The sequence below is a fragment of the Magnolia sinica genome, chromosome 8, assembly GCF_029962835.1.
Source record: "Magnolia sinica isolate HGM2019 chromosome 8, MsV1, whole genome shotgun sequence".
Classification (NCBI taxonomy): domain Eukaryota; kingdom Viridiplantae; phylum Streptophyta; class Magnoliopsida; order Magnoliales; family Magnoliaceae; genus Magnolia; species Magnolia sinica.
Genome location: NC_080580.1, coordinates 66,513,802 through 66,585,890, shown reverse-complemented (window position 1 = coordinate 66,585,890; position 72,089 = coordinate 66,513,802). Strand labels below are relative to the sequence as shown.

General features: G+C 37.9%; 1 protein-coding gene and 1 non-coding gene across 2 annotated transcripts; both read right to left on the bottom strand.

Annotated features, from left to right (window-relative positions):
* Window positions 1–15,609: 15,609 nt before the first annotated feature.
* TRNAE-CUC (transfer RNA glutamic acid (anticodon CUC)) lies at window positions 15,610–15,682 on the bottom strand. The gene has a single exon. It is a non-coding gene; the product is annotated as a tRNA-Glu (tRNA).
* Window positions 15,683–21,306: 5,624 nt separating this feature from the next.
* On the bottom strand, window positions 21,307–21,663 carry LOC131254291 (uncharacterized). Its single transcript, XM_058255284.1, has one exon. The coding sequence runs from the start codon at window positions 21,661–21,663 to the stop codon at window positions 21,307–21,309; it is 357 nt and encodes a 118-aa protein (XP_058111267.1).
* Window positions 21,664–72,089: the final 50,426 nt, after the last annotated feature.

Genomic DNA, 72,089 nt, shown 5'->3' with positions numbered 1-72,089 from the left:
AGGCCCATATCTTAAACCGTACTGTTCCATAGGCTTTTACAGTCCTCCCGGTCGAATTTCGACAACCCGCGACCCGTAATCGGTGTTTGCACTTGACCCTAAGTTGTATCCTGTATATCTATGTCAACTCAACTCAAAAAGTGTATCCTAGTAACCGCGCCATTACCGTAGTTCCAACACCGCGTCTCACGCGCCGACATGATACTCAGGCCAGAAGATGTGGGCCCGCGTTCATTCCGAAGAAACGTCGCACGTGACAAATTCCAAGAAATCTCTACGATCCGTCACATCAATCAAGTTGAGTACATCCTCCATACCCCAATGCCACCTCACTCTATCCCAAGTACAAGCACCCATTCCCTCTTTTCCCCAAGTCAACACTCTCTCTCCCCACCCATTCCACCTTTACACAAATTTCAACCAAACCCGTACCTCCCTATCCACCTTTCCTTACAACAAGCACTCCATTTATCTCTTTTCATCCATCATTCCTCTCTCTCTCTCATTCTTTAACAACAACTCTTCAAACTCCCAAGAGAAACACCCAACGTCCAAACTCTCCAAGCTTTCCCAAAGCCAAGTGTGGTCCATTTTCCTACCCTCTCATCTCCCGTCTCAACCTTCCAATCTCCGTCAACCTACATCAAAATTGAAGGCAAGGAGAATAGGAGTCCAAGGAGCTAAAGGAGGCCAAACGTGGGTGATCCACCGTTGATTTTAAATTTTAGGGCCCACTTGATGTATGCATTGCATAGGGAGGGCCCAATAGTGGCAGGGTCCCTCCCCTTCACATATCTCTCTCTCTCTCCCTCTCTCTCTATCCATTACGTTGGAGTGGGCCCTACAAATATGTGTTATATCCACTCCGTCCATCAGAAGGTGTGGCCCACCATATTGTAGGTGATGATCCACACCGTCCACTGTTGGGATGGTGGGAATCCTACCCACCAGACTACCCTGATCCATAATTCAAAGTGGTAGATGTGAAAGGTACCTTGTTATAACACTGAGGTCTTGTATTGATCCCCATTGAAAGTGGCTAATAATGAAGTGTGTGCAAGCCATTTGGCTAGATGTGGAGCCCACCTGACCAACGGGTTTGGCTGGTGGTCGTTGCTTGTGGGCCCCACCTTATATATGATGTATGCATTTTAGGACCCCACCAAGAATTCAGTCCGCATCCAGGCCATCCAGGGCCTGGACGCTGGACTGGCTAGGATATATATATATTATAATATATAATATATATTATATTATAATATATAATATATATTATATTATATTATATATAATATATTATAGTATAATATATATATTATAAAATATAGTATGGTGGACCCCACGTGGGGACCCACCTGTTTTGAGATAAGATGGGCTGATGTATCAGATGTCAGCCCGTTAGGTGGACCCCTCATATGAACCGGCCATCCATTTGGTGAGCCGTTCAAGGTGGGTCACATTCGTGGACTCCACTCTGTTGTATTGGTTCATCAAAACCGTCTATCCATTTGGTAAGCCAGTCCTAGGCTTGGGAAGAAAAAAAATAAGACAGATCCAGTTATCAAGTGGACCACACTACAGAGAACAGTGGGTTTGAATGCCCACCATGGAAAGCCCCTTGGGTTATAGAGTTTTAGGACCAATATGATATTTATTTTTCCTCTAAATCCAGGATGGGAAATAAACCCTATGGTGGGGCTCACTGGAATCTTAATTGTGGGACCCTTTATCACCATTGTTAAGTGTGGTATGGTCCAGATGATCATTTGGATATAATTTATTTTTTTAATAATGCTCTAGATGATCTCTAACAATAGATGAATGGTGCATTGGTTCAACCCATTTGATTTGACCCATTTGATTCGGCCCATTTGATCGGCCCATTTGATTTGGCCCATTTGATTCGACCCATTTGATCGGCCCATTTAATTCGACCCATTTGATTCGGCCCATTTGAATCAGCCCATTTGATTCGACCCATTTGATCTGCCCATTTGATCAGCCCATTTGATTTAGCCCATTTGATTTGATTCGACCCATTTGATTCGGCCCATTTGAATCGGCCCATTTAATTCGACCCATTTGATTGGCCCATTTGTAAGTGCTATGTTTTCTAGCTCCTATTATTGTCAAATTTTGTAGTGCCAAAACCTCTTGGAATCTATCTTGTGTAGCTCATCTACAAATTCAAGACATTGCATCTCATGTACAAGATCAAAGGTCTTTACTTTAAGAACTTCAAAAGCAAGATTACATGTCCATGTTCAAGTACAACACCAAGTGTTAATTTAATCTTTCAAACTTCAATGGTTCAAGTTTTCAAAGCTTCGTCCAAGTCAAGACAAAGTTCTTTACTTTGAACCTCAAGTTCAAGCTTCAATGTTAGTCATATTCAAGCTTCAAAAGTCTTAAGTTCAAGCTTCATCATCTCAAGCTTCGTGAACTTCAAAGAACGGCTATCAACTGAAGCAAAAGAAGATTCAATATTCATATATCACTTATAAGGTATGAATGACCCTAGATTGATCATTAGATAGGTCATTTTAAATACATAATTTAATTGGGTCACTTTATAAGTGCATAGTCTGTTTCTCGACTAGTCTTAGACTAAGTTTGACTAGTCCTAGCACTGGCTCGACTAGTCCAAGAAATCCTCGACCAATCCTAAAGTTGTTACTTATTTTTAGGATTTTTTGTTAAAGCCTCGACCAGTCTTGGAGACTGCACGACCGGTCATGTGAACAGTGCTTGACTAGTCCTGAAGGCTCGACTCAAAGTTTGGCAACTAAATTGAGTTCCACACGACCAGTCGTGGACAGGACTTGACCAGTCGTGGAGGCCACTCGACCGGTTGAGTAGGTCCTTCGACCAGTCATGGAAAGGTTTGATCTTATTACGCCCAAATTTTAAAAATTTGTTAGTAGTTCGACCAGTCGAGCCAACCTTTAGACCAGTCGAAGGTATGATTTTTACACTTATAAATAGAGCATGATTTTCAGAGTTTGATATCTAATTCAAGCAAAATCAATACGCCACTCTGAGAGATAAGTTAGTGATATTCTTAAGCTATTTAGTACTCATTTTATATTCTCTTTAATTAGCTTTTTACATTTGATTTTGTATTCTACATTCCAATTTTATTTGAAAGAGGGAATGAAGTATTCTCATTTCTTGGAATCAAAATCAAATCAAGCTAGCCCAAGGTAATTTAATTTAAAATCAATTTAGAACTTAAAACCATTTCATAAGTGAGTGTGAACATTGAACTTCTACTTTGAATTGCTTCTTCCAGGTTGCATTAAAAGGAGAATATCCAGATAAGTATTTTACAGTTTTGTAAATTCATTCTTTTGGTTTCATTGAAATTGTGCCAGAAAAATCTCTTTGTTTTGGTTTGTTTGAGGTGATCTAGAAAACTTAGAGTGTGAGGTTTTTTGAATTGTGTAAGCCTACTTGAAAACACAATTGTGAGGGTTTTAGGTGAACCTTGAAAAACCTATTTTCATAGTGAACGGTAATATCCACTATGTGAGGATATTAGGAGTGGAGTAGTTGTGTAGTTGTTTTTCTAAACAGTTGGTGTACACATAAACGAACCACTATAGTTTCTGGTCTTGTGGTGATTGATTGAATATTTCATTTTATGGATTTTGTAATTTCTCTTTATGCATTTGTGGAGAATGTTGTAATCTTTTTATGCAAGTGTGGGAATGTTGTAATAGCTTAGTTTCTTTCTTTGCTATTTATTTCTTTATTCCACTGTATCAGTTTGAGATTTTGATACACAGACCGTTCTAGGAATTAGGTTGTCCTACCATAAGACATTGATTTTTGGTGTAAGGTTGTCCTTAGAACAACATCTGTATCAACTTCTTAATACTTGTACACTTGAGGTTGTTTTACATTTCTGCATTATGGATTGTTTAAGTGCTATCTTTATTTATATTTGTTTAAATTTTGTATTTAATTTTTAATTTGGCATAGTCCTATTCACCACCCTCTAGGACTCTTAGCTTGGCCTTTTCACCATTTGAATCGGCCCATTTGATTCAACCCATTTGAATCAGCCCATTTGATTCGACCCATTTGATTGGCCCATTTGATGTATTTAGGGCCCATTCGAGTGAGGCCCAATGTGATGTATATATGCCCCATAAGTGAGGCCCATGATGATCTATATTAGGCTTAGCATGAGGCCGTGGGCTCATTGTATGTTCGGCCCTATGTGGGCCACTCCTTGGGAGCAATGTTGGTTGAATGTCCACATTGACGGGCAGTGTTGGTTAAATGTCCACATTGTGACGTCGACCTTCCCTTAGGCCTGGATAGGCCCATTCTCATCATTTTCTAGTGGGTTAACCCAAACGCTTGGGCCCCATTAATTTTAGTTGATCCATCATTGGCCGTCCATCTATGGACCCCACCTTGCGTCGAGGTTGATTATCGATATAGGCTATTAATGTCAAATATGAGTTTGTGACAGCGTAGCATCATGATACATGCCCATACACATCATCTGCATGTTTGTTATGAGATGTGATTGGTCATTACATATGCCATAGTGCAGGTAGTCTATGAGACTCCCTGATAGGCGGAGTTATCCGACATGAGCACATGGTATGTGCAGGATTGATGCATGATTGGACTGTGTGATTCATGCATCTCTCATTGTGTGATTATGATTACCGTATGCCCGACCGTCATCAGGGCCATAGCCTCTACAGGCATATCGTGGATGGCCAGATGGAACACTGGAAATCTATTACTAGCATCGGGCCACCATAGATGGCCCTGGGTGAAAATTCCTAAACCCTCTTGGTACCAGAGGATGCCCCAACGTTTAGACTAAGTGGATATATATGAGCACATGAGGGTCGTATGCCAGTAGGTCGTGTCTCCCACTATGTCATGGTCGGTTAGGAGGAGGTGTGGCCTTAACCGCCTGAGGGAGTAGGCAATGTTAGGCTAAGTTTGACCAGCTCATAAATGGGTCCACTATCGACGAGTCGGGCCAATATTGGTAAGCGGGTAGTGAGGTCTCTTCCACTTACCCAGTTGTATTATGCGGTTGATGGGGTGACAAGCTGGTATAGAGTGTACTAGACCCCGGTGATGATCCCAGAGATGTACGGTATTGTTATGTAGACTTATTGAGTAGGAGTTGCATACTTATTCATTCATTCATTCACTATCCATTCGAGCTGGTAGTGCGCAACTATTTGTTACGTGTACCTTCGCAATGACCAGGATTTTGGTTGGGGCACGCGACTAACCTGAGATCAGGAGTTTACCACATTAAGTCTATCTGACTATCGTTTGGATAGAAGTCCCTTGTGGTAGACCCCATAGCCTGCGATACTACGTACTATCATCCTGACTTCACACTCAAGCTTGGTCATTTCATTCGCATCGAATATTGCATTACATCCGTAGGCATATGGCATTTTGGGTTGCTATGTTTCTACATTTATATGGCCTAGACGGACTTAGCAGGATTTACATATTGCATTGTATCCTCGGCATCTGATATTTGGCTCTTCATGACTTATCATTTGCATAGTTGATATGTATTGCGTACTCTGATATTGTATAAGTTATAAACTTGTAGTGTTTCCACGTACTCTGATATCGTATGATTCATGATCTTGCCAATAATTTTGATATTGTATGATTATGGCATTGTATTGAATACTTGGCACTTACCTTGCGCACACACTTACACCACCCTTTAAGCTTTCTATATGCTTATGCGTGATAGATGCGTGCAGGTGGCATTAGGTTGTAGCAGCGTCGAGCTTGGAGCTTGCAGTTAACTTCTAGAGCTTTGATTTTTTATATATGTATTTCCCTTTCAGCACAGTGCTCAAATGATTATATTTAGTGGATATGTGGTGATGATGTTGACTTGTGATTTAGGTATACCTGTGATTATGCTTCTTACGAGTAAAATGTACATTAGAAAATCCTCCTTGTATGATCCCAAGATCAGAATCTGGCGTATGAACGCCAGGAGCCGAGAATGGGGTACTACGGAAGCTATTGACACTAGATTCAGTGATCAGGAATTTTATGAGCCCGGTTTCTGAGTTTGGGGCGTGACACCTAGACAGTGGTTGCTCAAGACACATGATAGGTGACAGAGATTTGTTCCCCAACTACAAGGAAATGACTGATGACTCAGTCACTCTTGGTGATGGAAGCAACCGCAAGATAATTGGCTAAGGTACGGTTCAAATTTCTAACCTTCCTCCTTTTGAAAATGTTTTATTTGCAGAAGGGCTTAAGCATAATATTTTGAGTATCTCTCAAATCTGCGATAATAAGCATAGTATTAAATTTACATATCAAGGATGCGAGATCTCAAATGAGAAAGGTTGTGTGATATTAAATGGTCGTAGAACATCTGAAAATTGTTATATCATTAATGAATCTTGCTCATTTAAATCATCTTGTTACATAGTCCAAACTAATGAAAATGAATTATGACACAAACACCTTGGACATGTTAACTACCGAAATTTGTATAGATTGAGCAAAGCTAATCTTATTAGAGGTCTACCCAAATTAAAGAAAATGGATGAAATATGTGGCGCATGTCAAATTGGAAAACAAACAAGGAGTAGTCAAAAGAAAGTGAACTCATCTACTAAATCTAAACCTCTTGAACTTCTCGACATGGATCTTGTTGGACTAACCAGAATCGAGAGTAGAGGTGATAAGAATTATTTCTTGGTAATTGTGGATGACTTTACTAGATTTACTTGGGTAGCATTTATAAGAGAAAAATTTGAGACTCTCAATGAAGTTAAAAGAATACTCAAGCGTATTTAGAACGAAAAAGGAATAAATGTTGTTAAAATCCGAAGTGATCATGGGTTGGAATTCAAAAATAGAAATTTTGAGAAGTTCTATAGAGATCGTGGTATATCGCATGGGTTTTCAGCTCCTAAAACACCTTAACAAAATGGGGTCGTTAAAAGGAAAAATAGAGTGCTACAAGAGATGACAAATGCAATGTTAAATAGCATGAAGTTACCCAAAACTTTATGAGCCGAAGCTATTAATACTGCATGCTATATTATAAACCATGTTTACATTAGGAAATCTAAAGATAAAACAACTTATGAATTGTGGTTTAATAGGAAACCTATAGTTAAATACTTTCAAATTTTTGGAAATAAGTATTACATTTTAAGAGATTAAAAAAATTTAGGAAAGATCGATACTAAGAGTGATGAAGGGATATTCCTAGGTTATGCTCTGAATAGTCAAGTATATCGTGTTCTTAACAAAAGAACTGGTGTCATTCAGGAGTGTATAGATGTTGTTATTGATGATCACCTAAACATACCAACATCTAGTTCAGAAGATGATGAAGTCAATATAATTAAAAAACCTGACTCCTCATCTTGTCCAATCAATACTGAACTATAATCAATCAAAGACCATCCTACTAATCAAATTCTAGGCAATCCTTTTATTGGTGTGCGTACTCGAAAGCAAATGGAAAACATATGCAATTATGTGTCTTTTACTTCCCAAATCGAACCAGCTAATGTAAAAGAAGCACTTACTGATGAAAATTGGATTGTTGCTATGCAAGATGAATGTAAGTTCAACTAATCTAAACCTTAGTTCGACTAGTCTAGGCTTTGGTTTGACCAGTCTAGGAAAAACTTCGACCAGTCTAAGCTTTCAATTGAAAATCGGATAAAATTTGTTGGTTTCTCGACCAGTCCAAGAATGGGATCAACCAGTTGAAGGTGGCTCGACTTGAAGTCTAGCAATATATTTTGGGCACCCTTGACCAGTCGTGTCACACCTCAAACTCGAAAACCAGTCTCACAAAATTCCTAATCGCCAAATCCGGCGTTGACAACCTCTGTAGTACCCCATTCTCGGCTCCCGACACCCATATGCCAGATTTCAATCGTGGGATCCTAAAAGGAGAATTTTCAATACAAAAATTTCTTTTATAAGGAGCATAACCATAGCATAACCCAGACACAATCGACAACATCACCACATATTTACTATAATCAAAGCATTTGAGTATGATACATAAAAGGAAAATATAAGATAGGTATCAAAACTCCAGAAGCTTTGCCGCATGCTCATGCCTCAGCTCGACTGCATCCTAACGTCACGTGCATGCATCTATCGTGCATAAACTTGTAGAAAACTTAGAGGGTGGTGTACATGTGTGTGCAACGCAGGTGCCAAGTATACAATACAATTCCATAAATCATACAATGTCAGAAATACTAGCAAGTTCATGGATCATATGATATTAGAGTAAACAGAAATACTAGCAAGTCCATGAGTCATACAGTATCAGAATATGCAATGCAGATCAGCTATGCAATGTGGGGTTGTAGTAAATCAAATGCCATGTGCTGGGAATACAATGCAATATACGGTGTGAAAGAAATGGCCAAGCTAGAGTATGAAGTTAGGATGATAGTACGTAGTATCGCAGGCTATGGGGTCCATCACAAAGGACTTCTATCCAAACCAGTCCCATACCTAAATTTGAATAGGCAGACTCAATGTGGTAAACTCCTGATCTCAGGTTGGTACGCGCCCTAAGCAAAATCTTAGGAAGTATTGTCATATGCGAAACAGGCAGTCGATGTCACGTGTTGAGGGAGTGTCAATGGGTGAGGGCATGCATCATTACATAAACCTCATTCTTGCATTAAAAATAGTAGTTAAGAAGTAATTTCCTTATATTGTCTTATGATTACTGTATTAATTGACTTGATAACATGTGTAACTTTTGCTTTATGAAACCACTGAGTTGATCACTCACTCCCACTCTAGGACGGTGTTTTAAAACACTAGCCAGATGCTAGTGTAGATGTAGGTACTGTTGATGTCGATTCCCTGGAGTAGGCTTTCATGGATGAGGAGGAGGAATTCTCCTATTTTCAGCTCTCGGATGGGCCGATGTAGGCCATGTACGGTTGGATAGGGAGCGCTGAGCATATGGGCTTAGTTGGATGTTATATTACCACATTTTTTTAAGAACTGTATATATATATATATACATTAAACCCAGCCATGGACCCATACTCTAGAAGGAACTTCACAATATATGTATGCTTTTGGTTTACACATCTGCTTTAATCGCACTTAACCTGGAGTATGGTACGTTGTTTAGTATAATTCTATGCATGCTCAAATGCCCAATGTGAAAGAAATCTTGATATTGGCTTCTGTAAAACATAAGTGATGTTCGAAATCTCGAGAGTCGAGCTTTGCTCAACCTCGAAATTCAGGGCGTTACAGAAGTTCTGAACGCTGTAGCTTCTTCTTCTTATGGAGTCATTCTTATTTGATTATACCTAACATAACCGTCCATGAAGGACATAACAGTGTATTTCGTCGTACTGTCGATTAATAGCTCAGTTATTGGCAATGGGAAGTTGTCTTTCGGGCGGGCCTTATTTAAATCTCTGAAGTCAACACATACCCTGATTTGTCTGCTTTTCTTTATCACTGGGACAATTGTTGATATCCATTTAGAATATTTGACTTCTTTGATGAATCTGACCTTGATTAGTTTATTTACTTCTTCTTTTATCAGGGGGATTAGATCTGGGTGAAATCGCCTTTTGTGTTTGCTTGATTGGTCTCTTGTCTTTAGAGATGTTCAGTCGATGTATTGCTACTAATGATTCTAGGCCTGACATTTCTGCATATGTACAGGAAAACACATCTTTATTTTCTCTTAGGAGCTTAATGTACTGATCAACTTCATATTCGAGAAGGCTGACACTTATAAATATATTATGTGGTTCTTCTCTTATACCTAAATTTATTTCTCGCAAACTGTTGATTGTCGGCTGCCCTTCGTCTTTTATCTGTGGGAGCTGTTTCAAGATGCCTGGTTATTTCAGAATTTATTTCTTTACTGACTATTAAATCTACCACGATCATATTTACTTGTGCCTGAGAGGTTGTTGCCCCCAATCCATAGAATTTTTCTTATTTTTATTCATTAACTCTGTTCAAAATTTGAATGCCTTTTCCACCTTTTAGCCCAGTCGGTTCTTCACAATCAAAACCCATGTTCTTTATGATTTTTTTGCTAACAGGACTATATCTCTTCATATCTTCGAATGTCAGTCTTTCACAACTCGTTTTATTATCGGTCTTTTCTTTTTTCCTTCGCTTCTGGGGATACATAAAATTCAATGGGTTCAGGATTCTTTGAACTGGACATGACGTGAAACCTTTTTAGCATAGCCCGAAATGGTTTATTTCTTTCAGCATGCGGGAATGGTACTGCATAATTTAACTATAGGATTTTCAACTATTCTAGTGATAATAATGTTAATGGAGGTTGTCCTGGTTGTCTCAAGTATTTTGGCACAAAATAAAACTTCTTCTTTGTGTTTACTTTCCCAGATAGTTCTATCTTCATGATTTTATTCTGTATTATTTTCATCTCACTTCTTCCTGCGATTTCTTTCCATCTTCTGCAGCGAATCCATCATAATAACTAGCGTCGGCAAAGAAGGATTCTGCTTGTGTATATGGTCTTGCATTGACCATTACCTTGTACTGAACTACATCTTTGCAGTATTTGAAACACTGGTGTAGGGTGGATGGTATAATGACGTACTAATGCATCCATGGCCATCCCAAGAGGATGTTATACGTTGTCACCTCATTGATGATATGACAAACAACATTTATTGTTAACTCTCCTATTTCCAATATTAATGTAATCTTACCAAGCGCACGTTGCTCGTCTTGGTTAAAGCCCTATATCATCATTCTACTAGGGCATAGATGGCAGCAACAGTATCCTAGTTCGTTTAACACTGTTAATGGCAACAGATTCACTATAGTCCATTATCCAACATTATTCACTTAACTTATTTACCGTGAATATGACCTACAATCATCAACGGCCTGTTGTGTTCTTTGTCACAAGTTAGATCATCATCAAAGAATGAAATGACAAGCATGCAACTCTTCTGTACCTCTTATTCTGCACTTTCCATCTCTAGGAGTAATGCCTTTCTAACATCATTATCAGATAAGGCTTGAATCAAGGTGTGTTGAGAGTTTTCTGATAGTCGTAGCACATCATACACACCTAATCGGGCCGGTATACCTTTCAGATGGCTTACCACATCATAAGTTATCTTCTCAACTTTATTCTTTTCTTCCTTTTTGTGATCATTATGACATGTCCTGTATGACGTTCTTTTTGGTCCTATTTCGAATTTATGTTTTTGAAGAGGACTTGTCATTCTTTTCCTTGAACGTAATGTGATTACTATGGCCTTACCTATTCGCTTTGTTGAGCCATTGTTGTTCGTGCTGCAATGTTCCTTTTTTTTTTTTTTTATATCCCGTTTTCTCATGGGCGATTTCTTGAGCGGCTAATAAGTTCACCATCGCTTTTTTGCTTCTCTCTTTCTCTTTTCTGATTACAATTTCACCTCTGTTTATTATTTTATATATTATACATTTCAACGTGAAGCAATTTTCCGTTGTATATGCCAACAGATGATGGTAATGATAAAAATTTCTTTCCCTTGATTTTGTTGCTTCTTTAGGACACTTAGACAGAGGCAATTCTATCGTGCCAGCACTCAGTAATTGATTCATCATAGGGACTACATCTTCTTTTTCAAATGTGAATCCCTCATGAGAATCAAGTAACCTGGGCCTTTTGTCACTAATTTTGCCTCTGTAACGATTTGATTCTTCATTCCTTTCTATCTTTCTCCTGTCGTGAGGGATATCATTTTTCTTCTCGCGATCCACTATATTTGCTATCAGCATGTTATGTCCTCTCCTGGCTATTTCGTAGTGAAATGCTGGCATTTTCTTAGTCATTAGCTCCAAGGCATGGGCTTTTGTAGCCAAATCGCAGAAAGTCCTTATGTCAGCACTGGTGAGGCCGAATGCAATCTCCGTCTTCATAGAATTCAAACACATTTTCACAATCATCATCGAAAATTGACAAATTCGGCCATCCTAGTTGAACTTTTCTATCCTGATCGGAAAACGACAAATTCAATAACCACAATGGAGACTGTCGGTCAATCCATTTCGAATAGAGCTTATGGTCGACCAATCTGGTAATATGGTTGTGAACTTGTCCTGCTATTTCCTGAAATATTTGAAAATTTTAGTCATGATTCAAACGGCGTGATTCAGCCATTGAAGGTGGTCCAAGGCCTACCTAGTTTTGTCTTCCATTATATAGTGGATTCCCAAGGAATGGCTTTCCCCTAGGTATATCTTGATTTTCTTTTTCATAAATATAATTCCTAACCTCCCGCTCTAGTTGGCTGAACCTGACGGACATCAGAGCATTCCATATCTCTTAGATTGGAGCCGGATGAATATTTTTTTTTGTGACAAAAGAGATAGGGGTGCGATGCTAGATTTTCGACAAAACTAATATCAACAATTAACTAAGGCACATTTTGCTACAGCACGGGAAGTGTTCTTTCAAAAAACATAATATTTAGGCTTCCCTCCTGGCTAACTATCTATCTGTTGATGGTTTCAGCTTAAATTCGTAACTGCTCAGCTTAAGCTCGTTACTGCTCTTCTATATGTCAATTCATCATTTGCATATCACGTAGCCAAGTCATTGTTATCTCAGAAAGATCTATTAACTACCTCATTTTCTTATTATTTTCATACTGACTAATGTTATAGCGTCCCACCGAGCGTGCCAATAATCGTTGTTGCTTGGTGCAGCCGGTGCACAATGGATATTTCTGACAACCAAGCAGTTTGTTGTCCTACAGGGTGTGTTAAAAACTATTATGTGGTTCTGTTTTCGGCTATATATGTGCGGGCATGCCAAAATTGAAATTGCGCCTCAATTCAAACTGAACAACTATAACCTCAAGCGCCAAGATAGATAGACACATAGTTAATGACCAAGACCTAATGAGATCGGTCGCCTATTTAGCTACTCGCTCAATGTGTAAACAGGATCATGTGATATTCAGAGGGTGGGGTTTGTCCTTTGATGATGGGTTGCATATTTGCCTTTCATATGAAAGGACTTTTTCAATACAAATAAAGTGAAATGAGAAAGGGATTCTAATAGTCGAACATGAGGAACAGTTGCAAAACACCTTTTTGAGTGAAGAACTGAATCTAGCGTGCGAGCATGGACTCAAATTACAGCTAAAATTACTAAAAATTTATTAACGCTACGGATTACACTAAAGAATGTAAACAACAAGCTGGAAGCAAAGGATTACACTAAGAAATGTAATTTCCTTGATAAGAAAAGTAAAGGATTACTCTTTGGATGTATATTGACTTGGTAATTGAAAGGATAATTGAAAGATAATGTTTGATTTGATTGGGTTGGTATGAGGTCAAATCTTTCTCTTACATTCTGCTCCTGTTTGTAGCTTTAATCCGGCCATTTGGATTCTTCCCACGTTGACGGTTGCTATAACCATTTAGCACCAAGGCTTTCTGGATGCTTCCTACGCTCTAACAGTTGCTGCAACCATTCAACACTATACAGCCTTCTGGAGACTTCCTTGCCACATGTCCTAGTAACCAATCCTGACCTCCTTTCTAACTCGACTACATTTCGCTTAGTCGCTCGATCGAGCTCCAGGATGATCATCAGTCACTTGATTGACCTCCTGAATGGCTATTAGCCGCTTGATCGAGCTCATGGATGACCATCGGCCACTTAATCTAACTCTTGGATGGATATCGGCTGCTTGGTCGACTGCTTGGTTTTCTTTTGGATTCCTCCCAATTACTCCATGTATTGTCATCCTGTTAACTGTGATTATGTAAAAAGCACTTCAAACATCTTTGGAGATCTTTAGCCTGTAATATATTTCCATTACTATAACACATTTACTTTCTAATTGGATTCTTAAAAAAAATAGTCGGGAATACGGTACAACAGACGCAATAAAATTTTTAGATGGAACTGATATTGTGTTTTTCTTTCATCCAGGTCCGTGTTAGCTCAAGACCAATAAACTTCACTGTTTCAATGGTGGATATCATTATCCCAGCTATTTTATGTGGTGTGGTGCACTTGGATGTGCTTTAATTTTGGTCTCATGTCCTACAATAAGGTGTATATAAAAATAAATGGATGGCGCGGATAAAGCACATACATCAGGTGTGGCCCCACGGAGTCTATAGAACTGTGAGCACTACACCACACAATCCGTGTACGAAATATCTTCCCAAAAATCAATGGTTGGCAAATTGCATGGGCCATTTAAGGCCTGTTTTGCCAGCTGCATTAGGTAGGATTAAGGTGGATGGAATCGTAAAAGTTACAATAAATTCATGCATAAGGTATTGTCCTTGGATTGGGTGCATTTGATGTTTTCTAAATCTATGCTTGGAACATATGCATTAAAAAATAAATTTCAGGATTTACTTTTAAATTACCTTTGGATAGAACCGGGATGAAGCAAAAATCCATCATCCATGGGAATAGTAATTCCATCTCACACTTTCCAACATAAGGCTCATTTTCCAAAACCAACTAAGTTAATTTTAATCCCATCTCCCACTCCTTCCAACGTGTCATTCCCAATTTCAAAGTGGGATTGATAATGCAATCCTATTTAATATATGCAACTTAATACCGATGTCCAAAATGAGCTAGAAAAAAAGATTTAACCGTGTGGTGCTTGGATATGCTTTAATTTTCCTCTCATGTCCTAAAATGAGCTAAATAATAATAATAATAATAATAATAATAATAATAATAATAAATAGATGGACGGCGTGGAAAAAGCACATACATCAGGTGGACCCCACGGACTCTAAAGAGCTGTGAATGCCTCCGTGAATGCCTCACTACACATACATCGGCGTCCGAAATATCTTCCCTAAAATCAATGGTCACCAAATTGTTTGGGACATTTAGACTATGAAGAAAAGCTGAGGGATGATTTTGGGAGTGTCTATACTCCAAGAGGTCCTGCCCCACCAATTGAATGATTTAGATCACCAGAAGGTGGCAGGCCCAGGGTAGATAAAAGCACTCGGGCGTCCAGATTATTATTATTATTATTTTATAATTTTTTATGTGTGCGCGTGGGTCGGAAAAAGATTTCAGACGAAATTCACACTGTAGTTGCACGTGTTACTCGTAATTAGAAGCTTCATCCCGGTGGGCACATCATGGACTAGTCCAAATTTAAAGTGAATAATTGGACGGCAACGATCATGAGTGGAATATTTCTAGCATCTCTCATCGATTACATGGACCACAACTCAATTTGTGGGATCCAAATGTGCAGTACATTTTCCGAAGCTACGTGGGGCCCACCGTGATGTTTGTAAGAATCCACCCTATCCATCCATTTTGGCGGCTCATGTTGAGAGTTGAAGCAAAAATTCGCACCGATCTCGTACTCAACTGGGCATACGCTAGGAAACAGTGAGGATTGATCGCCCACCGTTGAAACCATTTTGGGTCCAACATGATGTTTATATGCGATCCAAACCGTTCATAAGGTCATTCCTATTTGGATGAACTGAAAACACCAAAGCAGCAGCCTGATCGCAAACCTCATTCCTATTTGGATGAACTGAAAACACAATAATAGCAGCGAGCAAAAAGAATTCCGTTGCCGGGACTTGAACCCGGGTCTCTCGGGTGAGAGCCGAGCATCCTAACCAACTAGACTACAACGGATTCGTTGCACATACGTGGATAACACTATATTATATATATATAAAATGAATAATGATCGTAAATTCATGCAATTCCTTTCGACCACTTGACCTGTGGTCACAAATGGACGGCTGGAAAGAAAAGTGATCAATGATTATACGTTGAAGATGGAGTCGGGTGTGATTTTTGAGCTGAACTACCAACATGGATCAACACGAGATAAGTGGCACGTGCTTTTGACCTCCTCAAGCTTATGATAACTAATGTCTGATTATTTCTTTCCTTTTATAAAGAACCTTGGTCATGGGATATACAACTGTGAGATCTAGGCCGTTCATTACGTTGGTCGAAGATATATTTCACTCATAAGTTTTGCCAAACTCTATTAAAGAAAACTTGCATATTCAGGGCTGCCTTGAATATGCAGCTTTTCTCGTTGGGAACTTTTTATTGGCTTGGCTCCTCACCGTTCGTGTATCTACTCTGCTTGGAAAACTTGTGCACTAAGAATTATTATCTACTATATTTAAATAACTTGTGCATTCAGTTTTGTAACTCTATAAATATAATAGCCTCGATCCTCATCAAAAGTACGTGTGAGAGTTTTCAAAAATATAAAAAACTAATGTATAGGAGGTCGCAGACACTTTTTATTGCAAAGACGGGCTAAAGAAGGCCAGAGAAGGGCCTATCAGAGCGGAAATGATACGTACCGTCGAAACTTCAAATCAGTCCGGGATGAGTTTCTTGACATGTTATATATGATTTTAGGGGAGGAGAACCTGCTTAAGCTAACCAACCCATTATGCTGGGTTGCACATGCTGGATTTGCGAGATTCTATTAGATCGAAGGTCAAAAGTTCCATTTATTTTCTTTGTTACTATAAATAGTAAGTTTTAGTTGGAGTATAACTTTTGATCCTTTGTATTGTAGAAGTGGTGCCAAACATGAAAAATACTTAGAAAAGTTAGGAGAATAATGCCAACTAAATTGGACACTTACTATTTTTTGCTATAAATAGGAAGTTTACTATTTATAGTAAGTCATGTTTTAGGGTGTTTGAGTTGGAGTCTGAGTCTAGAACTCAGCCCTAGGTTTGAGTTCCTTACTTAAAAAGTTGTAATTTATTATTATTATTATTTTTTTATACCATCAATCAAGTTATTTTGAATTTATTAAGTATTATTTCATCTTTTATCCCTCGTGGATTCGAGGAAGCTCTGTGAGGAGTCCAGAGACCTCTGTGGATTTGGAGTAGTTATCCCATGAGGAAGACGGTGATCAACCTCATCACGTCCCTCCCTACACCAAGTGATATCAGAGCGAGGATTCTCTTCCGGCCAATGGCAACTAATGATGGAATGGGCTAAAATTTTTATGGATGGCAACATATTGATTCGTTATCAATTGAAAAAAAATGGAAGCTTTCCACCGGGAGAGCTAGTTGACCATGCAAAGGCTGTAGGCAACCAGAGACTATATTGCAGATGCACTAATTCCGCCACAAGTGCAAGGTGATGCTCAACCACCTGTGATCGTTGTACGACACAACCCCAATTTACATATATAGAGCACTTTCGAAGGCAAATCGCAGGGCTATCCTAGATGAGTCAAGCTCCAGTGACAAGGACGTTGATGGCGTCATTGTTTGACGACTAGTCCATGTAGACAATCAACTGTATCATGTTATAAGAGGCTATTGAGGTAAGGCCAAACTTTCTAGTTTTAATGACTTATTACGTATAAAAGACTTTCTCGATTAGTTAGACAAAGCAGAGAAATATTTTAATTACATAGACATGTCGAATGAAGAAAGTGAACTTAGTTGCATTCAAATTGAAATCCGGTGCTTCCGCATGGTGGGAGTAATTATTGCTCTCACGTGCCCGATAGAACAAGGTGCCCATTCGATCATGGCTATGGATGAGACCCCTTCTTCTATCACAAAATTTCTCTAATGATTATGAGCAGTTGTTGTTCCAGCAATACCAAAATTGCTGGCAAGGAATCAGACCATCATAGATTGCACTGAAGAATTCCAGCGATTAACAATGTGGAATGATTTTTTGGAGATCAAATCATAGAAGGTAGCATAGTTCATAGACGGTTCATGATCAACAATTCAGGACCAAGTTCAGATGCACCCGGTCAGGACTGTGAATGAAGTATTTTAGTTGTTGGGTAGGGCAAAAACACAGCTCGCAAGAGTCTCTACTCAGTCTTATCCTTCGACTCAGGCCCCCATGACAAGTCCCACATAGGATTCATTGTTTGTCAAAGGAAAGGAACTACTAGGAGTGTATCCTCAACATCCTACAATCGTAAACTATGACCCAAGGAGTGGCCCATCTAGGCCTCAACGCGTGTGCAACACCAACAACACGGGTCCGAGTAGGATTCCAAATCCTTATGGTCGACCAAGGTCGGACCATTGTTACCATTATGGCCAACCGATCCACTTATCAAACACTTACCCTCAACCCCCTATAGCCCACTTGGCCATTAATGAAGGGGAGGATGAAGGTGAGAGAGCGGAAGAAGGCACTGATTTTGATGAGAATGAATAAGTCACTGAAGAAGGAGCTAGTGATGAAGAATGACTGGCAGAGGATTATGACGAGTCCTTGGTTGTGAGACGATTATCGTACACTCTAAGAAAGGATGTGCACCCATAATAGAACAATATATTCCGCATGTAGTGTTCCGTCAATGCCAAGGTCTATAATAAAATCATAGATAGTGGCAGTAATGAGAACATCATCCCATAGGTGATGGTGCAAAATTTGCTTTTACCTACAGCAAAGCATCCTTCTCCTTACATGATTTGCTAGATAAAAAAGGTGAATGAGACTAAGGTAACAAAACAATGCACTGTCTCATTTTCAATTGGTAGGAATTATAAAGATCAAGTACATTATGACGTGGTCAACATGAAAGCTTATCATATGTTATTTGGTGGATCATAGCAATCAGACCATGATATGACCCACCGAGGATGAGACAATGTCTATGTCTTCGCCAAGGATAGTCGCAAGACAATCATTGCCCTTATGATATCAGAGAACCACCCCAAAGTTTCTAAAGTGGAGGGGAGCTCCCTCCTGACCAGTCGGGATTTCGTAGAGGAATCCAAGAAAATCGGTGAGGTTTATGCCGTAGTGGTAAAGAGTGAGGAATTAAAGCCCTTAAACATTCCTCTAAATTTAAGGTCGTTGCTGAACATATTCAAATAAATCTGGCCTGAAGAGTTACCCACTAGATTGCCTCGAAGAAAGACATCTAACATCACATAGATCTTGTTTGTGGGGCTATCTTGCCCAACCACCCTCACTATCAGATGAGTTAAAAAGAGTGTGAAATACTTCAGGGGTAGGTGAAGAAATTAATATGCAAAGGTCTTCTTATAGAGAGAGTATGAGCCCATGTACCGTAGCAGCTTTATTAACACTAAAGAAAAATGGGAGTTGGCGCATGTGTGTTGACAACCGGACAATTAACAAGATTACCATTAAATGCTGAATCCCGATGCTGCGGTTGGACAACATGTTTGATATACTAGAATGTGTCAAGGTGTTCTTTGAACTACATCTGAGGAGTGGGTACCATCTTATTTGTATCTGCCCAGATAATGAGTGGAAAACATTATTCAAGACCAAGGCAGAGTTGTATGAGTGGCTAGTCATACCCTTCGGTCTAACGAATGCTCCAGCACTTTAATGAATCGAGTATTGAAGTCGTTCATTAGCTAGTTTATGGTAGTATATTTTGATGATATCCTGATATATAGCCAGAGTGAGATGGATCACATGGAACATCTCGGGCAGGTAGTACAGGTCCTAACAGTTAACAAGTTATACCTTAACTTGAAGAAGTGAAATTTTTTTTAATGAACAACTTATTGTTCTTAGGATTTGTTGTGACGTCCATAGGCATTCGTATGATGATGAAAAGGTGTGAGCCATTAGGGAATGACTGATTCCAACAAACATTCATGAACTGAGGAGTTTCCATGTGTTGGTGACATTTTATCATTAACTCATGAAGAATTTTGGCATTATAGTCACACCCATTAAATATTGCATGAAAGGGCTATTTTATTGGACCGATGAGGTTGGCAAGAACTTTGTTGAAATAAAGCATCGATTATACACAGCGCTAATCTTGGTTCTTCGCATTTTCAACAAGTTGTTTGAAGTTAAGTGTGATGCCTCATATGTCGAAATTGGAGGAGTCTTATCATAGGAAGGCAGGTCGATAGCCTTCAAACGCAAGAAGCTCAACAAATCCTAAAAGAAATGGTTGATATATGAGCTTGCGTTGTAGGCAAGCACTACGACATTGTCAACATTATCTGATTTAAAGAAATTTTGTTTTCTACACTGGCCATCAAGCCTTAAAGTTTATTAATAGTTAGGTTAAATGAACTATGTCTGTGCTAAATAGGTCACAATTTTATAGGAATTCACTTTCATTCTGAAGCACAATTCAGGGCAGTAAAATAAGGTGTTGATGCAGTTGGCCACTGTGCATCACTATTAGTTACGATGAGCAATGAGATGGTCAACTTCTACTGTCTTAAGGAGTTGTATGCCAAGGATGTGGAGTTCAAAGATGCATGGATGAGGTGCTTAGAGGGTCATCCCAATGACCTACATATGAAAGATGGTTTCTTCTTCAAAGGTAATCAATTATACATCCCCAAAAGTTCTCTAAGGGAGCAAATTATACAAGAGCTACATTGAGGTGGCCTTGTTGGACACCTAGGGGAAGACAAGACGCGAGCTCTTGTTAAGGAACAGTATTACTGGCCCCAATTGGTATGTGGCGTGAGTAAAATGGTGCAATCTATCATGTTTGTTAGACCTTCAAGGGGTAGTCTCAGAAAATAGGCCTCTACACCCCGTTACTTATGCCTAACGACCATTTAAAGGACTTATCTATGGACTTTGTGCTTGATCTTCCATGAAGACATTGCACATGAATTCAATGTTTGTGGTAATAGCTCGTTTCTCAAAGATGACACAATTTATCCCATGTAAGAATACCCTCGATACAACACAAGTGGTGAATATTCTATTCTTTAGCAAGGTCATGCGATTATACGAGGTTCCTAAGACCATTACTTTTGACTGTAATAGGAAGTTCATTAGCCACTTCTTGCAGACTTTGTGGAATTGGTTCAGTATGCGATTTCATTTCAGCAGTGCTTACCACTTGCAGACCGATGAGCATACTAAAGTTGTGAATCACACGTTGGGAAACCTCTTCTAGTTTATTTTAGGTGTCAAGATGAAGTAGTGAAATTTTTTTTTTCAAAAGGTGGGGTCTCGCCCCTATATTAACAAAATGAACAGGGAATAAACAGACAACTCTTTCAGGTGGGCGCCACAAACATGTCGGGCTCACCTATCATATTTAAGCCCTAACGAAAGGAAACTAAAAATATCTACCAGCCACAAACTAGAACCAGCCTCTCTAACACTTGCAACCATCTTGGACTGGAGGCCCTCGGACTGAGGCTATCACTCTGGACACCAAAGCTAAAAAACTAACGCCTGATCGAGCTGAGGCCCACCTTATTCGAGGAAGATGCGCCCCTAACCTCTTTAGAGAGGGCAAAAGAAGAGGGGAAGACAACCGATGCTTAAGAGTTGCTGCCCAATCTATCCAACCCATCAGCAGGCCTATTCCCTTCCCCGAGGATGTGGTGGAACAGAACTTGACCTTTAGACATGAGACGAAGGATCCTGGACTGCCAGTAACGCCATTTCCAACTAGAATTAGACCATTCGGAGAGAGAATTAACCACCAGGAGCGAGTTAGATTCAACTATAATCTTAACCAGCTCCTTGGAGATGCAAAGGAGGAGCCCATCATGCACTGCCCTGATTTCTGCACCTGTATTAGACATTAGCCCATAACCTTCATGGAAACCAAAGAGGAAAACACCTTTTTCATCTTTGCAACTGCCTCCTCTCCCTTCCAGACTGGGGGAAGCCATTGACTCGCGATGGTCTGGAGTCACCCTCTGATTCGAGCTATCTGAACCTAGACCCGGGGGTGCCTTTCCTCAAACTTTGCTTCATTTCTCCCCTTCCAGATCTCCTAGATGATCACGCAAGGGACGACCTTATACAATGAGCCCGCCCAGCCCCCTGGAGAAGGACCACGCCACCAATGGGCCAACAAACCTTCTACTGAATTTCCTTCGAGTGACAATTTGTTGAATATGGCTGCAACACCGGACCAAATAGCCTATGTCAGGAGCTAAGGAGGAAGAGATGAGGGATCGTTTCAGCGGACGGCCCGTGGCCCGCGTCCCAGTTGCAGTAGACATAACGAGATGCAAGATGGATGCCTCTAGACTACATAACACTCTCAACCGGGACCGCTCTCCTGAGCACTTTCCAAACCAGTAACGAGATTTTAAGTGGGAGACGCGGATGCCACATGCACCCTTTTAGCCCAGCTGACACGCGGCCTTTAAGATCTGCACGTTTCCTAGGCAAACTTAACTGAGAAATGGCTCGACGGGTCAGGCAAAGTTTGCATTCAACGATGGCCTGACGGATGAAGTAGTGGGATTTGGCCTTATCTCAAGCAGAGTTTGCATTCAACGATATGGTAAACTGCTCAACACAGAAGTCTTCATTCTAAATTGTTTATGGTCAAGTGCCCCACCACACACTTGACTTTGTCCCTTTGTCCAAGCTCCTGAGCATGAGCATTGTAACATAACATATGACATACCAAATCATGGAAATTTATGCAGATGTACAAGACAAGTTGAAGCTTTGAACGACAAGTACAAGGATCAAGCCGTCGGCAACCAAAGATGTTCAAGGTGAGCGACAATGTTATGGTTCATCTACGCAAGGAGTGATTTCCAATTGGGACCTACAACAAGTTAAAGAATTGAAAGATTGATTGGTACCGATCCTCTGAAAGATCAATGACAACACTTACACTATTGATATTTTAGATGACATTGAGATCTCACGTACTTTCAACGTTGCGGACCTGAACGAGAATTATGAGCCGAAGTTGGATGAGAACTCGAGGTCGAGTTCTTTTGAAGTGGAGGGGACTGATGCAAAGTGGGTTGTAGACACTTTTATGACAAAGATGGACCAGAGAAGGCCCAATTGGAGGCGAAAACGATCTGAGCTGTTAGAACCTTAAATCACTCGTAACTCACAAACTAGGATTAGTTTTTCGACATATTATTTATGATTTTGGGGTAGGATAACCTACTTAAGCCAACCAACCCCTCCACACAACGTTTCCCATGCTAGATTTGTGAGATTCCATCAAATTGTCGGTCAAAAGTTCCATTTATTTTCATGCTTACTTTAAATAGTAATTTTAGTTAAGAGTATAACTTTTGATCCTTTGAGTTGTAGAAGTTGTGCCCAATATGAAAAGTCTTAGAAAAGTTAGGAGAATAACGTGGTTGGGACAAATTGAACACTTACTATTTTTAACAAAAAAAACCATGAAGTCTGATAGGAATAGAGGTCATTTATAAATAGTAAGTTTACTATTTATAACAAGTCACTTTTTTAGGGTGTTTGAGTTGGAGTTGAGTCTAAAACTCCATCCTAAGTTTGTGTTCCTTATTTAAAGAGTTGTAATTTCATTTATTTTTAAATCATCAATCAAGTTATTTCAAATTTATTAGGAATTATTTCTACTTTTATCCCCCGTGGATTTCAAAGAAGCTCTATGAGGAGTCCACAAAGCTCCATGGATTTGGAGTAGTTATCCCTTGAGGAAGATGGCGATCGACCTCATCACGTCCCTCCCTATGCCAAAAACTCACATGTTTCTACTCTTTTATAGTATCAAAGACATAACAGACTTGCAACCGTTTTTCTCTCTTTTACCTTTGTTTTCACATCACCTAAGCATCACTCACGATCTATCGAAACATCTTCTCATCGCTTTCCTCCCAACCCATATTTTCTACAATCTTCTTCACTAACATCTTTCACTACATTATTTCTCTTAGATTTAATTGCTCTAACTACATCCTCTAGCATTCTCAATTCCTACAACTTCTTTAATGCTACAATCATCATGGATAAGTTGATGGATTCCATCCATGTCCACTACATGTAGTTCATATAAACTAAACAAAAAGATGATGCTCTTTTAACCCTTAATCCCATGTACACCACTGGGTTTCAACAAGATCAAATACTCTTTGGGTGGATTCTCTCATTGCTCTCTGAATATGGCCCTTCTTAAGTTATTGGCCTCTTCACCTCGCAGGAAGTATAAGATCACATTAGAGAAGTTTCATTTCGTATGAAAGGATAAGTTATGCAACTGAAACTCGAACTTCAAACAATAAAAATTAAAAATTAAAAAATTTAAAATTTAAAAAAAAAAAAAAAAAAAAAAACAATCTCTTTATAATTGACTATCTTCAACAGGCAAAATTTCTCTCTGATAATATTTTCATTGTTTCATAGGCGGTTTTAGACTCAGATTTTATTGGGCATATTTTCCATGATCTTAGACCTGAATATGATCCATTTGTAGTTGCTCTTCATATATGCCTTGATGAGTTTGAACTCATGCTTGATTATCTTCACGGGCTTCTTCACAATCAAGAGCTATTGAGTCACAATATTTGCCCAATCATATTAACAAATGTTGTACTTGTCTTTTCTAAAGGACATTAACAATCAACTTTTTTTCTCCAACCAATCTCGCTGATCCAACCACAGACGTAGCCGAGGATATGGTCATGGCCGCCATACTTTTTTGTCACCTTCCACCTTCAATGGAGATACATGTCCACAGTTCTGGCTTTATGGTCATTTTATTTACATTATCTATATGTGTTGTTACCTATTTGATCAATCTTTTTCAGTTATCTAACATTTCACGCCTTGTTGTTATGCTTGTCGTTCAAGCCCCACCACTGCAAGATGCAAGTTGGTACCCAAATTTAGATGCTACGAATCTCAAGGCTGATCTTGGTAATCTTTACATTAAAACTGAAATTAAGGATCTAATTAGCTCAAAATTGGTAAGGTTTTGACCTTCTAATCTGTCACATTGGCTTATCAATTTATATGTCTTTAACTATTCTTTCTCATGTAAAGTATTTTGTGTGCACTCTATAACCATGAACTTGATTTATCTTTTTAACTTTTGTACTAACAACGATGTCTTCTTTGAACTTTATCCAACTTATTTTTGTGTCAAGGATTGTCATTCAAGAACTTTATTGATGGAAGGAAAAAATAAAGTTGGCTTGTATTGCCTCGACGTTAATCGTCATCATTCCTAGTCTCTCTATTCTCCTGATACCCATGTTAAGGAACATGCATTTATGGATTTATGACATCATCATTTAAGCCATCTTCCTTCGAAAAAATTTCATTCATTTTATCTAAGAATAAACTTGTTATTTTGAATAAAAAGCACTTGTATTTTTGTTCCCTATGTCAAAAGGTAAGGGTCATAGATTTCCTTTTATTTTTCATTTATATAAAGTTTCTTCTCCTTTAGAATTTAATCAATTTGATTTGTGGGCTTTGTGCCCGTTTTGTTTTCAAGTGACTATTGATATTACATACATTTTGTAGGTTCTTTTAGTCGCTATACTTAAATATTTTATTTAGCTCAAAAATATGATGACTCAATGTGTTTATTTTCTTTAAAATTATGGTTGGAAACCAATTTGAGCATAAAATCAAGAATTTTCATAGTGATGGGCAATGAATATGTTAAGTTTGCATCTTTTCTTACATCTAATGGTATTGTCACCATCTATCATGTTCCTATGGACTTGAACAAAACAAGTTACTGGATGGAAGCATAGGCATATAGTTGAAATTGGCCTCACTTTAATGGCACAATTTTCAGTTCCCCATTGTTTTGGGGATGTTGCTTTTGAAACTGCCATTTTTCTTATCAATCAATTACTTTCTCTTGTTATTAACAATAAATATCTTTTTAAATTTCTTTTCGGATGTGAATGTTTTCCCTTCCTTTATCCATATAATGCCAAAAAGCTTGTTCTTCGTTCTCTCCCTTGTATTTTTCTTGGTTATAGTAGGCAACACCATGGATACCGATGTTTTTATCCTCTTACTAGGTATTTTTATATTTCTTAGCATGTTATCTTCAATGAAACAAACTTCTTTTTTTTTTTTTTTTTTCGCAAATTGACCCAAAAAACTTCCTCTCAAACTATACCCTCTCCCAACATTAATCATCTACCTATCATCTCTCTTCCAAACCATTCACCCTATACCTCACACGTGTCCTCTCCGGCTTCCCGTTCACTTCTTTGATCATCTACCTTGTTAGCCTCTTGGTTTTGCAGATCCCCATTTTCTTAATCATGTGTGTTATCTTAAAAAGGCAATATATAGTTTAGAGCAAGCACCTCATTCCTGTTATAATAGACTTGGCATATTTCATCATCATCTCAGCTCTCTTGGATTCAAAGTTGACACATCCTTGTTTATCATGCAAAAAAGGGCCTCTCACTATGTATGTGCTTGTCTACATCGATGACATTATTATCACGGACTCCTCCACTGGTGATATTCTTCAACTTATGAAAGCTCTATGCTTTGAATATTTCACTAAAGATCTTAGTCCATTTAACTACTTTTTAGGCGTTAAATCACTTTGTATTTCTGATGAATTGTTTCTTGATAAAACCAAATATGTGACAGATTTTCTTCACAAGTTTTATATCGATGGGGCTAAGCCTACTCACAATCATATGACAGCTAGTCTTTAACTCTCTCATTATCAAGGCTAGCCTCTTACCGATTCCGTACAATATCGAAGTCTTGTTGGAGCACTTCTATACCTCACTTTCACAAGGTCAGACATCTCCTTTTCGGTGAATAAAGTGTGTTAATTCATTTATTCTCTGACATGTGACAATCTTGGTGTTGTTGAGCATATATTCTTTGTTACTTGAAGCACGCCATCTATTATGGTCACATGATACGACTGGCCTCTAATTTTCAACTTTATATTATTACTGGTGTTAATTGGGTCAGTTGCCCCGATAACCATTGAGTACAATTGACTATCTTGCCTTTCTTCTCACAATTATTATATCTTAGAGCATTCGAAAGCAAACAACTGTTTCCTAATCTAACAGTAAGGCCAAATATCATAGCATTACTCTTGCCACTGTGGAGCTTTCTTAGGATCTTTTCTTTTTTTTTGCTTCGTGAGTTAGGTGTTTCTAATAGTCATCATCTTCTTTGGTGTGACAACATTGGTGGCACATACTTAATGCTTAATCTAGTATTCTATGCACAAACAAAGCATATTTCTATTTATTATTATTTTGTATGGGAAAATGTGGCCAATAAGAAACTTAGGATTTTTTTCATCTCCTCCAAAGATCAACTAGCTAATGTTTTCCCAAGAGCCTTGGAACTCAATGCTATGAGGAACTTCACAACAAACTCATTATCCTAGCAGGACCACTTTGTTTGAGGGGGTGTATTGAGGAAACTAACATATATAAGGATAAAACTTGATATGCAAGTTTCCACTCATTTTAAATCTTTTATTAGATTATCTCATTGCCACCTATGTACTTGTTGAATTTAGAATACTTATACACCAAACATTATTACCTGATGTATTTAGAAAACTTGTACACTAAGCGTTGTAACTCTATAAATATCATGGATTCCTCACCAAAAGTAGGTGTGAGAATTTTCCAATTAAAAAAAGTGTGTTTCTCTTCTTTACTCCTCCCCTCAATGAAAGTTGCATAGTTATAGGAAGTTGTTCGCATCGTTATACACGTGCACGTGCATATAACTTTAGTATTTAGGAAAGTTGGGCTCTAAGCTATAAATTCTAACCACAAAAGGAAGCTTTACTTTTGCAGAAACCTAAATATGCGAGGAAAAAGAGTCCACATAGGACTTGGCTTCAATGATGAGAAATTGAAAGCCTGTGAACAAAAGAGACTTTGAGACCTCTCCATCAAAGATTACAATATATGGGGTTACCTATCTATTACACACAGTGAGAGAAAAAATTGGGAAGAAGGTGGGCGAAGGGCATTGACATGTGTAGGGATAAGGGAGTAATGATTGGAGTAGCTCATTATCAAGTCTACCTATGTAGAATATACTGTTGTTCATTGTCGATTGGCATGGCTTAAGGTGTTGGAGAATTTTAAAAGGAGTTAAAGTATCACATTTTAACTTTTATAGTGAAAAGCTTTTATCCGACATAAGATAGAGAGAAGGTTTGTGAAGGGGTTAAAAAGCTTTCCTTGAGATGGCCTTTAAAAAAAAAAAAAAGTATTAAATTATGCTCTAGGAGGAAAAAATGGCTGGAAAAATAGTAAAGTGGGTGTGTACAAATTTGGCCCCAGTAGGCTTGAGCGGGTCCCATCTTTGAGTATTGATGGACTCAGTTTTGTTAAAGTTATTATGCTTTTTAATCCTTTTTAATTCATTTTATAATCTTTGAATGTCGCTCATTTTGAAAAGATCATTTCAATTGTAAGAAACGTCTCTTGAAATTTATGCACATTAATGTTATGGTAATGAGTTGTTATATGCATCTTAAAAAAGAAGTTTTCTCATTTTTAGGGTTTCTTAACAAAAATAAAAACATCTCCCTCTCTCAATTTTAAAAAAAAAATAAAAATAAAAAAATCTCTTTATTTTCATTTTCCCGAGCATATAAAGGAGAGTGTCCTTGGGTGTGTTTGTGGTGTTCGGTTCTTTTGTGGCTTATAAGCATTAGAGAAAACTGTAAGCTGAGTATTGTATTATGAACATAGCACGTTAGGAACTTGTTGCACTGGTAAAATCAACTGAGGAATGCAAACTATTTCAATGAAAGTGACTACATCCACTCCTTGTCCGAGCAAGAAACTTCATATATGACTTTCTTTGGAATTAGTCTAAAGCAGGCATGGCATTCCAAATCTTCATTAATTTATTCTATTTAAATATTTTAATTTAGATAAGAATTAATAGTTTTGAGATACATGGGCCATATGACTTCAAAAAATTCTTTGAATAATATTAATTTTGTTTACCTCCATGGATATTATTTTAAGAGGTGGAAACAAAAGATCTAACTCTACCTCATAACTATTTGAGTGGCTTATGTCATATAAATCAATAAAAGCACTCTGATATTTATAAACCTGAGCTATTTTTTTCCATCAAAAGCGGGATGATTATGATTACCTCTGCAAGAATTATATGTTCAGTGCACTATCAACCCAATTATATAATGTGTTTTGTGAATAGACTCCATCAACTAAGATATGGTTTGTCATAAAATAAAATAAAAAATAAATAAAAGTATGAATGATATAGTGCTCTTACTTAAAATTTGGGATGCTCAGCAACTTTGATGGCATGGGGCCCCAAAATAAGTTATTCTCAATATTCCTGTTGAAGAATGAAACATTTCAAGTGCCAACAATTATTTAAAGGTTACATCAACTCTGGAAAGATTTTAAAAACTCTTCCATTGTAAAATCAAGGAGCTCCCTATGGAAAGTCTTATAGTATGTCTTTGTATGAGGTAGGCAAAGCTTTAGGATAAAAATGAAGAAATAAGGGATGAAGTTTTCAAAATCAACATGCTAAATAAGAAGAATGAGAAAGTCCAATTAAAGATAAAAAAACTCAATAATCTGAAACTAAACTAAAATAATCAATTTAAAAAGAAACCTACGACCAAATCCAAAATAAGAAACCTGAAAGTGAGGACAAATCTATAGTTGTTTTGTATATTGCAAATCTAGTCATTTTGCAGGAGAGTACCGTAATAGTAAAATGAAACCTACACCTCAAGTAAATCTGACTAGTGAACCACTTATTGTGGCAGTCATCATGGAGGTCAACATGGTCAAATTAGGCCAATGTGATGGGTGGTGGGATGACATGGGTACTAACACACATTTACGTTATGATCATTACTAGTTAAAGACCTACAAAGCAGTTGCAACTGGTGTGAAGGTTTAAATGGGCAATGTTGCTACGACTAACATGGTTGGACAATAAAAGTTGAGCTTATGTTTACCTTAGGAAAGGATATTACACTGGCCAATGTTCTTCGTGTTGCAAACATACATAAGAACTTACTGTTAAGCCACCTTTTAAATAAGATAGGTTTGAAACAAGTTTATGAGTCAAATCAAATTGTTAATGTGAAGAATGGATTTTTTTATTTTTTATTTATTTAAAAAGGCTATGAAAATAATGAAAAATATACCATGTTTAAAATCAACATTAAAGTGAATAAAATTTCTACTACTTACACTGTGTGTACTATTTCTTTGTAGGGGTGGTAAACTACATCTCACTACAAGAAAACTCACTTTTACCAACGAAAATTTTTGTCGCTAAATCCATTTATTTCGTAAGTAAAAAGTTTTACCAACGAAAATTTTCGTTGGCAAAACACCGACGGTAAAGGCCTTTATCAACGAAAAAAAATTTCGTCGGCAAAGGTAAGCAAAAAGTATGTAAAAAACTTTTACCGACGAATTATTTCGTAGGTAAAAATATTTCATGATACTTTTACCTACGAAATCTTTCGTAGGTAAAAATATTTACAAAACATTAAATAAACTTTTATCAACGATTTTTTTCGTAGGTAAAAATATTTACAAAACTTTTCCCTACAAAAAGTTTCATAGGTAAAAACGTAGATGAGACTTTTACCTACAAAAAGTTTCGTAAGTAAAAAACGTGGATGAGACTTTTACCTATGAAATACTTCGTAGGTAAAAGTCTCTCTCTTTTTTTTTTTTTTTTTTTCAATATTCTAGCACAAAGTTCCTGATATACACCTGTCACAATATATTTCATCATATTCTTCTTAGTATACACCTGTTATATAATATATTTCATCATATTCACATTCACATCTATCTAAACCCAAACTACGTAAATCCATCCAAACATAAACTACATCCATCCAAACACAAACAATCATATCCACATCACATTCATTCATGCATAAATACATATAAGTTTAACATCATAAATAAAATATAAAAAATTATTCATAGTCTATTTCCTGATAGGGCTCACAAATTTCACACATAGGGCTCGCAAAATTCAGTGTGGTGAACAGATCATCTACTATGCACGCACACCTAGGTCCTTACTCATGCCTTCATCGTAGATTCAAAATAGTTTCAATACAAGGTTACGAGTTCAAGTACCCATTGTAGGCGTAAGTGACTCTGGTGTGTAAGTGTATGTTAAAAGAAAAAGAAAGAAAGAAAATGCTGATTTATCTTTTTGGGTTGAGCCTAATAGTACTTGGTGATTTCTCATTAGGTAGAAATTATTATTAGTTGTTTTTGGAAAGGTGAGATTAGGCTACTTATAATTATATAACATAATAAAATGTTGTACATGAGCAGACACCACAAAATAAACAATCTTATGGAAAAAAACAAATGAAAAGAGAGAACATATGAAAGGTGATCCTTATTTCCTTTGATGGATTTAAGCTGCATGTGCCCTACCCAACTTCCTATAAGGAGAAGTTATATGTATCTTGGAATAATGTTGGTGACAAATCCACCTTGTCTATTAATATTATCATATTGTGTTAGGACATAACTCTAAAAATGAGATAAATCCAAATCTCAAATAATCTATGATATAAGAGATAGTGGAGATGGAAATAGATGCATTGTGATGCTTGAGTTCGAGTATGCTTACCAACAAAGCAAGATTTTCTTGTTTGTTGCTATGTGATTGGGCTACATTATTACATCAATTGGGTTCGGGTTTGGGATCGGGTTTAGGTTTGGGTTTTCAAGTTTAGGTTTAGGTTTAGGTTAGGGAGTTGAGATTAGGATTTGGTGTAGGTTTAGGTTTAGTGATTTGAGAATACATTTACGTTTTAGGTTTTAGGTTTAGATTATAGGTTTAGGTTAAGGTTAGGTTATAGGTTATAACTTTAGGTTATAGGTTTATAAGTTAAGGTTTAGGTTATAGGTTTTGGTTTAGGTTAAGGTTATAGGTTTAGGTTTAGGTTTAGGTTTAGGTTTAGGTTATAAGTTATAGGTTATAGGTTATAGCTTTAGGGAATTGAGAATAGGTTAAGGCTTAGGTTTAGGAAATCGGGTTCGGGTTCGGGATCGGGTTTAAGTTTGGGTTTTCAATATTAGGTTTAAGTTTAGGTTAGGGAGTTGAGATTAGGATTAGGTGTAGGTTTAGGTTTAGGGATTTGAAAATACATTTAGGTTTTAAGTTTAGGTTTAGGTTTTAGGTTTTAGGTTTAGGTTTTAGGTTTAGGTTTTGGTTATAAGTGTAGGTTATAGGTTTAGGTTTAGGTTAGGTTATAGGTTAAGGTTTAGGGAATCGAGTTTAAGTTATAGGTTATAGGTTTAGGTTATATGTTATATGTTATAAGTTAATGTTTAGGTTATAGGTTAAGGTTTAGGTTATAGGTTATAGGTTTAGGTTTAGGTTATAGGTTTTGGGATTTGAGAATAGGTTTACGTTATAAGTATAGGTTTAGGTTAATATAGTAGGTTATAAGTTTATATTAATGTTGTAGGTTATAGGTTTAGGTTATAGGTTTAGGTTTAGGTTTAGGTTTAGGGATTCGAGGATACATTTACATTTTAGGTTTAAGTTTAGGTTTTACGTTTAGGTTAAGGTTACAGGTTTATGTTTAGGTTTAGGTTTAGGTTTAGGTTATAAGTATAGGTTATAGGTTTAAGTTTAGGTTAGGTTATAGGTTAAGGTTTAGGGAATTGAGTTTGGGTTATAGGTTATAGGTTATAGGTTATAAGTTAAGGTTTAGGATTAGGTTAAGGTTTAGGTTTAGGTTATAGATTTTTGGATTTGAGAATAGGTTTAGGTTATAAGTATAGGTTTAGGTTAATGTTGTAGGTTATAAGTATGTTAATGTTGTAGGTTATAGGTATACGTTTAGAGATTTGAGAATACATTTAGGTTTTAGGTTTTAGGTTTAGGTTTTACGTTTAGGTTAAGGTTAGAGGTTTAGGTTTATATTATAAGTGTAGGTTATAGGTTTTGGTTTAGGTTAGGTTATAGGTTACGGTGTAGGGAATTGAGAATAGGTTAAGGTTTAGGTTTAGAAAATCGGGTTCAGGTTCAGGTTTACGTTTGGGTTTTCAAGTTTAGGTTTAGGTTAAGGAGTTGAGATTAAGATTAGGCGTAGGTTTAGGTTTAGGGATTTGAGAATACATTTAGGTTTTAGGTTTAGGTTTAGGTTTTAGGTTTAGGTTAAGGTTATAGGTTTAGGTTATAGGTTTAGGTTTATGTTATAGGTTATAGCTTTAGGGAATTGAGAATAGGTTAAGTTTAGGTTTAGGAAATCGGGTTCGGGATCGGGTTTTGGTTTGGGTTTTCAAGTTTAGGTTTAGGTTAAGGAGTTGAGATTAGGAGTAGGTGTAGGTTTAGGTTTAAGGATTTGAGAATACATTTAGGTTTTAGGTTTAGGTTTAGGTCATAAGTGTAGGTTATATGTTTAGGTTTAGGTTAGGTGATAGGTTAAGGTTTAGGGAATTGGAAATAGGTCAAGGTTTAGGTTTAGGAAATCAGGTTCGGGTTTGGGTTTAGGTTTGGGTTTTCAAGTTTAGGTTTAGGTTAAGGAGTTGAGATTAGGATTAGGTGTAGGTTTAGGTTTAGGGATTTGAGAATGCATTTAGGTTTTAGATTTAGGTTTAGGTTTTAGGTTTAGGTTAAGGTTATAGGTTTAGGTTATAGGTTTAGGTTAAGGAGTTGAGATTAGGATTAGATGTAGGTTTAGGTTTAGGGATTTGAGAATACATTTAGGTTTTAGGTTTAGGTTTAGGTTATAGGTTATAGGTTAAAGTTATAGGTTTATGTTTAGGCTAAGGTTAGGTTATAGGTTATAAGTTTAGGTTATAGGTTATAGGTTTTGGTTAAGGTTAAGGTTATAGGTTTAGGTTTAGGTTTAGGTTTAGGTTTAGGTTATAGGTTATAGGTTATAGATTATAGCTTTAGGGAATTGAGAATAGGTTAAGGTTAAGGTTTAGGTTTAGGAAATCGTGCTCGGGTTCGGGATCGGGTTTAGGTTTGGGTTTTCAAGTTTATGTTTAGGTTTAGGTTAGGTAGTTGAGATTTGGATTAGGTGTAGGTTTAGGTTTAGGGATTTGAGAATACATTAAGGTTTAGGTTTAGGAAATCAAGTTCGGGTTCGAGATCGGCTTTACATTTGGGTTTTAGGTTTAGGTTTAGGCTATAGATTATAAGTGTAGGTTTAGGTTTTGGTTTTAAGTTTGGGTTATAGGTTATAGGTTTAGGTTTAGGTTAAAGTTTAGGTTATAGGTTTTGGGATTTGAGAATAGGTTAAGGTTATAAGTATAGGTTTAGGTTTAGGTTTAGGTTTTATGTTTAGGTTAAGGTTATATGTATAGGTTATAGATTTAGGTTTAGGTTATAAGTATAGGTTATTAGTTTATGTTTAGGTTAGGTTATAGGTTAAGGTTTAGGGAATTGATTTTAGCCTATAGGTTTAGGTTATAGGTTAAGGTTTAGGTTTAGGTTATAAGTGTAGGTTATAGGTTTAGGTTTAGGTTAGGTTATAGGTTAAGGTTTAGGGAATTGAGTTTAGGTTAAGGTTTAGGTTATAGGTTAAGGTTTAGGTTATATGTTTAGGTTTAGGTTAAGGTTTAGGTTTAGGCTTATGCTATAGGTTTTGGGATTTGAGAATAGGTTTTGGTTATAAGTATATGTTTAGGTTAATGTTGTAGGTTATAAGTTTATGTTAATGTTGTAGGTTATATGTTTAGGTTTAGGTTTTGGTTTAGGGATTTGAGAATACATTTACGTTTTAGGTTTAGGTTAAGGTTACAGGTTTATGTTTAGGTTTAGGTTAGGTTATAGGTTAAGGTTTAGGGAATTGAGTTTAGGTTATAGGTTATAGGTTATAGGTTAAGGTTTAGGTTATGGTTTTGGTTTAGGTTTAGGTTATAGGTTTTGGGATTTGAGAATAGGTTTAGGTTATAAGTATAGGTTTAGGTTAATGTTGTAGGTTATAAGTTTATGTTAATGTTGTAGGTTATAGGTTTAGGTTTAGGTTTAGGAATTTGAGAATACATTTAGGTTTTGGGTTTAGGTTTAGGTTTTACATTTCAGTTAAGGTTACAGGTTTAGGTTATAGGTTTAGGTTTAGGTTATAAGTGTAGGTTATAGGTTTTGGTTTAGGTTAGGTTATACGTTAAGGTTTAGGGAATTAAGAATAGGTTAAGGTCTAGGTTTAGGAAATTGGGTTCGGATTCGGGTTTGGGTTTAGGTTTGGGTTTTCAAGTTTAGGTTTAGGTTAAGGAGTTGAGATTAGGATTAGGTGTAGGTTTAAGTTTAGGGATTTGAGAATACATTTTGGTTTTAGGTTTTGGTTTAGGTTTTATGTTTAAGTTAAGGTTACAGGTTTAGGTTATAGGTTTTGGTTTAGGTTATAAGTGTAGGTTATAGGTTTAGGTTTAGTTTAGCTTATAGGTTAAGGTTTAGGGAATTGAAAATAGGTTAAGATTTAGGTTTAGGAAATTGGGTTCGGGTTCGGGTTTAGGTTTAGGTTTTCAAGTTTAGGGTTAGGTTAAGGAGTTGAGATTAGGATTAGGTGCAGCTTTTGGTTTAAGGATTTGAGAATACATTTAGGTTTTAGGTTTAGGTTTAGGTTTAGATTATAGGTTTAGGTTTAGGTTATAGGTTATAGCTTTAGGGAATTGAGAATAGGTTAAGGTTTAGGTTTAGGAAATTGGGTTCAGGTTCGGGATGGGGTTTAGGTTTGGATTTTTAAATTTTTAATGAAGCTGCTATTTGTGTTATTCCTTCTTCAGGTCTAGGTCTGTGTGAACTTACTAACAGGTTGGATCTCAAATAACCACCATGGTGGGTCCCAGGAAGGAATCAACGGTCGGATGCACTGTCTCCACCATGATGTTTTGTTTTAGGAGCAGGTTTAGGTTTAGGGTTATATTAGGGTCTGCTCCAACAATTTTGAGCTAATACATAAACACAGCCTGCCCAAATAGCCAGGCAACTCCAATACTTCCATAGGAAATTGACAGCTTCATCATGATCATAACAGCGGTTCCCACCTTCTAGGGACCCCCGCTTAACATCCGGATAGCTCCGACGCACATCCGGGTTTGCTCCATCAATTTCGAGTAAATAAATAAACACGGCCTATTCAAATGGCCAGGCCACTCCATTGTTGTCCATAGAAAATGGACATCTTCATCATGGTCATAACAGCGGTTCCCACCTTTCAGGGACCCCTACTCAACATCCAGATAGATCCGACGCAGATCCGGGTCTGCTCCATCAATTTCGAGCTAATACATTTAAAAACAACATAAAAGGTAAGTAAAGCAAGAAGCATCCATATGAAGATATTGAGGGAAATTACCAGTGTATCTATATTCCTTCTATGTACTAGGTTGATTTTAAGTTGATTATGACTAACAATAATGATTTGTTGTAGTGAAAACGACCATAAAAGAGGCTAGGTATAAGAGTTGAAAGTACTGTGTCAAGTGAATCAGCACCAAGCTAAGAAAACTTTGATTCCCCGGTGATGGCAGTTGCTTCCGGTAGGACCAATTGGCTCCTGGCTATTTTACACACCTTATCCACTAGAAATCGAGATTGATTTTAAGTTAGAAACTATGTTTGTTGCCTGCTCAAGATCAACCATATGAATTTGAATAATCATTCAATTTGTAACATAGATGGATCATTGAAAAAAAAAAGAACTATGAATATAGCTGCTAAACATATTTTTCACAATAATGGTTTAACAGATAAGAAGAGGAGGCAACCTAGGGAAGGGATCACATGCCTCTTTTTTTTCTTTTGAAGGAATATAATAGTAGTAGCAAATAATTTAACTTAAAGCAATAACTAAAACCATAACTGTCATAATCCCAGAAAAGAACAGTAGAATTTATAAGAAAATAGTAAACACAATCAGATATTTCCATCAAGCATCTTGAGGAAAAACAATCCAGACCATAAAAACAATGGTTCAATTTACTAGCTTTAGAGAAGAACCAAATGAAGATACAGTACGGGAACATGAGCACAACTCATTGGCCTGACCTGATACTCAAGGTACAGGCAGAAGAGGTGATTTTTTTTTTTAATGCTACCTTATGAAAATTTTGGTTAAAGAGAACCTGTTCGACTTTGCATCATCAGACTACCAATTACTACCGGAGTGTCATAAGCAAAGGTTCATGTGTATTCGGAAAAAAAAATAAAATCAGAACATGAATATTACTTGACTGATTCATGTGTTGTTTAGATGGATAATTCATGCCTACAACCCAGATTGAGTATTTACTTCATTCTTGCTATTTTTATATTTGAAATCTCATGAGTTGCACCATCTCATGTCCCTATTAGAAACCTGTTACATATCTGAGTGTGAACTCATGACTCCATTAAGTGGAGTCCTGCAAACCAAGAACCATGGACAAAAATGATTGTCAGCATTTAATCAAGTTGGATGAGATATAAAATACAAAACTAATAAAATATGCCAACAGCATAACTGATAATCATTACCATGACAACTTAAAGAATAGAAAGCATTCCTAGATAGGTCATCCTACAAATGCCTCTTTAACAGGAGGTGAGCTATACTTACGCAAGCATGCATGCATAGGTGCACTAAGGCCATTATGTTGTTGATCACCATGAAGGTATTTGTATAGAAAACTTCTAGAATGTTGTTGGCAACCATGAGGGTCCATTCATGCTTTGGATATTATTGCACAAGTGCCCTAAGGCCATTATTTGTATATAAAAAAATTTGATACTCTGCTTGAGTGGAATGGTTGATGCGTAAGCATTAAAAATGCCACCGTGGCACACATGTAACTTAGATTGAACTGTCCAAATTATTCCCCCAAATCTAGATATATAAAAAATAATAGTAATAACTTACTTCATCAATGGGCTACATACCTATTAGACAAGGTGAGTTAGACTTACCTGAATTTTATGTGCAGTAGAAGCTAGGTTGTGGCTTACACCTCGTAGAAAGTTTTGATCATGCACCCATGTGAACTCCCCAATGAAACATTGCAGACCTCCTCTCAAGCCTACACAATAAAATAACTTCTTCTACTTTAACTCATATTACAAAGATGGACAAACATAAAATGAAAAAAAAAAGGAACAAATGAAACAGTTCCTTGGTACGTATTATACTAATTACAACTTGGACATTTTCCTTGCTCCCGTTCCAATTTTCACTTAGCAACTATCTAACATAACTGCCCTATGATCATTGCAGAAACTTTGCCATTTCTTCCACACCTATTTTGAAGTAGTTGTATGCATATCTGAATGTGTTTCCAATGATCTGGTTTTATGGTGCATTTGGCTCGTAACCTTGAGAAATGGAGAAAAATAGTTTGTGATTTTGGAATCTCTGCACCTAGCAGAATTTCCAACAATTGAGAAATGGGGCTCCTATGTGCTGTATTGGACAGAAAGGGCTCTTTTACATCCACATGTGCATTGTTTCACAATTTTTAGAAATTCTACAAAAAGTAGAAATACTGATAATCACGAATTATTTTTCTCATGGTCCTGGCCAAATGCAAGCTGAGGCTTTGGTTTCCCTGGTAATTTTTGTCACTATCTTTTGCTTTTTTTTTTTTTTTTTAAAGAAGATGGGCACTTGCCACCAACATTGTATTGATGAAGAAGAATCTGCATCATTCAAGCGGTGGGGCCACGATGGACAAAAAAGAAATTGGGCCCGACTATCATATACCCAAAGCAGAAAAAACAAACAAAAGAAAGGCTGGCAACATGCCGGGAGGGCATCAGCAGCGAATGTGGCTGCAGGGCAGCAGAGGAGGAAGAGCATCAAGAGCTGCCCTCGCAAGAGGAAGTAGGCAGGGGAGCACATAGGAAAGAGGGAAAGAACAACATTTTCCTCTACCTAACAAGAATCGGTGAGAGTTACAGATGCGTAAAGACATACCTAACCACAGAAGATGAGTTTCTTCATCACCTTGGCATAAGCAGGATGGACTATCTCTGGCTTTCTAAGCCTCTGAATGGATTTCTTTGACTGTATCAACCACCAAAATCCTAGTTAAACCAAATGCAGTTGAAATCACTACTTAAATGACTAAAAGCAGGCAAAATCAACAACTTCAAAAGGACTTAGACCTGTGGACCTATTGACAGAACTATTAAATGTAAACTCAGCTATAGGTAGTATGGTGTCCCACGTCCTGGTGTGCTCCCCCACTAAATATCTGAGCAAAATCCCTAGGCTCGTATTGACCACCTCAGTTTGATCATCGGTCTAAGGGTGGTAGGCAGAAGAAATTGGTGCCTAATATTCATCATGTGTCATAGTGTCTTCCAAAAGTAATTCATGAATCGCACGTCGCGGTTAAACACTATGATTTTCGGTAACCCAAACATTTTGATGACCTCACTAAAGAATAGCTTGGTAACATGAGATGAGTTAGATGTCTTAGAACAAGTAATGAAGTGGGCTATTTTAGAAAAATGGTCCAAGACCAACAAATATGGAATCATGTTTCCGAATAGTCTTGGGGAGTCCAAGCATGAAGTCCAAATTGATGTCCTGCCAAGGGATGAATATAATTGGCAAAGGTGTGTATAATCTAGTATTTTATTTTTTCTCTATTGCCAGTTGACAAGTAAGACATTGCCCAATAATTTTGGCTATGTCTCGCTTGAGGCTTGGCTAATGAAACCTATCCTCCACTAGGGCAATGGTCTAGTCTCGACTGAAATAACCCGTGAACCTCTTGAATGTAACACTCAGACAAGAAAAACGCGGAGGGAAGTGTGAGGTATGCATAAGTAATCACTACTAAATAAATATCTATCTAACATCAAGTACTCATAACTAGCTCCCGACGGACTCTCTAACAATGATGCATACACAACTCCAAAATTTAGACACTTAGAATAATCTTCTTTAATGCGCTCAAGGCCCGTGACTTCAACACTCATGGAATTAAGTAACACAACTCGACGAATCAATGCGTTGGCAGGCTTATTCTCTACACCTGCCTTGTGCTTAAGCACAAAAGTGTACTTTTAAAGAAATTAAACCTACTTAGCATGCCTAGGGTTTAATTTCTTGAGAGTTCATATATCTCTAGGCCTTGTGATCTGAGAACAAGATGAATTCTTGTGATAATTGGTAATGACGCCAATTGCGTAATGATTGCACTACTGCATAGAACTCCTTGTTATAGGTGGAATATTTTTGTTTTGACTCATTCAGTTTCTCACTAAAAAAGGTAACATGGTGCCTTTCCTGACTAAGTACTCCTATGCTAACTCTCGACGTGTCACATGCGACTTCAAAAGATTTTAAAAAATTCAGAAGTCGTGTGACTGGTACTTCGGTCATCTTGACTTTTATCTCCTTAAAGGTCTTCGAGGCTGCCTTTGTCCATCAAAACTCTTCCTTTTTTATATAGTCCGTGATGGCAGTCATAATGGAACTGAAGCCTCAAATGAACCGCTTATAAAAGGTGGCTAAGCCATGAAAGCTGCACACCTCATGAATATTGCAGGGTTTAGGCCAATTAACTATGGCCTTGACCTTTTCAGGATCTGTTGATACGCTCTCAGCTGACACAACAAAACTTAAGAAGAGAACACTACTAGACAAAAAAGCACACTTCTTTAGGTTGGCGTACAATTTCTCGGCTCTAAGGACCCACAAACTTGCCTCAAATGGTTGAAGTGTTGTTCCTTGGTCATGTTATAAATCAAGATATCATCAAAGTATACGGCCAGGAACTTCCCCATGAAGGGCCTTAACACTTAGGTCATCACACGCATGAAAGTTCTTGGGGTGTTAATCAGCCCAAAAGGCATAACTAGCCACTTGTATAGTCCACCCTTCATCTTAAAGGCCATATTCCAGTCATCACCAGATGGTGATAACCACTCTCGATGTTAATTTTTGAGAATATAGTAGCATTGGCCATCATATCCAACATGTCATTAAGACACAATATGGGGAACCGATACTTAACTATAAATTTGTTGATGGCTCTACTATCAACACACATCCTCCATGTACCATCCTTCTTAGGTGTAAGAAGGGTGGGCACGGTATACAGGCTCATGCTCTTTCGAATGAAATCTTTTTCTAGGAGCTCATTAATCTGTCTCTTCAACTCTGCATGCTCCTTTGAGTTCATTCTATAATGAGGGAGGTTTGGTAGAGCCACCCCAAGGACTAGATCATTGGCATGTTGTATATCCCTCACAGGGGGAAGGTCATTCGGTAGATTATTAGGAAAGACATTACGAAACTCATACACTACCTGAATGGCCTCCATAGGTAACTCTACACTAGCCTCTGGTACACTTTTCCTAGCCACAAGGGTGTATACCACCGAGTCCGCCTCAATCTCTCGCTCAAAATCTTTGAAATTTAGAATATGGAGAGGTTAGGACTTAGACTTCGACTCCTTCAATTCTTTTGAGCCGCTCATACCACTCTCCGTGGTGTCCTCCTTTCCAGTCACGTTCTTGGGTGGAAGTGGATTTAGCTTGACTTTTTTACCCTTAAACTGGAATGTACACACATTCGAATGACCAAATATGGTGATATCCCTTTATAGAGCCAAGGTCTACCCAGAATGATATGACCAACATCCATGAGAACAACATCACACCAAAGTGTGTCTTTATATGATCCAAGTTAAATAGGAAAAAGACAATGGTGCGAGACTGGAATGGAAGTTTCATCTACCCAGGACACTCTATAGGATTGAGGATGGACTTCAAGCTTTAAGCCCAAACGGCTCACAGTGCTAGTCAATGCCATGTTGGCACAACTACCACTATCCACAATCATCTTATAGCTCTTTCCCCCACATTTTGCATAAGTATAGAAGATCATGTTGTGGCGCCAATCGTCAATATTCTTAGCTTGAGAAAAGGCACAACACATAATTGTGAGGGTCGCAGACTCATGTGCTCCCTCTTCCTCATTACTAGGGGTTTCTACTGTCTCATATTCTTCCTCTTCGTTGTCAATTTTTGGGGGCACTACTACTTTTCCATCAATAAGAAGCACCTTAATGCCCTCTTTTGTGCCGCACTGGTGGGCAAAGTGACCAAAACCCTGACACATAAAACACTCGGTTGCCCCGCTTCCATGCGAGCTAAACCTGACAATCTCTTTACCCTTATCATCCTTGGACCTGGACAGGGAACAGTTGGAAGGTTCGTTTTGGTATCCAGTGTTAGGTTTAGCCCTAGAAGGGTTGGCCTTACCACTAGAATTATGAAAGTCAAACCACCTCCTCACAGATGCTTTGAGGTATTGCTTGACCTCCAGCACTGCTTGATACAATTGTTCAGTAGTGTATATGTCTTTGGCGAACAATTCTTTTGTAATGTTAAAATGGAGGCTTGTTTTAAATCGAGCATGGGTAAGTACGATATCCTCATCAACTTTACACCTGGTCAAGTACTCTTTGAACTTCTCAATGTATTCCACCACACTCATGGAATCTTGTCGAAGAGACTATCATTCCTCAATCAACCGTAAATGATAAGAGAAAGGGAGGTACTTCTCCTTAAGGGTTTCTTTCATTTCTCTTTAATGGATATTAGGAACTCCCTCTCTCTTTCTTCCTAAAACCTCTTTACTTGGCCTACAAGCTTTATCTTGAGGAATCGAACTCGACGAGTATCGGACATGTCATACCACTTAAAATAGTGGTCCATATTCGCCAGCCAGTCTAAAAAGGCTTTAAGGTCTAAGTGGCCATCAAACGTAAGGGCATCTACTGTAACTCCCTTGAGGAGTTGCGCATCTGGGTCATATTGATCATGATAGCTTTCACGAGGTGGGTGCACGCCCATGACCAATTCCTTGGCCACCTTCATTCCTTGTTCTAACTTCCTGATCATCTGCCTGAGATTGGGCATCTTCCCCAATGGTGGAGTTTGCCCGGGTGGAGGTATCTAGTTGGGTAACGCGCACATTAAACTGCTCAAAGCATTAATCCATATGTTATTCCAAGCGCTTACCCATAGACTCAAACTGTTGGGTCATCTTGTTCATTGACTATTGTAATTGCTCCATATTTAGTGTAGGGTGCAAGCTAAAACCACGACTCGTACATGTGGGCATAAACTACTAACTCAACGTAAGGACCTTCTAATACGACTATATGAGCCTAGATGGGACTAAATGCTCCTATAGGACTCTATATGGGGGGAAATGACACAATACTACTCAATTTTCAGTAATTTAGCTGCCCAAAGAATCTATTAACAGAAAATCTAGCAAAGAGATTTGGGGATTTTCTGATAGCAGAAAATTCAGCAGCCCATATTAGGAATTATGGACCTTTAAACAACTCTATATGATGATTTTTGATGCATAATGGACATAAATAAACTAAACCCTCACTACGTGAAAAATGGAAAAAAAGGACAGATTTCGAGACGGTTTTGGACCGTCTCTAAAATTGCTTGGTTTAAAGACGCTTTAGAGACGGCCATAAACCGTCTCTAAAATTTTAGATGGCTCCTGACCATCCTCAATATTGTCTTAAAAATTTGAGCATCCACAAATCGTTTAGGACGGTCGTTGACCATCTTATATGCGGTCATCTGAGACGGTCATTGGTCGTTCGCATTAGAGACGGTCTTTGACCGTCTTATATGCGATCATCTGAGACGGTCATTGGCCGTTTGAATTAGAGATGGTCATTAGCCATCTTTTACTTGTAATCTGAGACCGTCAAAGATCATCTCTATTAGAGACAATCCTAAACCGTCTCTATTGGAGACTATCGAAGACCGTCTCTATTAGAGATGGTCCTAAACCGTCTTATAGCCCTGTTAAAAACAATGCTGAGGTCAAAAATTAAGAAACTCAAAAAAATTATAAATTTTGAAAAAAAAAATAGTTGAGAAGCTTAGAAAAATAATTAACAATGTTTAAGAAAAATTTAAATTTTGAAAAAAAAACTGTAATTTTATAAAAATCTAGATTTTGAAAAAAAAAATTAAGAACTTTGAATAATGTTGATAATTTTGGAAAAAAAAAATCGATAAAAAAATGATATTTTGAAAAGGAAAATTTAAAAAATTAAACAAAATTGTGGAAAAATTGACAAATTGTAAAAAAATATATATTTTAAAAAAAGAAGACTAAATTTTGTAAAAAAAATGTTAAATTTATTTACAATAAAAATGATATTTAGTTAAAAGAGTAAAAAAAATATATATATACATTTTGAAAAAAAAAATGTTAAATTTATTTATGAAAAATAAAATTACTAAATTATTAGGCACTTCACTAATTGAACCTTTAATTGTAAATTTATTTATGAAAAATAAAATTACTAAATTATTAGGCACATTCACTAATTGAACCTTTAATCATTTTTGGACAATCTAATCAGTTCAAATTAAAGAGTAAATAACTTCAGATGTTTAAATCAAATTTCACTGAAATTGTTGATCAATCTTGTATGCCCAATATCTTTCTCATATGTAGCCTGATTGAGGCGAGTAACTAGTCAAATTAAGAGTATTGATAGTAAAATAGAGTGAATGGACTAGACATGTAAAATGGGCCAAATATTCTGGTTAAAATTGTGACCCAACTTAATTACTGACCTCATGAGAACCTAAGAATTGATGTTAGTAAGTTTTGTGGGCCCCATCATGATCTGTGTCGAACATCGACACCGTGGATTTGATGTGTCCCCTTTAGGTTATGAGATATCTCAAAAATCATCGTAAACGAAACTCAAGTGGACCATACCATTTAAAACTATGTGAAGACATCCTAAAAAATATAAAAGCCCTTGGTGGGGCCCACATGAGTTTTGGATGCGGTTGAAACTTGGTCTGACCCCTCATCCAAGTGGGACACACATAATGAGTGGGTTGGATATGTGAATCACATTTAGGCAGGCCCAATATATGATTATGAATGTTTTAAGGAAACCTTTCTCCACTACATTTAAGTGAGTTACTCGTTACCTTTACCAGAGTAAACTCTGTGGGGTTCACCATTATTTATTTATTTTATCCACTCCATTCATCCATGTTAACAGATAATTTGAGGTCTAAAGAACAAAAAGGAAGCATATCCAAAGCTCAAGTGGACCACACCACAGGAAATAGTGTGATTGAACCTCTACCATTTAAAATTTCTTGGAGGCCATAGAAGTTTTGGATCAAGCTGATGTTTGTGTTTTCTATTCATTTATATATTTTTGATATTATGAACAACCTTTAACTGTTTTTGGACAATTTGATCAATCCGGACATGAAGAGTAAATAACTTCAGATGTTTAAATCAAAATTCACTCAAATTGTTGATCAATCTTGTTTGCCCAATATCTTTCTCATATGTAGTATGATCGAGGCGAGTAACTAGTCAAATTGAGGGTAATGATCAGTAAAATAGAGTGAATGGATGGTGTTAATATACATAAAATATAGCAAGGTGGGCCCTACACGATCAGAGTAGCACCCATGAAGGAGTTACCTAAATAGTGAAATGGTACTATAAGGTCACCTCATGGGAACTTCCCATGAGGTTAATCTGTGCGCCCCACCATGATGTATGTAGAACATCAATACCATGCATTTTTTGTGTCCCCTTTAAGTCCAAAAATTAGTTGTAAACGAAACTTAGGTGGGCCATAGCATCTAAAACTATGCGAAGACATCCCTAAAACATATAAAAGCATTTGGTGGGGCCCACATGAGTTTTGGATGTGTATGAAACGTGGTCTGACTCCTCATCCAAGTGGGACACACATAATGAATGGGCTGGATCTATGAACCACATTTAGGTGGGCCTAATAAATGATTATGATAATGGGAGGGTAACCCTCTCAACTATAGTATGTAGTGTGGCCCATCCAAGTCATGGATTGACTTTATTTTTAAGCTCGTGGCCCACGATGGAATGGTGTATCTGACTGATGGGGAAAATCCAAAGTTCAAGTGGACCCACCATAGAAAAGAGTGGGATAGTGACACCCACTATTGAAACCTTCTTAGGGCCTACCGTGATGTTTATTTGAGATCCAACCTGTTATAAGTTAATACTAGAGCTGGGCATCGGTCCGAGTCGGACCGGATTGGGTCCAACCCGATTAGATCCGAAATCTCATTGGCTTAACCTGAACCCGATCCGAACCGGGACCGAGTTTGTGTCGTTGGCCTCGAACTGACCCAAAGTATACATGTCTTGATCTGATCCGAGTTCGACTCGGTCAGGAAAACTGAGTTGAATCGGATGGGGCACTATTCGGATTGCTTCAGATTTTTTTACAAAAAAAAAAAAATGAAAAATTTGAAAAAAAATAAAAAAATAAATTACCAGGACATCTTGGTAGATGCAATCCTTCTCTGCTCTGACATTCACCTTGATCGATGCATGATATATCTCTCTATTCATTGGAATCACAACACTCAACAAACGCACGAAAGCTTCTGTCCCTTCAGCATCACCTTCGTCACCCAACCAACCCAACACACTGGAAGTGGAAACCACCCTATTGTTTGGCCTCCATCCTTCATTCCCTAAAAATACCAAAATCACCCTCTTCATATATTCCATTGCCTTCCCCATCTCACCCTTCTCTACATACGCTGAGGCGATGATCCCAAAACCATTTGGTGTCGGGGTTTGCTCCTCTTTTACCAACCGTTTGATCATAGCTTCCGTCGGACGTAATCAACCAGGTTTACATCATCGAAGCAAAATATCAGACCTAGTTGCTGATCATAAGTTATGATATAACTTTTTCCTCCATTCTATCCCATATCCAGTAAATCCTATCCGTACAAAATGTGTCCCACATAACGATAATGATTTATTATGATAATCTAGCAGTTCCACTCACAGAAAGCTCCACACATGTAACTTATGTCACATCAACAGTTGTCCATTGATATTTGATGTTATTTCCCCGATCTATGTTTGGATTCACCTGATTTCATATCAGATGACCACCATGGTGTACGTGGCCCACATTTATTTTACCTATTTGACAGGTTAATGGAAAAGAAGACATTGTTTCATAACTTCGATAGAGCCGGTGTATCAAATCGTTTCTCTACTTCCTAACCTATAATAGCAATTGAGAAAATGCTCTAGTGCTCTTATAACACTATTTACACTGCTCTACAGTTCTCCTAGTTGTATTAGGAAATTTGTGAGTACAATCCATTAATCTAGACTGTTTATTAGGTCCAACTCATATTTCATAGGCTACCATGAAAAAATCATACTAATCTAACTATAAAAAAAAAGATTTAATCAATCGTCTTAAAAATGGACGGTCAAGATCATTTACAAAAAAGTAGGTCTGATCAACAATTTGATTCATCAAATTTTTAAGGACCATCATGGATTCCTTATGAGTCTAAAGAATCACTTTTTTTAGCCAATTGAAAGCATCCTATCCATGTCTTAGAAAAAGGATGGTTAGAGAAAAAGGCCAAATTAATCATAGATTATATCACTTGTTTAGTTTAAATATTTTTCAAGGTACCCAGAAAATGTGTTCTGAACTTAATAGACGGTTGAGATCAACCGATTAGACCTTTTAAGTGTCTGAATACAACCAAAAGCACTATAAGTATAGTGCCCCGATAGTACTCCCCTTGACATTAGCCAATGACTGGTGGTTGGTGCTCTGTGGCCCCCACCGTGATGTATGTGTTTCATCTATGCCGTCCATCTATTTTTATATATCATTTTATGATATGATAAAAAAATGAATTATATCTCAATCTCAAGTGGACCACATTACAGGAAATAGTGTTGAATGAATTTTGACCATTAAAAACATTTTGGGGGCCATAAAAGTTTTAGATCAAGCTGATATTTATTTTTCCCTTCATCTGGGTCTTTATACTAAATCAACAGATTGGATGTCAAACAAACAGTACAGTGGGCCTTAGGAGGATTTTAATTGTGAATATCCATTCATTATTTTTGTCCTGTGGTGTGGCCCACCTAAGATTTATATCCTTATCATTTTTTGTATCAATCACTAAAATGATCTGTAAAGATGGATTAATGGAATGGATGAAACATGTACATCATGGTGGGGCCCACAGAGCACCGACCATCAGCCACGGTCTCGCCTAAAATTGGGCATGCGCTCAAAACAGAGCCGCGCCTAATGTCTCCCCCATTTCAACACTCTCTCGCCCTATGCCCTCTCTCTCTCTCTCTCTCTCTCTCTCTCTCTCTCTCCCCCCGCCCCGGTCCAGACACCGCGCGCTAAGTCTCTCTCTCTCTCGCCGTCCCCGTCCCAGATACCCGCGTGACTCTCAGCTTCTTCCTACCCCCGACTCTCTCTCTCTCTCTCTCTCTCTCTCTCTTCCTCACTTGCATCATCTCCAGATCTAGTGAGGCCGGCTACCCTGCCCTTCATCTCTTCCCCAGCCACGTACTCATTTCTTTATTTAAGTTATTAATTTTTAGATCTGTAAATCCGCAGTGGGGGTTCATTGGCCATGTCTGGTAAACAATGGGACCAATGATCTAGATGGCCTGGGTTACTATAGATGTATACCATGTATACAATAGATGCAGACATAGAATACTCTTGCCATTCATCATTTGTTGTGAATGTTTAAGGTGTGCATAACATGTGTTTAATGAAATGTCTCTGCTGGAGAAGGTGGATTACATACTTTGTAACTCTGCATGCGAGTAAACTCTATGGGGCCACTGTGATGTGTGTGTCTTATCCATGCAGGCCATCTATTTTTTAACTCATTTTATGGCATGAGCCTAAATGGAAGCATATTCAATGCTCAAGTGGGCCCACCACAAGAAACAGTGGGGATCGAAGACCCACTGTTGAAAACTTCTTAGGGCAGCAGAAGTTTTGAATCAAGCTGATATTTGTGTTTTCCTTATGTCTGTGTGAGCTTATGAACAAGTTAGGTGACAAATAAACATCGTTGTGGGCCCTATGAAAGTCTCAACGGTGGATGTCATAATCCCCACTCTTTCCTGTGTGTGGTCTAGCTGAGCTTTGGATAAAATGAGGATTGCTGTTCTGTAATGTCCACTATAAAGCAATCACAACCATATCCAACTCAAGACTCTTGTCACCTATGAACTGAAATAGGTAATCACTATATATAAGTTCTAGCTAGAACTCCTAGCCAATCTTGTCTTCTTTAGGCAGAACCACAGTGGCTAGTGGAAACTGATTGCAATTTAAAGAACTCCATTACCAACCGATATTTGAATTGTTGAAAACCTAACCAGTTCTTGCATTATCGTTGAAATTTCAAAAATAAAATATGATTATGGAAGGTGTTGACTGCGGTTTGATGATTAAACTGATGTAGCAATCCAGCTTGATCTCAATATGAACCCTTAGATGGACACTCAATTGGCCATTAATGAGGACATAAATGGGCCTGATCGAAAGATATGATGGCCTGGATGCATCACATTTGTTTTCGTGTCTGTCAGCTCAGTTTCATGGAATTTTGGTGAAATTATATTTCTTCTGTTGATTCATAAGATCCATTATTACCTGGTTCAAAAGAACGGTAGCTAATCAGACTGGATCACACTTACTAACATGATGGGATTGTGTTTGTATAATGATTATTTATTTATTTTCCTATTGAGGTTGTTTTCTGGTTGAATACCACACCTATGCCGAATATAGTTTAGCAAACTAATATTGTATTGCTGTAATCTTGTCTTTTGTGTTTTGAGGACAGATTTACTTGCATTTATGTATAGTGTGTAGGAAATTGTTAAAGAATATCACTAAAGTCTCAAAAAAAAGGGTTTGCCGCTACAGTTGAAGTTAGGGTAGCATCTTTTTAAGTTAGAGTCATGAATTCATTATTAGATATGGGATAACTATTTCAGTTTTCCAGAAATCTGATGAAAACTTTCTGTATGTTGATTAATTTGTGCCATATCTTCAGATTAACTTAGAGACAAAATTGTATAATTCTTTTACAGCAAAAATTAAATTTCTCAGATTCCTAACCTTGTCATCTTTTTGGCTGCCACATGACTGATAAATTGAGTGGAAGTTTTCTCAAGTATAATCTTTTACAGCAAAAAGTAAATTTCTTAGATTCCTAAGCTAGTCATCTTTATTTGTATGCATGTTGCATTAAATATTCATGAAAGTGTCCATGGATGTAAATGCATGATGTATAGTTGTGAGCAAAATGCACATGTTGCAGGAATTAGTGGATATATTGGTACAGATTCACTATTGGCAAATCCTTGCATATGCATAATCACACCTACACATAGACGCATGTTGACCTACCTTTGCATATGTGAAAATTGTTTGTTTACATGTATGTAATGCACATTGACAACTATCCTGTAAGTACCATAATTCCACTAATGCCAGCTTTAATTTCTCTAGCTACTATGTGGAATTATGCTCAATACATATGATGTCCTGATCTCATTTGTTTGATTATTTTTCAGTCCCGCTTCAATATCTTGAAAATACACTTGATGGATAGGCCATTTTGTTAGAAATATGGATATGAATGTAGGCATGTTTATGCTATAATCTGACTCATGATGCTTAGAGGATAGAAAGCAGGACACCAAGAGGGGACTTTTCTATTTCTATCAACATGTAACAGATATAGCTGATTGTAGCCCTTCTGATACAGAGCTTATATGATGTGGGCATCCAGCTATTGACAACTCTCTTGTGATCTTATTGTATATGAATTTCCAACTTATTAAATATGCATCTATCATAATTCTCTTATCCTTTTGGCATTCTAAGTTAGTTGGGATTCTTCCATGCTTCTCAGTTTCATGTCCTAACCTTGAAACAACTGCATATATGGATGCATGCATGTTTGTTCAATGCTTTTCATTTGAATATTTCAGAGTGTTATATGCTATAGCTGTTCGGCTACTTGAACAATCACCCATCACAACCAACAGATAACTTGGCAGAGGAGGCACAAGTTTGTGGACCTGTCAGATATCGATGGATGTATCCTTTTGAGAGGTAACTTTAACTATTTTAATTTATTAACTTTTTCAAAATAGCTTATATTTTTTTATCAATACTTGATTTTAATATTTAGCAGGATGATGATAACATACAAGAAGTATGTGATGAATCAAGCTTACCCAGAGGGCTGTATTGCGGAACGCTACATTATAGAGGAATCTATGATGTACTACATGGAATACTATCCTAATAATACAATAGGAGGTCATAAGCAAGGACTAAAAATATTCAATGATGATGAAAATGCTGGTGATTCCCAGAATGATAAGAAAGGAAAAGTTTATGATCTTACTACAGTGCAATACCAACAAGCACGCAGATGGGTTTTGCAACATCATGTTGAAAATCATCAATGGGAGGAGTAAGTTAATGAAGTATATTATTCTTTCTTATATTTTTAAATGGCTTATGGTAATAAACATTGTTATATATATATATAAGTAATTGCTATGATTTAGAATTTGTAGGAAGTACCAAACATACATCCAAGGCCAAACACGTACGGGACAAAATTGAAAGGGTAATTTGTCAGCAGGAAAACCAATGGAATACATTCCTTAATTAAGACATCAACTACATAATCAAGAAATGTCTCAATTTAAGAGAATTGTCGATGGTCCTGACTTCAAATGCATATCATATAATACTTAGTAAATGGATATGTTTTTAGCACTGTGAATTCTGAAATGAGCAGAACAACACAGAACAGTGGAGTGTCAATAATACGAATATGAGAGGCCTTCCCCAAGTATACAGATGCTTTTAGATATAATTATGTTGTTTTTAAATGTATTAGCTCGAAATTGATGGAGCAGACTCGGATGTGCGTCGGAGCTATCTGGATGTTGAACGGGGGTCCCTGGAAGGTGGGAACCACTGTTATGAGCATGATGAAGCTGTCCATTTTCCATGGATAGCATTGGAGTGGCCTGGCCATTTAGACAGGCCATGTTTATGTATATACTCAAAATTGATGGAGCAGACCCGGATGTGCGTCAGAGCTATCCGGATGTTGAGTGGGGGTCCCTGGAAGATGGGAACTGCTGTTATGACTATGATGAAGTTGTCCATTTCCTATGGACAACATTGGAAGGGCCTGGCCAATTGGAGCAGGCCGTATTTATATCTGTATTTATAGGGACCACACCCTTAACCTATAACCTAAACCTATTCTCAAATTCCAAAACCTATAACTACAACCTCAACCAATAACCTAAACCTATAAATTATAACCTAAACCTATAGCCTAAACTCAATTCCTTAAACTTTAGCCTACAACCTAACCTAAACCTATACTTATAACCTAAACCTATTCTCAAATCCCAAAACCTATAACCTAAACCTATAACCTATAACATATAACCTGAACCTATAACCTAAACTCAATTCCCTAAATCTTAACCTATAACCTAACCTAAACCTATACTTATAACCTAAACCGATTCTCAAATCCAAAAACCTATAACCTAAATCATAACCTAAACTTATAACCTATAACCTGAACCTATAACCTAAACTCAATTCCCTGAACCTTAACCTATAACATAACCTAAACCTATACTTATAACCTAAACCTATTCTCAAATCCCAACACCTATATGTAATGACCCAAAAAATTTCGTGCCAAGACCCGAGTACTACCTCTATTTTCCTTAGAAGTTATTTATGGGTTAATTAGTGCTAAACTCGATTGCTTGTGAAATTAGCATCAATCACTTTAAATTTGATCTACAGGACTCAAAACCTGTAGAATCGTTAGCGCTATGTTACTCTGAAATCTGAGATTCAACGCTAAATCCAGTTGCTCTCGGGAATTTTTAGAAGCTTTGGATCAGACCTGGACCGCGCGTCGAAAGTCCGATAGCGATGATCTTAAACAGTTATGGTCACCATGTTGGACTTGACCATCACCTCAAAAATCAAGTCCAGATGATGTCCTAGGTCGATTTGATTGAGTCCGGAGTAAAGAGTGTAAGAACGGTGAGAAATTAAATATGATTTTATGAAATCTGAGTCGTGTCGCTTGCGCAACGATTTTAAGCAATCTGACCGTTGGATTCTGACCCAATTTCACCCTTGGATTAGGGAAGATGGCCCAGGCATGTCATAATGCTTGTGGAGCTGATCGAGTTTCGATGACCGTTGAATTGAGTGTGGTCTGCCACGGCTGATCTGTAAATCCGATCGGTATAAAAACTCAGCCTGACCTAGATCCATGGTCAGTGAGCTTAAGTCCGACTGCACGTGGAGAAAGGACCATTGGAAGTTCTCCGTTGGATCGAGAGAGGCCTGATTTGGTTATAACTTAAGTATACCTTGGCCCTGGGGCTATTTTCATCAATATTAGGCCTATATAAAGACCTTAAAACCCTCACTCTCTTTTCCATACGAATTTTCTAACCCTAGCTAAGAAAGAGAGAGGAAAAGAGAGAGAAAGTGAGAGAGAAGTTGGTGAATCATCTTAAGATTCTTTCCTGTTACTTTACATCCTTAAACCATCACTTTTGAATCGTTATTCCGGTGATTCTAAGTTCATCCTTGGGTAAGTTAATCTAACTCTAATTTGTTTTAGAGCTTAGAATAGTCTATGTATTGATGTAGCTCATTTCTATTCTTGCCTTAGGTTATCTAGTCGTCGTTGATGAAGACATATCGTCTGAATCAATTCGGTGTACTTTTTATGGTTTAAGGTGCGGACTATATTCATATAGGTTATGGTTTTCAAGGCCTTCAATGTCAGTTAATGGTTTATTCTTATTATGGGTGCAATTTCACATGCCAAATGCTATATTTACTTTGCGTTCCGGATATGTATGTGATATATTGAGATTTGTGTATTCTATGTATATGTAGGAAGTATCGTATATGTATAAAATATGAACATGTGTTTTCCATGATTATTTGTCGTGTACTTGTGCTAGTTGTATGTGTGTCAACTCCTTGGCAAAAGGAATTATCCAAATGCGTGTATTCCAACATACGTCATGTATGTTGAACTATGTAGTTTAAGTGTTTGTAGAAATGTCTGAATGGTTTAAAGTGCAATATATTATCCTATTTGAGGGCATTGAGAAGCGATTCTCAACTCTCCTATTGGTGTGTATGATTTCCTACATGCAAGTCACATTCTTTGTTGTTTAACTTCAAGTATTATTTAGGTGTAAATCCATGTTAAGTTGATATTCTGCAAATGCTCATATACTACATGATTTGAATTGTTGTTCCATTACTGTTCTATATTATATATGCATATTTGTTATAATGGAATGTGTTTGGGACTATGAAATAGTCCAGGAAATTGGTAATTGGCCTTGAGTTTGTGGTTGAGGTTGCATTCGCCACGAAGGATGTGATTTAGCGAACTCGAGTCGTATTAGAGTTGTCAGCAATGGTTTGGCCACACGGAGTGTTTGCGCACTCTATGTTGTTCAACCCAACGTGCGCTCGTGCTAGTGGAGTTTGTCAAGTAACCTGATTGTCCGATGTATGTTCACCATGTATGGACACTATTGTTTGAATCTAGGGTACCAAACTTACCGATGAAATCCCGTTAATCGTTGTACCTTGATCCGCTAAGACTCATGAGCCGGACTTGGTAGTATGGGACACCGTGGTCGAGCTGTCGGCCTACGCTAGGGTGACGAGCCTCCCCGTAGTGACTAGTGAGCACACCAAACTCGTGAGCCGATTATGGTGGTATGGGACACTATATTCGTGCTGTCGACCTACATTGATTGGTGACGAGCCCTTTATAGTGACCTCGAGCATACCTTGATACTACATTAAGGTGACAAGCTTTAGAGTAGTAACGAAGGTATGATAGGCGTGCATTGATTGGTGATGAGCCCTTTGCAGTGACCTAGAACCATATGATCGTATGAGATGGCCTAGGACTGACGACCCTAGAATGGATCACTGTATGGAAATTGATATGAGGAAGGTACCTTAGCTTCTCAATCCTGCTGTATGAAAATGACTAATAACAACTTGGTAATCATGTTCACGCACCGCATTTACATGTGCGTGGAAGTCATTGGCACTACGGGAGGATGTCATGCGTAACGTGAGATGAAGACGCTGAGGGAGTAAGGCGAGGGCATGCATCATTTATACATACATCCTTGCATTAACAAGAGTAATTAGGATATGTTTGATTGTTCTGCTTTATTATTACTGCTTGATTGAATTGATAACATGATAACCTTTGCTTTATTGTTCCACTGAGTTGATCACTCACTCCCACGTTCTGGGGTGGTGTTTAAACACCAACCAGACACTGTCTTAGATGCAGATGTTGGCGTGACCTCTGAGGCAGAGCAGGAGTTCGAAGATGATGAGGCCGCATTTTCTTTTATGCAGTTTTCAGGCGGGTTCTTGTGAGCCATGTCCTGATATGCGGGAATTCTGGGTTTTCTTTTGGAATAGATAATTTCATTTTGATACTTGTAATTTAAATATAAACACTTGTAAGTATGACCTGGCATGTATACGTATTTCAGGGACTTGCACATGTACACATATGTTTCTTTAAGTCTTCAGCTTGCGTCTTTCACTTATCCCTGAATTATGTTTGCAGTTTGGCTTAATCAATTCCATGTTTTATGTACTCTTACAGACCACATAAATCCATCATTAAATATGTTGCATAAGTGATGTTTTGAAACTCGGGAGCTGAGTTATGCTCGACCCCCGAATTTCAGGGCGTTACACTATAACTTATAACCTAAACCGAAACCTAAACCTATACCTTAACCTAAACCTAAACCTAAACCTATAACCAATAACCTAAACCCAAACCTAAAACCTAAATGCATTCTCAAATACCTAAACCGAAACCTACACCTAATCCTAATCTCAACTCCCTAACCTAAAGCTAAACCTAAACTTGAAAACCCAAATCTAAACCCGATCCTGAACTTGAACCCGATTTCCTAAACCTAAACATTAACCTGTTCTCAATTCCCTAAACCTATAGCTTATAACATAAACCTTAACCTAAACCTAAACCTAAACATAAACCCAAAACCTAATGTATTCTCAAATCCCTAAACCTAAACCTACACCTAATCCTAATCTCAACTCCCTAACCTAAACTTAAACCTAAACTTAAAAACCCAAACTTAAACCCGATCCCAAACCTGAACCCGATTTCCTAAACCTAAACCTTAACCTATTCTCAATTCCCTAAACCTATAGCTTATAACTTAAACCGAAACCTAAACCTAAACCTAAACATAAACCTATAACCTATAACCTAAACCTAAACCTAAAACCTAATGTATTCTCAAATCCCTAAACATAAACCTACACCTAATCCTAATCTAAACTCCCTAAGCTAAACCTAAACCTAAACTTGAAAACCCAAACCTAAAGCTGATCCCAAACCCGAACCCGATTTCCTAAACCTAAACCTTAACCTATTCTCAATTCCCTAAACTTATAGCTTATAACCTAAACCTAAGCCTAAACCTTAACCTAAACCTAAACCTAAACTTGTAACCTATAACCTAAACCTAAACCTAAAACCTAAATGTATTCCCAAATCCCTAAACCTAAACCTACACCTAATCCTAATCTCAACTCCCAAACCTAAACCTAAACCTAAACTTGAAAACTCAAACCTAAAGCGGATCCCGATCCCGAACCCGATTACCTAAACCTAAACCTTAACCTATTCTCAATTCCCCAAACCTATAGCTTATAACCTAAACCTAAACCTAAACCTAAACCAAAACCTAAACCTAAACCTATACCCTATAACCTAAACCTAAACCTAAAACCTAATGTATTCTCAAATCCCTAAACCTAAACCTATACCTAATCCTAATCTCAACTCCCTAACCTAAACCTAAACCTAAACTTGAAAACCCAAACCTAAACCCGATCCCGAACCCGAACCCAATTTCTTAAACCTAAACCTTAACCTATTCTCAATTCCCTAAACCTATAGCTTATAACCTTAACCTAAACCTTAACCTAAACCTAAACCTAAACCCAAACCTATAACCTATAACCTACAACCTAAACCAAAACCTAAAGCCTAAATGTATTCTCAAATCCCTAAACCTAAACCTACACCTAATCATAATCTCAACTCGCTAACCTAAACTTGAAAACTGAAACCTAAACCCTATCCCTAACCCGAACCCTATTTCCTAAACCTAAACCTTAACCTAGTCTCAATTCCCTAAACCTATAGCTTATAACCTAAACCTAACCCTAAACACAAACCTAAACCGAAACCTATAACCTATAACCTATAACCTAAACCTAAAACCTAAATGCATTCTAAAATCACTAAACCTACCCCTTCACCAAATACAAATCTCAACTCCCTAACTTAAACCTAAACCTAAACTTGAAAATCCAAACCTAAACCCGATCCGGAACCCAAACCCAATTTCCTAAACATAAACCTTAACCTATTCTCAATTCCCTAAACCTATAGCTTATAACCTAAACCTAAACCTAAACTTGAAAACCCAAACCTAAACCCGATCCCGAACCCAAACCCAATTTCCTAAACCTAAACCTTAACCTATTCTCAATTCCCTAAACCTATAGCTTATAACCTAAACCGAAACTTAAACCTAAACTTAAACCTAAACCTATAACCTAAAACCTAAAACCTAATGCATTCCCAAATCCCTAAACCTAAACCTACACCTAATCCTAATTTAACTCCCTAACCTAAACCTAAACCTAAACTTGAAAACTCAAACATAAACCTGATCCCGAACCCGAACCCGATTTCCTAAACCTAAACCTTAACCTATTCTCAATTCCTAAACCTATAGCTTATAACCTAAACCTAAACCTTAACCTAAACCTAAACCTTAACCTTCATCCTTAAACCATCACTTTTGAATCGTTATTCCGGTGATTCTAAGTTCATCCTTGGGTAAGTTAATCTAACTCTAATTTGTTTTAGAGCTTAGAATAGTCTATGTATTGATGTAGCTCATTTCTATTCTTGCCTTAGGTTATCTAGTCGTCGTTGATGAAGACATATCGTCTGAATCAATTCGGTGTACTTTTTATGGTTTAAGGTGCGGACTATATTCGTATAGGTTATGGTTTTCAAGGCCTTCAATGTTAGTTAATGGTTTATTCTTATTATGGGTGCAATTTCACATGCCAAATGCTATATTTACTTTGCGTTCCGGATATGTATGTGATATATTGAGATTTGTGTATTCTATGTATATGTAGGAAGTATCGTATATGTATAAAATATGAACATGTGTTTTCCATGATTATTTGTCGTGTACTTGTGCTAGTTGTATGTGTGTCAACTCCTTGGCAAAAGGAATTATCCAAATGCGTGTATTCCAACATACGTCATGTATGTTGAACTATGTAGTTTAAGTGTTTGTAGAAATGTCTGAATGGTTTAAAGTGCAATATATTATCCTATTTGAGGGCATTGAGAAGCGATTCTCAACTCTCCTATTGGTGTGTATGATTTCCTACATGCAAGTCACATTCTTTGTTGTTTAACTTCAAGTATTATTTAGGTGTAAATCCATGTTAAGTTGATATTCTGCAAATGCTCATATACTACATGATTTGAATTGTTGTTCCATTACTGTTCTATATTATATATGCATATTTGTTATAATGGAATGTGTTTGGGACTATGAAATAGTCCAGGAAATTGGTAATTGGCCTTGAGTTTGTGGTTGAGGTTGCTTTCGCCACGAAGGATGTGATTTAGCGAACTCGAGTCGTATTAGAGTTGTCAGCAATGGTTTGGCCACACGGAGTGTTTGCGCACTCTATGTTGTTCAACCCAACGTGCGCTCGTGCTAGTGGAGTTTGTCAAGTAACTTGATTGTCCGATGTATGTTCACCATGTATGGACACTATTGTTTGAATCTAGGGTACCAAACTTACCGATGAAATCCCGTTAATCGTTGTACCTTGATCCGCTAAGACTCATGAGCCGGACATGGTAGTATGGGACACCGTGGTCGAGCTGTCGGCCTACGCTAGGGTGACGAGCCTCCCCGTAGTGACTAGTGAGCACACCAAACTCGTGAGCCGATTATGGTGGTATGGGACACTATATTCGTGCTGTCGACCTACATTGATTGGTGACGAGCCCTTTATAGTGACCTCGAGCATACCTTGATACTACATTAAGGTGACAAGCTTTAGAGTAGTAACGAAGGTATGATAGGCGTGCATTGATTGGTGATGAGCCCTTTGCAGCGACCTAGAACCATATGATCGTATGAGATGGCCTAGGACTGACGACCCTAGAATGGATCACTGTATGGAAATTGATATGAGGAAGGTACCTTAGCTTCTCAATCCTGCTGTATGAAAATGACTAATAACAACTTGGTAATCATGTTCACGCACCGCATTTACATGTGCGTGGAAGTCATTGGCACTACGGGAGGATGTCATGCGTAACGTGAGATGAAGACGCTGAGGGAGTAAGGCGAGGGCATGCATCATTTATACATACATCCTTGCATTAACAAGAGTAATTAGGATATGTTTGATTGTTCTGCTTTATTATTACTGCTTGATTGAATTGATAACATGATAACCTTTGCTTTATTGTTCCACTGAGTTGATCACTCACTCCCACGTTGGGTGGTGTTTAAACACCAACCAGATGTCTTAGATGTAGATGTTGGCGTGACCCCTGAGGAGTACGAGTTCGAAGATGATGAGGCCGCATTTTCTTTTATGCGGTTCTGGCGGGTTCTTGTGAGCCATCTCCTGCGGGATTTTGGGTTTTCTTTTGGAATAGATAATTTCATTTTGATACTTGTAATTTAATATAAACACTTGTAAGTATGACTGGCATGTATACATATTTCGGGACTTGCACATGTACACATATGTTTTTTAAGTCTTACTTGCGTCTTTCACTTATCCCTGAATTATGTCGTTTGGCTTAATCAATTCCATGTTTTATGTACTCTTCAGCACATAAATCCATCATTAAATATGTTGCATAAGTGATGTTTTGAAACTCGGGAGCGAAGTTATGCTCGCCCGAATTTCAGGGCGTTACACTATAACTTATAACCTAAACCAAACCTAAACCTACTAACCTAAACCTAAACCTAAACCTAAACCCTGTAACCTAAACCTAAACCTAAAACCTAATGTATTCTCAAATCCCTAAACCTAAACCTATACCTAATCCTAATCTCAACTCCCTAACCTAAACCTAAACCTAAACTTGAAAACCCAAACCTAAACCCGATCCCGAACCCGAACCCAATTTCTTAAACCTAAACCTTAACCTATTCTCAATTCCCTAAACCTATAGCTTATAACCTTAACCTAAACCTTAACCTAAACCTAAACCTAAACCCAAACCTATAACCTATAACCTACAACCTAAACCAAAACCTAAAGCCTAAATGTATTCTCAAATCCCTAAACCTAAACCTACACCTAATCATAATCTCAACTCGCTAACCTAAACCTAAACCTAAACTTGAAAACTGAAACCTAAACCCAATCCCAAACCCGAACCCGATTTCCTAAACCTAAACCTTAACCTAGTCTCAATTCCCTAAACCTATAGCTTATAACCTAAACCTAACCCTAAACACAAACCTAAACCGAAACCTATAACCTATAACCTATAACCTAAACCTATAACCTAAATGGATTCTAAAATCCCTAAACCTAAACCTACACCTAATCCTAATCTCAACTCCCTGAACTAAACAAAAACCTAAAGTTGAAAACCCAAACCTAAACCCGATCCCGAACCTGAACCCGATTTCCTAAACCTAAACCTTAACCTATTCTGAATTCCCTAAACCTATAGCTTATAACCTAAACCTAAACCTAAACTTGAAAACCCAAACCAAAACCCGATCCCGAACCCGAACCCGATTTTCTAAACCTAAACCTTAACCGATTCTCAATTCCCTAAACCTATAGCTTATAACCTAAACCGAAACTTAAACCTAAACTTAAACCTAAACCTATAACCTAAAACCTAAAACCTAATGCATTCCCAAATCCCTAAACCTAAACCTACACCTAATCCTAATTTGAACTACCTAACCTAAACCTAAACCTAAACTTGAAAACTCAAACCTAAACCCGATCCCGAACCCGAACCCGATTTCCTAAACCTAAACCTTAACCTATTCTCAATTCCCTAAACCTATAGCTTATAACCTGAACCTACGCCTAAACCTAAACCTTAACCTAAACCTAAACCTAATCATGTAACCTATAACCTAAACATAAACCTAAAACCTAAATGTATTCCTAAATCCCTAAACCTAAACCTACACCTAACCCTAATCTCAACTCCCTTACCTATACCTAAACGTAAACTTGAAAACCCAAACCTAAACCCAATCCCGAACCCGAACCCGATTACCTAAACCTAAACCTTAACCTATTCTCAATTCCCTAAACCTATAGCTTATAACCTAAACCTAAACATAAACCAAAACCTAAACCAATACCCTATAACCTAAACCTAAACCTAAAACCTAATGTATTCTCAAATCCCTAAACCTAAACCTACACCTAATACTAATCTCAACTCCCTAACCTAAACTTAAACCTAAACTTGAAAACCTAAACCTAAACCCGATCCCGAACCCGAACCCAATTTCCTAAACCTAAACCTTAACCTATTCTCAATTCTGTAAACCTATAGCTTATAACCTAAACCTAAACCTTAATCTAAACCTAAACCTAAACCTATAACCTATAACCTACAACCTAAACCTAAAGCTAAAACCTAATGTATTCTCAAATCCCTAAACCTAAACGTACACCTAATCCTAATCTCAACTCCCTAACCTAAATCTAAACCTAAACTTGAAAACACAAACCTAAACCCGATCCCGAACCCGAACCCGATTTCCTAAATCAAAACCTTAAGCTATTCTCAATTCCCTAAACTTATAGCTTATAACCTAAACCTAAGCCTAAACCTAAACCATAACCATAACCTAAACCTAAACCTGTAACCTATAACCTAAACCTAAACCTAAAACTTAAATGTATTCCCAAATCCCTAAACCTAAACTTACACCTAATCCTAATCTCAACTCCCTAACCTAAACCTAAACCTAAACTTGAAAACCCAAACCTAAACCCGATCCTGAACCTGAACCCAATTACCGAAACCTAAAGCCTAACCTATTCTTAATTCCTTAAACCTATAGCTTATAACATAAACCAAAACCTAAACCTAAACCTAAACCTATACCTTATAACCTAAAACCTAATGTATTCTCAAATCCCTAAACCTAAACCTAATCTCAACTCCCTAACTTAAACCTAAACCTAAACTTGAAAACCCAAACCTAAACCCAATTCCGAACCCGAACCCGATTTCCTAAACTTAAACCTTAACCTATTTTCAATTCCCTAAACCTATAGCTTATAACCTAAACCTAAACCTTAACCTAAACCTAAACCAATAACCTATAACCTATAACCCAAACCTAAAACCTAATGTATTCTCAAATCCCTAAACATAAACCTACACCTAATCCTAATCTCAACTCCCTAACCTAAACCTAAACCTAAACTTGAAAACCCAAACCTAAACCCGATCCCGAACCCGAACCCGATTTCCTAAACCTAAACCTTAACCTATTCTCAATTCCCTAAACCTATAGCTTATAACCTAAACCGAAACCAAAACCTAAACCTAAACCTAAACCTATAACCTATAACCTAAACCTAAACCTAAACCTAAAACCTAATGTATTCTCAAATCCCTAAACCTAAACCTACACCTAATCCTAATCTGAACTGCCTAACCTAAACCTAAACCTAAACTTGAAAACTCAAACCTAAACCCGATCCCGAACCCGAACCCGATTTCCTAAACCTAAACCTTAACCAATTCTCAATTCCCTAAACCTATAGCTTATAACCTAAACCTAAGCCTAAACCTAAACCTTAACCTAAACCTAAACCTAAACCTGTAGCGTATAAACTAAACCTAAACCTAAAACCTAAATGTATTCTCAAATCCCTAAACCTAAACCTACACCTAATCCTAATCTCAACTCCATAACCTAAACTTAAAGCTAAACTTGAAAACCCAAACCTAAACCCGATCCCAAACCCGAACCCGATTACCTAAACCTGACCCTTAACTTATTCTCAATTCCCTAAACCTATAGCCTATAACCTAAACCTAAACCAAAACCAAAACCTAAAACCTAATGTATTCTTAAATCCCTAAACCTAAACCTACACCTAATCCTAATCTGAACTACCTAACCTAAACCCGATCCCGAATCCGAACCCGATTTCCTAAACCTAAACCTTAACCTATTCTCAATTCCCTAAACCTATAGCTTATAACCTGAACCTACGCCTAAACCTAAACCTTAACCTAAACCTAAACCTAATCCTCTAACCTATAACCTAAACCTAAACCTAAAACCTAAATGTATTCCCTAATCCCTAAACCTAAACCTACACCTAATCCTAATCTCAACTCCCTTACCTATACCTAAACCTAAACTTGAAAACCCAAACCTAAACCCAATCCCGAACCCGAACCCGATTACCTAAACCTAAACCTTAACCTATTCTCAATTCCCTAAACCTATAGCTTATAACCTAAACCTAAACATAAACCAAAACCTAAACCTATACCCTATAACCTAAACATAAACCTAAAACCTAATGTATTCTCAAATCCCTAAACCTAAACCTACACCTAATACTAATCTCAACTCCCTAACCTAAACCTAAACCTAAACTTGAAAACCCAAACCTAAACCCGATCCCGAACCCGAACCCAATTTTCTAAACCTAAACCTTAACCTATTCTCAATTCCGTAAACCTATAGCTTATAACCTAAACCTAAACCTTAACCTAAACCTAAACCTAAACCAATAACCTATAACCTATAACCTAAACCTAAAGCTAAAACCAAATGTATTCTCAATTCCCTAAACCTAAATGTACACCTAATCCTAATCTCAACTCCCTAACCTAAACCTAAACCTAAACTTGAAAACACAAACCTAAACCCGATCCTGAACCCGAACCCGATTTCCTAAACCTAAACCTTAACCTATTCTCAATTCCCTAAACCTATAGCTTATAATCTAAACCTAAGCCTAAACCTAAGCCTTAACCTAAACCTAAACCTAAACCTGTAACCTATAACCTAAACCTAAACCTAAAACTTAAATGTATTCCCAAATCCCTTAACCTAAACTTACACCTAATCCTAATCTCAACTCCCTAACCTAAACTTAAACCTAAACTTGAAAACCCAAACCTAAACCCGATCCTGAACCCAAACCCAATTACCTAAACCTAAAGCTTAACCTATTCTCAATTCCCTAAACCTATAGCTTATAACCTAAACCTAAACCTAAACCTAAACCAAAACCTAAACCTATACCTTATAACCTAAAACCTAATGTATTCTCAAATCCCTAAACCTAAACCTAATCTCAACTCCCTAACTTAAACCTAAACCTAAAATTGAAAACCCAAACCTAAACCCAATCCCGAACCCGAACCCGATTTCCTAAACCTAAACCTTAACCTATTCTCAATTCCCTAAACCTATAACTTATAACCTAAACCTAAACCTTAACCTAAACCTAAACCTATAACCTATAACCTTTAACCCAAACCTAAAACCTAAATGTATTCTAAAATCCCTAAACCTAAACCTACACCTAATCCAAATCTCAACTCCCTGACCTAAACCTAAACATAAACTTGAAAACCCAAACCTAAACCCGATCCCGAACCCGAACCCGATTTCCTAAACCTAAACCTTAACATATTCTCAATTCCTTAAACCTACAGCTTATAACCTAAACTTAAACCTAAACTTGAAAACCCAAACCTAAACCCGATCCCGATCCCGAACCCGAACCCAATTTCCTAAACCTAAGCCTTAACCTATTCTCAATTCCCTAAACCTATAGCTTATAACCTAAACCGAAACCTAAACCTAAACCTAAACCTAAACCTATAACCAATAACCTAAACCTAAACCTAAAACCTAATGTATTCTCAAATCCTTAAACCTAAACCTACACCTAATCCTAATCTGAACTGCCTAACCTAAACCTAAACCTAAACTTGAAAACTCAAACCTAAACCTGATCCCGAACCCGAATCCGATTTCCTAAACCTAAACCTTAACCTATTCTCAATTCCATAAACCTATAACTTATAACATAAACCTAAGCATAAACCTAAACCTTAACCTAAACCTAAACCTAAACTTGAAAACTCAAACCTAATCCTGATCCCGAACCCGAACCCGATTTCCTAAACCTAAACCTTAACCTATTCTCAATTCCCTAAACCTATTACTTATAACCTAAACCTAAGCCTAAACCTAAAACCTAAATGTATTCTCAAATTCCTAAACCTAAACCTACACCTAATCCTAATCTCAACTCCATAACCTAAACTTAAAGCTAAACTTGAAAACCCAAACCTAAACCCGATCCCGTACCCGAACCCGATTACCTAAACCTGACCCTTAACCTATTCTCAATTCCCTAAGCCTATAGCCTATAACCTAAACCTAAACCAAAACCTAAACCAAAACCTAAACATAAACCTAAACCTATACCCTATAACCTAAACCTAAACTTAAAACCTAATGTATTGTCACACCCCAAACCTTGAAATATGATTCACAGGAATCCCGATTGCCGAATCCGGTGCTGACAGCCTCCGTAGTACCCCATTCTCGGCTCCTAGCATCCATACGCCAAATTCCGATCCTGGGGTCCTACAAGGAGTTTTTTTTATATACATTTAACTTGTAATAAGTATAACCATAAGATTACCCAATTCATAAAGGCAACATCATCATCACATATCCATTAATATAATCATTAGAGCACAATGCTGAAAGGAAATACATAATTAAAAACCAAGCTCCAGAAGACCGCTGTATGCTCCACGCTCAACACTGCTACAACCTAACATCACCTGCACGCATCTATCGTGCATAAGCTTATAGAAAGCTTAGAGGGTGGTGTAAGTGTGTACAAGGTAAGTGCCAAGTATTCAACATAATGACATCATCATATAAGACCAGAAATACCAGTAATCCATAAATCATACAATATCGGAATAAGCAGAAATATTGATAAGATCATGAATTATCAGAGTAAGCAGGAATATTGACAAGATCATACGATAACAGATTAAGCGAAAATACGGACAAGTCCATGAGTCAATCAATGTCAGAATATGCAATATAGAACTACTATGCAAATGAGGAATCATAGATAGCTAAATATCAGATGCAGAGGATACAATACAATATACATTCCTGATGAGTAACACAAATAGCGTCAGCCGTACCTAAACCATATAAATGTAGAGACACAATAGCCCAAAATGCCATATGCCGAGAATGTTAATATGCGGTGCGAATGGAATGACCATACTGGAGTGCGAAGTCGGGATGATAGTACGTAGTATCGCAGGCTATGGGGTCCATCACAAGGGACTTCTATCCAAACCAGTCCCATACCTAAATTTGGATAGTTAGACTCAATGTGGTAAACTCCTAATCTTAGGTTAGTCGGGCGCCCCAACCAAAATCCTGGCCATTGCGAAAGCACTCGTAACAAATAGTTGCGCACCACCAACCTGAGTGAATAGTGAATGAATGAATGCATGAATGAGTATGCAACTCCTACTCACTAAATCCACATATCAGTACAGTTCATCTCTAGGATCGTCACCGGGGTTTAGTACACTCCAAATGACACTGCCGCTCTCCTAGCCGCACAGTCCAAGTGAGCATAAGAAACCTCACTATCCGCCTTGCCAATAGTCTGCCAATACCTATCCGGCACGTCGATAGTGGACCCATTCACGAGCTGGTCAAACTCAGCCTAGTATTGCCCCCTACCCTCGAGTGAGTAAGGCCACACCCCCTCCTAACCGACCACGACACAGTGGGAAACGCGGCCTCCTAGTATTCAGCACTCGGGCGCTCATGTATCTACTCGGTCTCGTCGTTGGGAGGTCTCTTGGCCACGGAGGTTTAGGGATTTTCACCCAGGGACATCTATGGCGCCCGTATGCTAGAACCAAACATTTCCGGTGTCCTATTTGGCCACCCACGATATGCCTGTGGAGGCTACGGCCTTGATGTCGCTAAGGCATACAGTAATCATAATGCGAGATGCATGAGTCTTACAATCCAGTCATGCATCAGTCCTGCACATACCGCGTGCTCATGTGAGATAACCTCCACCTGTCAGGGAGTCTCATAACAACATGCTCAATGACATATGCAATGATCAACCACCTCTCATAACAAACATGCAGATGATGCGTATGGGCATGTATCATGATGCTATGCTGTCACATACTCATAACCGGTATCCACAACCAGCATCGATAATCGACCTCGACCATGTGGACATTTAACCAACATTGCCCCCAAGGAATGGCCTACATAGAGTCAAACATATAATGGGCCCACGACCTCACACAAGGGCCTAATATACAACACAATGGGTCTTACTCAAGGGCCACATATACACAACAGGTGGACCCTGCTCATGGGCCTAATACATATCACAATGGGCCTTGCCCATGGGCCTCAAATACAGGACATGTGGGCCCTACAGATGGGTCTTGAATACATCAAATGGACCATGCATCATAGGCTTAATACATATCACAATGGGCCACGATATACGGGCCAGAAATACGTCACAATGGGCCTCGACATACGGGCCAGAAATACGTCACAATGAGCCTCGACCCATGGGCCGAAAATACATCTCAGTGGGCCTTACCGAATGGGCCACAAACACATCATAATGGGTCACAACCATGGGCCTCACACACCTCATATGGGCCGCACTAATGGGCCTCATAGGTGGGCTACAAATATATCAAGATGGGCCTCACAAATGGGCCACAAGTATATCAAAGTGGCCTTACAAGTGGGAGCTTGGATTTCATCTGAAATCATCTCAATAGTAGCAGGTGCATCATGTTTATCACTATACACATCATTCCATGGGGCATATGGCCCACTAATGATGATCAGCACTACCCAAACAGTCTCCAGGTAGATCGGCACTATCCAAACAGTCTCCAGGTAGATCAGCACCATCCAAACATTGTCCAGCACTGTCCCAACATTATGGACGGGGTGGATACAAAATACGAACATCTAGGCGGGCCGCACAAGTGGACGGTGTGGGTGAAGTACACACAGCACGGTGGGCTTGTACAGTGTAGGCGGGCCCAACACATGCAGCAAGCGGGCCCTGCGCCATCAAGACGGGTAGATGGTGCAGATATACAATACATTTATCATGGCAGAATCACACATTGAAAGGGGTCTTATATACATCATATTAGGCCTCGACCCATGAGCCCCAAATACATCTAATGGGCCGCATCACAGGGACCTCATATATAACAAGGTGGGCCTTAACAATGGGCCATAAATATGGTAAGTAGGCCACACCACATGGCCACGTGTATATCAAATGAGCCACACTCAAATATAAGTGGTGATAATGATTTCCACTACTAAAATTTCCAAGGCCCACCATAACATTTATTTCTCATCCAATCTAATCATAAGATCTCAAGGATTGCAAAGATAGTCGTTCAATCCTCACTGTGCACTATGGTCTACTTGATAAATAAATCTGTCTTATTTTCATCCCAAACCTAAAAAAGATCATTTTCCAAAAATGGTTGGACGGTTGGATGAAACACATGCATCATGGTGGGTCCCATAGGGATGGAAGGTATAGATAAGTCACATGTTCCATGATGGAGGTCCACAATTGTGGACACAACACATACATAAATAGGTCTTAAGTAAGACCCACCAAAATATTTATTTTTACCCAACCTAGGGCCCAACATACTGTCCATCCAAACTGGGTCCAACATGATGTTTATCTTCCATCCAAACTAGTCATAGGGTCACATGGGCCTAGGGCCCATTGTATTATTTATTTGCAATCCAATCTATTCATAAGGTCACGTGGACCTTGGGCCCACCGTAATATTTATTTATCATCCAACTTGGGCCACTATAATATCTATTTGCATCCAACCTGTTGATAAGGTCTTATAGACCTGGGCCCATTACAATATTTATTTTTCTTCCAACCTGTTGATGGGGTCACCCAATCATGGAACCCACTGCAATGTTTACTTGCATCTAATCTGTTGATAAAGTTACATGGGCCAGGGGCCCACTGCAACATTCATTTTCCATCCACCCTGTTGAAAGGACACGTGGACAGAGCCACTGCAATGTTTATTTGTCAACCAACTTTTAGTACAGTTACATGGTCCTGGGGTCCATCATGATGTAGTTCACAAATCCAACCCATTCATTGTGTGTGTCCCACCAATTTAAGGGTCCAAACCAAGTTTCGGGTGGATCCAAGCTGCATGTGGACCCCAGCAGTTGATTCCATGTGGTTTGGCATACCACCGCATGAAAGGTGATGGTGTGGGCCATCCGAGAACTTTTTATGACTAATTTTTGGAACCAATACATCATAAAAGGGGACCCATTAAATGAACGGCATGGATGTAGAACATACATCATGGTAGGGTCCACAATTGGGGCCAAGGGGGCCCTCCCTATTTAACATTGGACGTCCAGGAAGAGTCTAGACGTCAAGGTAAATACATGCATATTTTTTTTTCTTTTATCCTAGGTGGGACCCACATTAACCAGATCTACTCCGTCCATTATATGTGTCCCATAAAATTAGAGGTCCAAACCAAGTTTCAATCACATCCAAAACTCAGGTAGGCCCCACCAAATGATCTTATATGTTTAGGTATGTTTTCACATGATTTTAGATGGTGTGGCCCGCATGGGTCCCGTATAAGTCTAATTTTTGGGATGGACACATGGTTTGTGGGGACCCATCAAATTCATGGTGTTGATGTTCAAAACGCATCACAGTGGGGCCCACAGCTAAGGCTGTGAGGTCAGCCCGTCCGTCCGCCAGCAACACCCGCGCACGCTGCTGCTGTCAGTAGCGCCTGCTGCAACAGCATGCCTTGTTGGTTTTTTTTTTTAATTTTTATTTTCCCGAGGTTTTTCATATGTGGGGCCCGTGTTTTGAGAATCCACTCCATCCATTGGATTCTATGGCCCAAGACGGATCAAACGAGTCCACTATACAATATATTTTTGGTAGGTAGAGACATCAAGGTGGGTCCTAATGGATCTTAAAGGTGAAAAATGTTGTTTCCTATGCCAGGGCCCACCAGAAAATCGGATTGGATTCATTCTTTGGCTCAACGCCTAAAATTGGCTTGGAAATGAAATGGATGGTGTGGATTCGATTTTTACATCAAGGTAGGGCCTACATAAGTGAAAAGGCCAAGCTATATGTCCTAGAGGGGGGGTGAATAGGACAATGCCAAATAAAAACTTATAATAGTGGAATAATAAAGAAAATGATAGCCAAATTAAATAACAATGCAAGAAAGAAAAACAACCTCAAAATTCAGATCTTGAGAGGTTGATACAAACGTTATTCTAAGGACAACCTTACACCAAAAACAGAGTTTATGGTAGGACAACCTTATTTCTAGAAAGGTCTTTGTATCAAGTCTCAAATCGAAGAGGAATACAAAAATAAATATAAACTGAATTGAAATAACTTGTAATTAAAGATGTATTGTTCTAGGGACAGCCATACACCATAAAAATGGCAGGCAACCTTGCTGAACAACTTTCAAATGAAATTGAAAATCAAGCTTATAAAAGAATAGCAGAAAGTAAATTCTAAGCTATTACAACATTCTCACAAAGCTTGAAATAATTACAACATTCACCACCATACATACATCCCACAAAAAGAATAAAAAATTAGAAGAATAAAACAATCAACCACAACTCAAGGGATTATAGTGGTTCGCCTGTGTGTTCACCAACTGTTAAACAACAGCCACACAAAATGCTACTCCACTCCTAATATCCTCACACAGGGATATTAGCGTTCACTAAAAATAGGTTTTCCCAGGTTCACCCAAAACCCTTACAATTGTGTCTTTGTATGTGGGCTTACACAATTAAAAAAAACCCCACTTCTGAGTTTTCCTGGCTCTCCTCAGATAACCAATATAACAAGATTTTTCTGGCAAATCTTGAAAGAAACCAAAATAAAAGAAAGGAATTTACAATATGTAAAATAACTGAAAATATCTCCTTCGTAGTAGAACCAAATCAAAGTAGATGATTGAATGTCCAAGTTCAATGTCCAAGACTTGATTACAATGGTTCTAGTTCTAATAGATTTTAAATTAAACCAAATAGGGCTTGCCTTAATTGATTTTGATTCCAAAGAAAGGGAATAATAATTCCTCTTTATCAAATCAGATTGGAATAGTAGAAACAAAATCAATTAAAATAAAGCTAAGGAAGGAAAATATTAAATAAGCACACTTAGCTTAGATGGAGCACAGAATTATCTCTCAGAAGTTCGACGAGGATTGGCTTGGATACTTTAATTAATTCGATGATTTCTTCTGAGATTCGTGCACTATTTATAGGTGAGAAGATCGAGTCTTCGATCGTCTAGAGTGCTCTTCGACTAGTCAAGCCAGAACATATATTTGAAAAATCCGGTGGGATATGCTTTGACCGTTCTACGACCGGTCGTAGCTCTCCTACGACGGGTCGTAGGTCACCTACGATTGGTCGTAGGTTTCCTTCGATCGTCGTAGGTCCTATAAACCAATGCCGGACTTCGAGTCGAAGGTTGTACGATTGGTCGAAGATCAGTCGAAGATGAAAAAATGGATGGTCGAAGCAGATTCCGTGACTAGTCGAAGGCTAGATTTTATCCTAATTTGTAACAAACTTACGATCGATCGAGGAATTTCTTAGATCGGTCGAAGCAAGTCTAGGACTAGTCGAAGAAGGCCTAGGACTAGTCGAAGAAACAGACCAACCACATGAAAAATAACATTCAACTTATGTATCCGAAATGACCTACTTCTAAGGTCAACCTATGGTCAAACAAACCTCAATCATGAAGTATGGACATTGAAGCATTAGGAACAAGTGACCTTGAAGTATCGCCTTGAAGTCTTGATGTAGTTGAACTCTTCATGTAACTCAATCTTGAAAGTGGCTTGAGTTTCACTTGAGTCTTGAATTGCAACTTAAGTCTTGTCTTGTGAGCGGTTCTTGCATTCAAGAGTCTTGTCTTGTGAGCAGTTCTTTCATCTTGAGTCTTGTCTTGTGAGCAGTTCTTTCATTCAAGATCTTGAGTCTTGTACTTGAGAGTTTTGCTTGTTGTGAGCTTAGCTTGTTTATGAATGTTGATCCTTAAGAGAGCTTCACTTATGCAAGTTATATATAACAGAGTATAATAGTGATTTT

Bases quoted from the DNA above. Each gene is read 5' to 3' on its own strand.
- LOC131254291 (XM_058255284.1), bottom strand. From the start codon at position 21,663: ATGGCTTCCCCCAGTCTGGAAGGGAGAGGAGGCAGTTGCAAAGATGAA.